This window comes from Equus asinus, chromosome 8 (genome assembly GCF_041296235.1).
Source record: "Equus asinus isolate D_3611 breed Donkey chromosome 8, EquAss-T2T_v2, whole genome shotgun sequence".
NCBI classification, from domain to species: domain Eukaryota; kingdom Metazoa; phylum Chordata; class Mammalia; order Perissodactyla; family Equidae; genus Equus; species Equus asinus.
The window spans coordinates 67652307-67724395 of NC_091797.1; the positions used below are offsets into that span (position 1 = coordinate 67652307).

At 43.9% G+C, this 72089-nt stretch overlaps 1 long non-coding RNA gene across 2 annotated transcripts; it reads right to left on the minus strand.

Annotated features, from left to right (window-relative positions):
* Positions 1 to 6581: 6581 nt before the first annotated feature.
* Positions 6582 to 32248, minus strand: LOC123287041 (uncharacterized). 2 transcript variants are annotated; one of them, XR_011505270.1, is made up of 4 exons: positions 29820 to 32248; positions 19733 to 19886; positions 11905 to 17527; positions 6582 to 11705 (listed from the first exon to the last, which is right to left on the minus strand). It is a non-coding gene; the product is annotated as an uncharacterized lncRNA (long non-coding RNA). The 2 variants fall into 2 exon arrangements; XR_006529922.2 differs by having other exon boundaries at positions 6582 to 17527.
* Between the last annotated feature and the right edge of the window lie 39841 nt (positions 32249 to 72089).

Here is a 72089-nt window from a genome sequence, read left to right on the forward strand (position 1 = left end):
AATTCATAGCCTTGCCAGAAGGACCTAGAGTGGGGAGAGGAAATGTCTCCCTCCTCTACATTAGCAACACACTTTTTGTCTTACCACTTGGTCTCAGCCGTGCACCATCAGCCTTCTGAACTTCATCAATAAGACAGAAGGTTGCATTGACTTTCACCATGTCAGTCTGCAGGATGGTCAAGGACACAGAGCCCTGCACGTTCCTTGGTCACAAATGATGAGGATCAAGGCTGCCCCAAGGAGAGAAGGGCAAGGCATCATGCCCTACATACCAATCTATATCATCCTCCTGGAAGTATAGGATGTCCAGACCTGATCCGATCTGATTCTTATCCAAAGTTACAGGACCACCCAATAACCACACCCCAGCTGCACTGATACCATTTTAACAACAATTTTACATAATCTTTCCTTTGTCTTGTAAAGAAATAACTCACATACCTATGCCTTATAAATTTAGCCATAGCCTCAACCCATGTTTGCAGCTCTTCATTGCCCATAGGCCCTGTCCCCATGCTGCAGCTCTTCACTGCCCATGGGTCCTGTCCCCATGCTACTCCATGCTATTCTCCGAATAAAGGAGCACTACTACCAGACCCTGAGAATCCGAGAAATCTTTCTTTTGACTCCTCTGCTCACTGAGCCCACATCACAAATATTAGACTACCCCAAGTTGGATCATTTGCTCTCTGTTCCTGGTGCACAGCAATAATTTTTAGATTGCCATTCTCCATTCTTCTCAAGACTTGTTTCACCACCTCAAGCATTAGATATCATTTTCTATGTCCCCTGTATTTCTTTTTCTTGGCCTATTGGCCTTATTTGGTGCAGTGCATCTCCATTACCTTAAGAAAGGGTCTGAGAAGATGTCTTTCCTCTACTCTCCCACTCAATGGATAGTTTGACGGGAATAGAATTTTACATTAACAATAATCTTCCTTTATAATTCTGAAAGCAGTGTTTCTTTGTAATCTACTACCCAATTTTGCTACTGGGAGAAAGACAAAGCTGAATTCTAATTCCTATCCCTTTCTTGTGACCTCTTGCTGATGTTGCTGCTGTTGTTTTGGTTTTCTTTCTGGAAGGTTTTAAGATATTTGTCCTCATTGCTTTGAAATTTTAGAATGATTTGGCTTGATGTGGATCTATTTTCATGAATTGTTTTGGGTTTAGTGTCTCCAATCTAGAAACTAGTGTACTTCAGTTCTAGAGAATTCTTAAAATTCCTTCATTGGTGTTTTCTCCCCTCTATTATTTCACTCCCCTTTTTGGAAATTCTGTTATTTGAATGTTGGACCTATAATTTTCTTGACTTTTCTTTCTTGTTTTACATCTCTTGGTCATTTTGCTCTAATTTTGATACTTTTTGTTCTATATGACTTCATTTCTTAAGCTTTCTGCTATTCTCTAAATTTCATAGTTTTAGTTAAAAAAATTGTTAATTGTGGTAAAATACATGTAACATAAAATTTGCCATTGTAACCATTTTTAAGTGTACAATTCAGTGCTGTTAAATACACTCACATTGTTTTGCAACTATCACCACATCCATCTCCAGAACTCTTTTCATCTTGCCAAGAGGAAACTCTGTCCCCACTGCACACTGACTCCTCATTTTATCTTCTCCCCAGCCCCTGGCAACCACCATTCTCCTTTTTGTCTCTATGACTTTGACTACTGTGGGTACTTCATAGAAGTGGAATCATACAGTATTTGTCTTTTTGCAACTGGCTTATTTCACTGAGCATAAGGTTTTCAAAGTTCATCTATGTTGTGGCAAGTGTCCAAATTTCCTTCCCTTTTTAGGCTGAATAATATTCCATTGTATGTATATACTACATCTGTTTATCCATCATCTGTCGATGGACACTCGGGTTGCTTTCACCTTTTGGCTGTTGTGAATAATGCTGCAGTGAACATGGGTGTACAAATATTTCTTCAAGAATCAGCCTTCAGTTCTTTTGGATAGATACCCAGAAGCAGAATTGCTGGATATGATGATGATTTTTTTATTTTTTTAAAGATTAGCACCAGAGCTAACATCTGTTGCCAATCTTCCTTTCTTTTTTTCTTCTTCTTCTCCCCAAAGCCCCCTAGTACATAGCTGTGTATTCTAGTTGTAGGTCTTTCTGGCTCTGGTATGTGGGATGCTGCCTCAGCATGGCCTGATGAGTGGTCCATGTCCACACCCAGGATCCGAACTGGTGAAACCCTGGGCCGCTGAAGTGGATCGCATGAGCTTAACCACTTGCCCATGGGGCCAGCCTGATAATTCTATTTTTAATTTTTTGAGGAACTACCGTGCTGTTTTCCACAGTGGCTGAAAAATCTGCACAACAGTGCACAAAAGTTCCAATTTCTCTTCATGGTCACCAGCACTTGTTTTCTGATTTTTTGGTAGTAACCGTTCTAATTCCTTAAATTGTAAAGTTAGTTTATTGATTTGAGATCCTTCTCTTTTTTTTTATTCTTTTGCTGGGAAAGATTTGTCCAGAGCTAACATCTGTTGCCAATCTCCCTCTCTTTTTTTTTGCCTCCCCCAAGCCTCGTATATAGTTGTATATTCTAGTTGTGGGTCCTTCTAGTTCTGCTATGTGAACTGTTGCCACAGCACGGCTACTGACAGACAAGTGTAGTTTTACACCCGGGAACTGAACCCAGGCTGCCAAAGCAGAACAAGCCGAACTTTAACTGCTAGGCCAGCGGGCTGGCTTGCTTTCTTCTTTTTTTAATGTAAGCATTTGTAGCTATAAATTTCCCCCTAGCACTACTTTAACTGCTTCCTTTAAGTTTTGATACATTGTGTTTTCATTTTCATTCATCTGTAAGTATTTTGTAATTTCCCTTGTTTTTTTTCTTTGATCCATTGATCGAGTGTACTATTTAATTTCCACAAGTGTGTGATTTCTCCAGTTTTCCTTCTATTAGTAATTTCTAACTTCATCCTTATGAAAAAAAAGGATGCTTTGTATGATGTCTATCTTTTTTTTTAATCTGCTGAGACTTAATTTGTGGCCTAACTTACGGTCTATCCTGCAGAACATCCTGTGTGCACTGGAGCATATGTATTCTGTTGCTGGGTAGACGGTCTCTATCTCTGTTAGATCTAGTTGGTTTACTGTGACGTTGAAGTCCTCCATTTCCTTACTTATCTTCTGACTGGTTGTTCTAACCATTATTGAGAGCAGGATATTAAAGAAATTTCTTTTTTGTTTCTTGCTTTCCATAAAAGGCAGCTTAAATGTGTCACACTCCCAGAGAGAGGGGAAGAGACATGGTACTGGGGAAGCTTGTTCTGCTAAAGAATGTCAGATCATCTACTCAAAATGCCTTTGTTTTAGAGACGAGAAGAGGGCTCAGCAAGTTCAGTCACACACGCTGTTTTAGTCGCACGGGGCGTTCAGTGACACAGGTCTCTCTGCTGCACGAGTTATGTCAACGTTGTGGGTAATTTCAGTTGCACAGGTGGAACTACCAGCCATCAGTGTCTACCTGCCCCAGAATGAAACGACTGCTGAGAGGGCTGAGCAGAGCCGCGGGCCTGTCTTTACCGGCTCTGTTTCTCGCTGTGTGTCCAGCACGCCGCCCTTAGTGTGAGTGTTCAACTGCTTTAATGTTTTTCCAGTGTTTCATATCATTTCTCAAATGCTCTCACTTTGGCCAAACCCTCAATGTATTTTTGCCAATCTTCTTCCTCTTCAATCTGTCTGCATTTCAAAGAAAATTTGAGCCATCTGTTTCTGTTTCATTGGCTTTGCTATTCAAAATTCTCTTTGGTAGAAGTTAAGTGCAAGAAGTCTTTTAAATCTCTGCTTAAGCCTTCCACACCCTTCTCTGAAGCACTTCCTAACAAAAGGGGCTGCAGAATCCAGTTCTTTTTTGAACACCACATTTTGACTAAATGCCTTCGTCATTTCTACTCACACCACACACCTGCCCACCAGTGAAATGTCAATTGGCAGATGAGTCCAGGAGGGCCCGGGCCCTTCTGCAACGAATGAGTCACTGGCCCAGATCCCCCGCTTCTCTTGCCCTGCTTCACCTGCTCTCTGTGTGCTCAGGGCATTCACTTCAGGGTTGCACAGACAGCATTTCTTTTCTATATATTTTTCTGTATTTGAATAAGTACTATAAAATGGATGACATTTATATTATTATATCAAAAATGAAAACCAGAATAATATAATGATAATGCAATTCTCATTTTATGCAAAATAAGCAGATATATATAATGAGAAGTAGTTTTGTTACATACTAAGTTAATATTATTCATTGAGTATAGAAGGAACTTGTGATCAAACTGTATATCAAAAATGTATTTTTTATATCCTGGATATGCTTCATTCAACGTGTATCACGAGCACTTTTGTTAAATCTAATCTTCAAAACACAATTCTACGGCTCTACAGGATTTAATTACATGATTACTCTTTAAACTGTTTCCAATTTTCTATCTTCATAAATCACGATCAGGAAGCACCCTTGTGTATAAGTCCTTAACCATCTTTCTGGCAATTTCTATAGAATAGATTTTTAGAACTGCAATAGCTGGAATAAAGAGTATAAACATTGCCAAACTGCTCTTCATAAGGCTCATTATCTTTTTAAAACTTTTACGATATGAAGCTTAATAATTTATTTAACAATTTCTGTCAAAGTTGGACATTTAAGTTCTTATGAAATTTTCCTATTACGACCAAGAAGTATTAATTTTAAAGCACATTTATTTTAATGAGTGATAGAACATAAAATAATGTCTGTTTTCTGATTCTTTCTAGCATATTTAAGGAAAAAATAAAAGGGAAATAATAATTTGCATTTAAAAAGATAACTGGCAATCCCCAGTGAGGAAATTAACCCAGTGATTAAACCAAAAGAGTTAAATCATGTGAAGAAAAAATTTTTTAAATGTCTTCATCTAGTAATGTATTTCAATAATGTATTTCAAGCCCTATTACAAGATAGGGCTGGAAACAGGGTGCTGGGAATCATAGGTGTACAATTCAGAAGAGCTTGTGCGAGTGAGGAAATTTTAGAAGCACATACAGGCAAATGACACAGAAGAAAAGAAACAATCCATAAATCAACGTAGTAGAATAGAATTTAAAAAGCAAATAGTAATAATAACAGCAAGAATAAAAATAATGATGTCATAACCGTTTATAAAATGTATATTTGACTAGAAAGATAAAGAAAATTAATGATGGAAAGTGACAAAGTTATGAGAGACCGTAGAATGGGCCTTGACAAAGGCAGGATGTAAACTACCATGGGTGGGTAATTTGGGGTGTACATTTCAGATTTTGATGACATATATTCTGAAACCTAGAGGGTGACCAGATAGCCAAACATTTTAATGACTGAAAAATAAGGACAAAAGCTCATATACAAGAAAAAAGCATGACAGCTGTTCTTCTGAGAGCCAACTGGCCAACACAGCGTGATGCTGAGAATCACAGAAGAGCAAGTCCGCCCCACAGCCCGCTGCATGATAGCGAAGGGAGAGGGTGGGGCGAGGGCGCACCTGCAGAGAGCGCTGGGCTTTACAGAAAAAGAGGAAGATCGTCATCTTGAATTCTTTGCTTTTTAGCCTATAACTTAGTTTTGCTGAATCTCCATTTTAAGTGCATAATGTAGAATTGATAAAATCTGCCCCACTTGCCACGCAGGGTTTCTGTTCGGATGAAATGATTTTGTAAACTGTGAAGTGCCAAATCAATTGTCGACGAAAATAATCCATAACCAATCTATAAACGAAAATCTGGGTGAGTTTATTCTGAGCTGAAATCTGAGGACCATGGCCCGGGGCCTTTATTCCCGAAGGAAGAAAGGGCACCAAGGAAGTGAGGTATACAGAGTGGTTATATGCCCCCAAGCAGGCTGTTCCACATATGATTGAAATGTCCCTCCCACAATAGTCACAAGATTGCCCTGTCGGCACAGCGCTTGATGGACACAGCAGGCAGTGGGTCTGCTATCTTGGAGGGCGTAGCAGGAGGCAAGTCTATTGTCTCGAGCTGGGCGATCACAGGTGAACGCAGCAATCAGTTTCTAGACTAAGGAAAGATGCTTAATCCTTAAGGAGATGCCAACGTTGGGAGGGGGAGGGAAGTTGCACCTTTATCTCAAGGGCCTTTGCTCTTGCCATAGGGAATATCTAAAGCAGATATACAATGCATGCTCAAGGGCCACGGTGAGGCCCTTTTGGAAAGACAAGGTCAGGCCGAATTAGGTTTACACCAAATGGCTTCCTCATATTCTCCAATATATCCTATTGCTTGCCATTTTTATTTGTCACAATGTAAGTTGTTTTTGTGTCCTCATTTGAAGACCAGGGGGTCTTTGGGAGTTATCAACTTTAGGAGACTTGCGATGTGACCCAGAGGAGAGAATTAGCCTTCTCAGCCTGTGCACTTTGTTGACCCAGACATGAAACTCAACATCCCTTCAAATTCACCCAAAATAGCCCATTCTTACAAGAGTGTCAGTAAACTATGTCAGCTTTATTGAAGGTCCTTGAGGTGAAGACGGAGGTGAGCCACCACCCCCCCCCCCCGCCACATCACAGCCACCAACAAATCCCCAAGCAGCGTTTCGGTCTCACTGCTCACAGCTGGTCCTTTCCCTTCATTATCATCCTCACTGGCTCTCCCCTCCTCCTCTCCTGGTTATGTAAACCAATTCAGCTTTTTCACTTCCTGTCCCAGGATTATAAACTGAATCCTTTCAAGATGCCCTGGAGGACCACACCCTTCCCATTAATGAAATGCACTCTCTTTAGAAAGCAATTGGGATAATGGAGCAAAAACTACAAGCCAGTAAAAACTAAATTAAAAAAGAAAACACCTTTAACACAGAAAACAAAACACTAGAAGAAATTTTACTACTTTACTGGAACATTATGCAAATAATCTGTTTATTAAACTATTATTGATGTCCAAAGGAGGAATAAAATGAAACAAACAACACAAACAAGAACATTGGAAGGAAGACCCAGTAGACACTCACAGGGTGAGCCTTGACTTTTTGAAACAAAGACCCCTGACTCTAAGAATCTCAAAGAATTTCTTCTCTTAATGTGTATTTTTATGGGGAAAAAGGATGTACATAAAAGTAAATGAACAGTACCTGAGTGAAATGATGAGATTTCTCCAGACCAAAATGGAAGAGGCATCACCAAGCAGTACCCAATCACTTGCCAAGGAGGGTTTGATCACTAACAGCCACGAGTCAGGAGTAAGAAGAGATCACTCCGGCCTGGGATCCTCTGGGAAGCTTCGGGAAGAGGCAGGCCCATAGTTCATGAGTGAGCAGTGGGCGACATTCAGGGAGAAGGCGTTTCTGTCAGGATGCGCGATGTGAGAGAAGTCACAGACACAAGGAAAGCCGGGGGCCAGGAGAACATGAGGAGAGCAATTTAGGCGCAGGCTTCACCGGCGGAGACATGAGGGCCAGGACTCAAGACTGCATTAGAGAGTCCTGATGGCAGGCTGGGGCTTATCCCGAGGAGGCTCAAGGTCTGGGTTCAGCGGAATGTCAGAATGACCCTACGGCCTTAGGAAGCTTAGTCTGTTGGAGGGGAAAGGAAGGGATTCGATCAGGGACCTCTCAGAAGGCAGGGAGGTGAGACAGGAGGCAATTGTAATGCTCCAAGCACGAGATGAGAGCCTGGGTCCCCCTGAGCGATGGCAGAGGAAACAGAAAAAAGTAAAGGGAAAATCTGTAAGATTTGACAATTGATTAGATGTGAAGTTGAGGAAGTAAAAAGTAAGGAATGTGTCAAAGATCATCTGGGGTGAAAATGAAAAGTAACAGTATCCTGATTAGAAATGGACGCCTAGGGGGGGGCTTGAGTCTGTGAAGAAGGTTGATGAATGAGGCGTTGGCTTGTATACCAAACATGTACAGCAAAGAGTTTGAAAAGTGGGAAAGAAAAATCAGAAGAAAATCAGGAAATACGTCAGAGCCAAAGATCAAAGCATGTCTTCCCAGCTTCTCCCTTCCCAAAAGAACCTTCCGGAGATTTCCCACTAGAAGGTCCGTTTGTGGCTGGAGTACCCAACCAGCCTGAGAAAGAGGCTTCTTGGTAAGTCCAATTGGGTGTGGGCAAAGCCCAGGCGGCCCATGGCTGGGGGCTCTCCTTCTAGGTCTGAGTGTGGTAGAGGCTGTGCTGTGGTCCTATCAGGCATCCTGTGGGACCTGCCGAGGTCCAGGTGCCTGCACTTCCCGTTCCAGCTCTTGGGAAGTTTCTCCCCACCAGCCTGCCGAGGGCACTGCAAGTGGAGTAAAAGTGCAGGGAGAGAAAGGGGAGCTCACCTGGCAGGTTAAAGTGTTGAAGCCCAGAGCTCCAAGCCTTTTACCTCACACCTGATGGGAGGCAGGGGGACAAACCTCTGCCAAGATCACACATCTTCAAAGTGGCTGCTTTTTCCTCACTGAATGAGTCCAGATGCTCTCCTCGGGCTGTGGTGTTTCCATGAAGCTGCAGTCCTGTGGAATACGTCAAAGGTGCTGAACCCAACCGTGCGCTTCTTAGAATGCTGTCATTTTGGTTCCATATCTGGAAAAGTCATGTGACGGGGTCTGTCTCTTTCCAGTGGAAACAGAGGGAAATGTCACTTGGTCAGCTAAATCATGCTGCCCTAACCACACGTCCTCTCGTGCAGTGGCTTCCTGGCATGTAAACCACATGGCCAGTATTCCAGCTACTTCAAACACTAATTTTTTAATGAACCAAAAAAAAATCTAAGTTTGTAAATAAACCTAATCTATTGCCATAATCTTTCTGGTCTATAATGAGAATCGCTGCTGTTTAATGGAGCGTTTATGGTTGTTTAAATCATTAGAGCATGCCATTTCGTGAAACTGGTTTTTAACAAACCACCACTGGATATTTTACACTTGATACTCATTTTGTTAACTAATCATGTTTACTAAACTGATCTGCTTTTCCGTCCTCTTCTGTTTCAACTTAATGTTCTTGGGAAAACAGAGCATCCTTGAAAGTCTGTCTTCAGTGGAGGAAAAGAAGTTAACGAGGAGCTTTCCACAGAGGGCAAAGGTGAGTGATGGTAACGAAACTTACAAGGAACGAAAAGAAACTCACTGGCAAGATGACGTGTTGGACTGTGCAAGCATGAAAACAAACCATCAGCGTTAGAACAAAGATAGCATGGTATGTACACGATGACGTCACAAACACACACACACTTGGCCCTCCAGGCATCTTGATGGGCACAGGAACACTGTTTTCAAGCACTTATATCATTCTATCACGAGTAGTCATGGGAATGAAAGGCCTGGCCTCACTTCAGTTCAGAGAACACTTGCTGTTCTGGGCTAAACTGGGAAACTGATGAAAAAAAGAGACACCTGCCAGCATACACACAAACAAGAGTAAATTATTTTTACAAGTCATTGCGTGTGTCCACATTTTAACGATTTGATAGAAGAAGAATTTTACATCTAATTATGCCTGGTTGTTAAGAAGCTAATTTTATATCTTAAAGCTCTGCCGATTTACCAGTAGCTAAGAAGACAAGCATGAAGACAGATATATAATCATGTAGTTTTATATTATAATAGTATAGTATTAAGCTCTATGCAGTATATATTATGGTACATTCTCAGAGTTTTCTACCACTTGTTCCTTATAAACTATAATTATAAATTAATTCTCCCCTTAATTTATTAGTATTACTATCTATTAAAATTTATTAAGCCAAACTTTTCCAAAGAAAGTCACTCCCTGCTTGTAAAGGGAGCCCATTTGGAAGGTGAATTAAGTGGGTTTTGCCACTAGGGTACAATTTACAAGTAAGTTGTACAATTTAGTAGGTGATGGTTACACTGAATTCTTGAGAGTCGGACTCGGTGAAAAGAATCGCTTTTTTCAGGTGGCTGAAAACCAGAAAGGGGCTTTCCATTTATTAGAAGACTCTCCATGACTGCTGTTTAATAGAAATAGAACAAGAGCAAAAATGTGTAATTTTAAATTTTCTGGTTGCCACATTTTTAAAAAGTAAAGGGAAAAAGTAAAATTAACTTTAATAAAATGTTTTATGTGACAGTATATCTAAATTACTATCATTTCAGCATACAATCAATTTAAAAATTATTGATATGTTTTGCATTTAAAATCTAGTATGTATTTTGCACTTAGTGCATCTCAATTTGGACTAGCCACATTTAAGGTGCTCAGAAACCACATGTAGCTAACTGGCTGCCATATTGGACAGATTAGCTCTAGATCAACCATGTGCTATTGAAGACAGACACAAGATACAAATCACATCAGCTGTTAGGACTATTGATGAAACTGAGCACTAGGTTAAAAACTCTCCCCTGGAGCAAAACCCTGAGTCAAGCTTTGCTACCTGCCGCTGTGCATGCTCAGCATAATCAGCTGTTGTTGAACACTAACCAGGTCTTTCTGTCCCTTCGTGAGCTGTCTTTCCCAGGAAGCCAAGGTCCAGACAGCAAGATTCAGCCTCACAAGGCCAAATGCAGGCTGAAGATGAAAACCAACCAGGAAAGTCCAGACAGTTCAGAGAAAAGAAATTCAGTCTTCAGGGCCAAACGCAGGCTGGTGGGAAGGCGCCAAGAGCAAGGCCGCATGCTCCCCTCCCCACCTAAAACCCCAGATAAGAACCCCTCCCTTTTTCCCTTTCAGGAGGTGGATCTGAGTGCTAACTCCCACCTCTGGCTGCCTTTTGATAGTAAACCTCTTTCTTTGCCCTAAGCTGGTGTTTCAATGTTTTTCCTCATTGGCCCTACTGTGCAGTGGTAAAATAGCCTGTGTTTGTGTTCAGTAACATTGATTCATTTTTTAAAAATTTATTGTGGGAAAACAAAAAGAGCAGATTGAGGGAGATTAATGTAATTAAATATAGTTTAAATCTGTTATTTAATTACTACTTTAGAATATGACCATATTTGTAAATACAACATAGTATTAAAGTTCTAATAATAGAAATAATTCACTGGAGATAACATTTGTTGTCACTTTCCTTTCATACAAAAATAGGTGAACTATACAGGGAAGCATCTGATTAGAATGATTTGTATGCAATCTTCTTTCAAGGCTTCAATTTGATTCATTTTTAAGACAGCTAGAATTTAGTGGGAAATAATTTCTAAAACTAAATAGCAAGATGCTTCTGATACATGCCTTAAGACACAGCCTTGAGAAATGCTAGACACTATGATATCTACATGGAAAAAATTAAAGTCTACCATAAAAAATACAGAATACATGAATAAAACGTAATCTTAGGAATAGTGTCTGTGCAAGACAGTCCTCATTTGTATTTGGCCATATTAAACGGTAAACTGGAGGATTTCCTTCCCAGCTTTCTACTAAGTAGAGCAGTTGTCCAACGGAGGACACTTGGCCATCAGATCAGAGAAGGGCAAGTTTTACTCCATCTGGTTTATGATCTCTTCACTTGAGGGGTTGGCTCCGTGGGTTACAGACTGTTTAGAACGAAAGATTCAGCCCTTATGAGGTTGACGCGGTTCTTACTCATCCCTCTCATCTGTTTCCTATGGAAACTCTTTCAGAGGAAACTCTGACGACCGGTCCTGAGCCAGCTGCACGTGTGGTTAAAGGTCTCGCGCTGCCTGTAGAGTGAGCGAAGGTCACGCGCATCTCTCTGGACACCTGAGTACAATTCATGTTCCTAGGTTTCTGGAGATCACTGGATCTAAAAGAAAAAATCCAATCAATTATGTAACCACATTGATATTCCAAAGAGCAAGGAAGCAAAGAAAATTGTTGCTTTGGGCTCCACAAACCCCAACCCTCAGGATTTCAAAGAACAAAAAGTCTCGTTTATAGGAGGTACTGTAAAAGTGGGGCTAGTAAAGCTTTATAATTCAGACAGACTCAGTTTCAAATCCTACCTCTAATTGAGTAACTTTCAGCTTCAGTGTGACCTGACCCTCGGTTTTCCAAGCCTTAAAACAGAAACAGCATTTATATCATGAAATCATTAGTAGGATTAAATGAGATGGCGTATGTAAAGCACCCCATATACCATTTGGCACATAAGCAACCAATAAATGGCAGTAACTATTAATAATTAATTAACCCAATGAGCTTTAAAAAGCCATCGTCATTTTCACACTAAAGAAAAAGTACACAGTAAGACTATATACCAAAAGGCAAAATCAAACTAACCTGAAAAAGCCAGTCGGAACAGCCGGTTTTGTCAGTGCCTATACTCAATTTATTCTTAGCGTTCCCAGGTTTACAAGTACCCACCTTCTGTGCAGCGTGATGCCATGCCACCATTGGGCCTGTGCGAATTGCAGATCACATAATGTAAATGCCTGGGAGGATGTATGTGGCTGTCTCCTGACACATTAGCTATTTGGAAAACAGGTGCTGGTTTCCAGGGGCTGTTACATGAAAAGCAAGCTGACGTCTACTGAGGACAGATGCATGAAGGGCATCAGATTTCCATTCCACTAACTCTGCACGTTCAGATACAAGGTGGCACGAGAAGAGATTTCCTTACCGTGGCCTCGCCCTTTCCAGCACCGCACACCCCTTGTACAACTCCTCCACTCCAAACAAACACAGAAGCAAAAGTCATCAGGTGGTCTTGTTTTATAAAGAAGGTGTTGTGGGGGCTGGCCCAGTGGTGTGGCGGTTAAGTTTGCACATTCCACTTTGGCAGCCCGGGGTTTGCTATTGGGGACCCAGGTGCGGACCCAGCACCGCTCATCAAGCCATGCTGTGGCAGGTGTCCCACATGTAAAATAGAGGAAGACAAGCACAGATGTTAGCTCAGGGCCAATCTTCCTCAAAAAAGAAAAAGGTTTTTGGGGCTACTGGGGAGAGGTTAAATGCAGCAGCAGCTGAACAGCCGTGGCACCTCCTCCTTCCATTTTCTTTTTTAGGTTGACTTGAAAAACAACAGCCAGGGATTTGCGTTAGGAGAAGTGTGCCATTCATCGGCACCGTGAGCGTGTGTGCCGTCAGAGGAAGGGGTGGACCTGCGCTCAGGGAGGGCCTGGCTAGAGAGGAGGATGTGGTGCAGCAGGCTCTGCTCGGGCCAGCTCGTTTCATATCGTCAAACCAGCAGCAGCCCCTGCTCCCGGCGGCAGAGGGAGGCGGAAGAGCTGGCCTGCAGGAGTCTCGCTGCCACGCGCGAGTCTTGGCTGTGCCACCAACTGGTGTGCGACTTCAGACAAATCACCTACCTTCCTGAGCCTCAGTTCTTAGAGCCATAAAATGGGCATAATAAAAGAACCAAACTATCGTTGCTGTGGGAAATTAGAAAAGGTTTATCACAATGCCTGACGTACAGCAAACAAGCATTTTCTGTGAGCTATTTTCTGGTGATTGAAGAATTCAACTTACAAATGTCTTTCTAAATCTCTGGATGAATCTATAGCTTACCAAAGTAATAATAACACCTGCCATTTTGGAGTTCCTTAGAAAGGTCCGGCAACTAGTCCAAAGTCACACGCCTGGTTCACAGCACAGCCAAGGCTGGAACTCAGGCAGCGAGCACTTTACGTCTATTTAGTATGTTGACAAGACCACTGACAAGAATATCATCTCCTGGCGGCTGAGGAAACCAGGCGCGGCCCACGGCAGTGTTGCAAGTAGACAGTCCAGCTGAGGTGGAGGTTGATGTCACAACCCACTTATTTTTGGTCCAGTCCCTCTTTATGACATTGATCTTTCTACTAAGAGACCAAAAGATGTGGCTCAGACAGACAGGAGCTGAAAACTGACCTCAGCTGCCACTTTATCCAGGTTGTGAGGGCTGAATCTTGCTTTATTTTGATCATCATTTTGATAACATGATCCAGAAAGTTCTCTCCCTGAGGACTCTGGTCAAGAAGCTTTCATGTATAAATATAGACACTATCCTTTTTCTCCTTCACACTGTGATTGCTATACAGGGTAATAGGTGTTCCTTCCCTTCAAAAGGGCAAATTTTCTTAGTTTGTAGACAAGAGAAAACTTATTAGCCTAAGAAAAATTAAAATGATGAATAGAAAAATCACCAGAAAGTCACACCTCATCATTTCCACTTACCTAAAGTCCTCCTACAGGCCAAAACAGTTTCCTGAGAGACCAAGCAAACCTAGCTGGAGACCAGGTGATACTAATGGTAAAACTTCATCATGCTTGCCTCTTATTAGCGGACAGCTTTTGAGGAGGATCCTAAGAAAAGGCAAGTTCTAGAACATTCAGCTGGTGCACACCTGGAACAGTGCTTTCAACTGTGTGTTTCAGAAGCTGTGAGTTGGGTTATTAAAAGTTCCCTTAGGAGTGAACTGTTCACCCTTCTCAGGTAAATTCTCTCTTCCAAGGCACTGAATGGGCAGCACCTCGAGGCCCAGAAGTTTCTTCCTTGGCCAGCTCTGGTGATCAGTTCAGAATCACACCACCTCTGGCATCCTTTGGCCTGTGTTAGTTTCCTGTTGCTACTGTAAGAAATTTCCACAACTCTGTGGCTTAAAACAACTCACATTTATTTTCTAACATTTCTGGAGGTCAAAAATGCAAAATGGGGTTCCCTGGGTTAAAATCAAGGTGTGGCAGGGCTGGCTCCTTCTGTGGGCTCCAGGAGAGAAGCCATTTCCTTCCCTTTTCCAGTTTCTGGAAACCGCCCACGTTCCCTGGACACTCTGACCTCTGCTTCGGTCTGTTTCTGTTGACAACAGAACATCTCAACAAGAGACCGAACATCTCTTTCTCTCTCTGACCCCCCTCCTCCCACCTTAAAGGACCTTTATGATTACGTTGAGAGCCCACCCAGATAATCCAGGATGATCTCCCATCTCAAAATCCTCAACCTAATCCCATCTGCCTGTGATGTAAGATGATTCGCCAGGTAAAGTGCCAAGTCACAGGGTCTAGGGACTAGGATGTGGACGTGGTTGGGTACCATTGCTCAGCCAACCACAAAGCCTGAAGGAGAGGGCCCAGCTGGACCTAGAGCAGACCCTCTGGACAGCCACCTGCTGATAGTGGGGTCCTTCCTGGGGTGTGCCTTCCCCACCCAGGAGGGCGTGCCTTTCCGTAGGTCCCACATTCACCAGCAATAACGAAAGCACCACGAGGCTTTTGCTTTTATTCAGAAGATGAAATGATCAGCTGAGAGAAAGCCTCGATCTGACCCATAGATTCTAAGTCACTCACTTCGAAAAAGAACGTAGAATAAAGGATAGATATCTAATAATAAACTATCTTGTAATTTCCAGTGAGTGAATGCTGTATTGCTTTTTATATTCAAACACATAGGATTTTTCATTAGGGCATTTTGTTGACTCTGACATTTTCAGAACCATTAAGTTTGTTTCCACAGCTATTTTTCAAGGGCCAATAAGGAAAAGAAATGGAACTTAATTGGAAGATAAAACAGAATTGAGCCCAGAACGTCTGAGTTAATGAGCAATAGAGTTGATATTGATTTCGTTGTATAAATAACATTAACTCTCAATAGCAATTAGTGCACAGAGAGACTGCTTGTTTAACTTATCTGATAAGACAGGTTCGTTCATTTAGAGTATTAATCTAAAATAGGATATTAGCAGCCAGGAGGTCATTGATTTGTTCACCAGAATTAAAGCCGATGAAGCTCTTTCCTGTTCTGTGCACTAAACCAGACGCTGAAATCCGAAACTTCGCTGCAGCTAGTGATAAGAAAAAAAGAAATTCTAGCTAAAGGGAAATATTTTAAATTGGTTTTCCTGTTGTAGAAACATTAAACCTTTCATATTATCATAGCCATCCTAGAACACTTGTGGTTATGATTAAAAAGAAAAGAAAAGAACAACTGCTGTAACCCGCACCCACAAAACAAGTTCAGGTCTAACAGCAAAACCACGACGAACCAACGTGTGGGTAACAGTGTGAAAGTTACCACGGAATGATCCTTCGCCAAAAACCACTGATGGCCGCCCAATACAATGGGGGCTATTCAATGCATCAGTTTGGAGTCTTCAGTATTACCTCAGAAGGCACTGTCTTTTGCTACCTCTAGAACTCCCTAGTTTCTCCAAAGCACTCGTGATTTAATTGCTTGTTTTTAAGTGTTGAACATATCTAAGGATGAGGCAAAATAGCCAATCAACTGACCGTGAATAATAAGCAAGCTTAGCTGTTATGCCTATTCTGGGATCCTCTGGACAAAGAACGTTTTCAAGCTTCCGATTTTTCTGGTGGTTAAAATGTTTTACTTCTAAGCAATGGATCAGAAATGGAGTCGATATGATTCTTAAGACAATCTAAATAATCTGCTACAGATTAAGTTACATCTTATGGATAGTTTAAAGATATGGCAAATAAATGCACACAATGCCCAAGACATTCTACCACACACTGGGCCGGGCAAAGAAAACACTGCACAGACAGAGTATGTAGAGTGACACAGCGAAACTGGTCGAAGCACATATTGCACGCCGCAGGATTGGGTGCCACTGTCTCTTGGTCGGTACAAGGGACACAAAGATGATGTATTCACAACTGCGGACTCAAAAGAGCTCAGAGGAGAAGATAACCACATCAACAAATGGATACAATACAACATGGTAGCTACTACAACAAAAGGAAATTTAGTTAAGAACTCTGGTGGTCTAAGGAGTTCAGGTCAGCTGCGGAAAGAAGAGACATTCGGACTGAGTATTGAAAGATGAGCTCCCCAATGAGTGAAGGGACAGGGAATCCCGCGAAGGGAAAAACAACAAACAAAGTGAGAGGGTGAGGACAGGACACAGTCTGCGGTTTGCGTGGCTTTGGGCCAGAATAGACCTGAGGGGATGGCTGGAGATAACTGCGCGATGGTAAGCTAGGGCATGACTTCATGGTAAGTGTGGCGAGACTTCTGTGCCGTGTTGAAGAACCTGCTCACAATTCTCCAGGCAATGAATATAAAGCAGGAGAATTTCATAATCGTATCTATTTTTCACAGATATTTGAGGGATTCTAAGAAGGCAAAGTTAGAAAGTGGAAAGATTGGTAATGGAAAAACAAGTTAGGAATGCAGGGGTTCAGACAAGCTATACTGTGGGAACAGCAGCGGGAAGAGCCAGATGCGAAAGACACTTTGGTGGTGGAGTAACCGAAGGTGGGTGAGAGAGGGGTAGCTGTGAGGGAGGATCCTCAAATTCCTAGTTAGGAAAACGAGGTGGATGGAAGCCCCAGTGGCCAGAGAAGAGAAGGCAACAAGTCACAGGGAAAAGATGATTCGCTTGGGAGCAAATTGCAGCTGTGGTATATGAGGGCGTCTGGAGAAGAGGTTTAGCTGGTAGCAGGAGGTGTGGACCTGGACGTATTATCCAGAAGAAGCTGCCATAGACACGGGAACAGATGAAAACATGTTAGAGAAATAACTCTGTTGGATTTCATATTTATTTGCCTAATACTAGGAAGGAACATAGTGCAGTGAAAATACATCATCTGGGAAATGTCCACAGGGAATACTTGAATCCATGTTTCTGGAAAGCAGATTTTCAAGATGTATGAAGACTCTTCTAGGAATTTCACTTCTAAGAATTTATCCTAAAGAAGAACCAAAAATATGATCAGGATTTTACTTTCAAAAAAGGCCATCACAAACATTTCAATAGCTAAATATCAGAAATGACGTAGATGGTCAACAAAAGGAATTGTTAAACGATACATACATCATATACTATTACACAATGTATAAATTGTAAAACATGATCCCATAGCTGAAAATCGTGTTTTTAAAGGAATATTTAATACCATGGAAAAATCCGCAGGATAATAAATGTGTGCCATGATACAGCTGACCTATTATGTAATATTATTCAAGTCTAGAAAAATTGTTAGAAGATAATGGAGTTATGGGTAATTTTCATTTCCTTCTTTATAGTTTACATATTGTCTACATCTTCCACTAAAAATAATTACTCTTATGAGCACGTAAATAATTTTTAAATAAATAGGGAGAGATATAAGTATATATGCAGTTATACAATAGGAGGAGGAGGAGGAAAAATGAAATAAATGCACTTTGAAGAAACATAAAGACTCTGAAGGACGGCACAGCAAACTTAGGCAAAGAGGCAACAGAATGAAATTGGGTCGGCAGCCAGGCAGGGGTTGAATTTTTCCCCTAATGTTTCTCAAACTTACAAAAATGCACACTTTGTTGTAGAAGAAAGACACCCATTCCAGTGCCCCTTGACATGGGAAGAGACTATGTTGACCCCATCTATATGTCTGAGAGAGTTATTTTTCATTATGAAATTACAAGTTGCCGCTTTGGAATAAAAAAAAAGTGAGAGGGGGAGGGGATAAAGCAAAACAATTAATACCTCCGCCCTCAGATTCCTGGCTAAATCTGACATCTTCTCATGGCTGTTAACCAACATCGATTGCAAGACTGGTGAATATTTGTAATATGACTACATATTGGCAAATTCTCATTCACTATTTGCTAAGTCAATTGAGAATATCCCGGTACCTAAATATCATAAAAGGAATGATCTGTAGAAATACAACGTTTTAAGATTTGGGTACAGTTTATGCCTCCCCACCTTAAAAAAATCTAATTACTTTTATGATCAGTGGCGCCAGGCTACATTAGAAGGAACTGAGCCAATACAATAAAGGAAGTGATTTATTTTTGCTGACAGCTTTCTTATGTTTCATAGTCCCATGTCCAAGGATATTTCTGATATGTATCTCTTCTTTGATATTTCATGTGCAATTTCCTCCCTCTTGGGTTTCATTCTCTTCTTTTAATCTAACAAGTAGCTAACTATTTAATTTACACTTATTATAAGAATGTATAGACTAGATGAAGAAGCAAGATGTGGGTACTAAAGGATCAGAGAACTATGTAAAATAAAACTAACCAAGTGCTTAGAAAAATCTTTCTTCTTTTACGGAAGTCAGGCTCTATAAACATTTGTTGAAGAAAAGAATGAATGCAATATCAATAAATTACAGAAGAGAGGTAGAAATAGAGGCTAAAGGAGTAATGGAAGGCAAGTGCGTGGGCAGGATTTGCAAAGGCAAGAAGTCCTGCTGGGTAGTGAAGCAGTGTCTAGCAAAGCTCAGAGGCCGAGGCGAGGAGACTCCTGGAGCAGGAAGTTACGGCAGAGAGCAGGACAGGTGAACCAGAACCAAGAAACAAGTTCTTCTTTAAAGGGGAGCTAGACGGGGAAGCTAGGACTTTGGACTTGAGAAGTAGGCAATTAGAAAGCTACTGGAAGTTCTTGAACAAGGGAACAAGATGCTCAAGGTGGCATTTTGGAGAAGGTAGATTGCATTGGAGGCAAAAGAAATGGAACTTAGGAGAGAGAGTGAGAAGCCTTCCCTCTCTGCCTAGGCTGAGGTGAGGAAAGCATGGCGTTGGCGGCGCAAATGAGAATAAAGGATAACAGCAGGAGATATGTTAAACGAAGAATGAGCTGATTTAGTGACTTACTTGGATATAGGAAATAAAGAAAAGCTAATAGGGAAAATACTTGCAATATTCAAGTCTGTTCCCCGGGTCAATTACGATTCACTAAACTAAGCAAAGAAGTTGGGTAAAGGCCTTTGCAGCCTGAACAGGAGCTTAGGGTACCAGCAAAGTGAAGGCCCCAACGTTTTACAAAATAATCTGATGTTTTAGAAAAAACATCCAAATTGCTATATTGGGAAATATTAGAACTTAGACTTTCTGACTTGATGGTTTAGTATTTTAAATTGTTTTGAATGGCACACGGAAGGTGGGGAGCAAGGAGTCACCTGATTCGTTCTGGTTCTAAGGAACTCTGTCCAGCCCAGGAGGAGTCAGCACGGCACGAGGGGGCTTGGCTTTGAGACCCAGTGAACCTCGCACGGGAGCACGGACGTCCAGTTAGACCCAGCAGGCCATTGGTAACCTGGTTCTGGAGTCCATCTAGATCAGGGATGAGAATGCAAGAAGGATAATAGACATTTTATTTTGAGAGAAAATAAATTTATTATGAAAAAATCAAATCAAATTTTTAATTTTTTCATATTCCATTTTACTCTTTGACTATATCTATGCATGTGTCGTATGGTGGTGATAATTGTGTATGGAATTTTGTATTCTGAATTTTTTCTGTTATACTCTCACAAGCAGTTCCCCATAATTCTACTGTCTTCAAAAAAATCCAACAATTTTAATAGCTGGTAAATATTCCGTCGAGTTGATGTATTGCAATAAATAATATTCCGTTTACCTGGGCTATTTCTGATCTTTCTCCACCGTAGATAATGCTACATTAAACATCTTCACACATATGCCCTTTTTTTTTCTGTTGAATTATCTCATTTAGGATAAGTTCTCTCATTTAGGATAAGCTGCCTGGATATAAAATCAAATTATATTAACAACCTCTAATTCTTGATTGCCATGTTGATTTTATTTTTACTTTTTTCTGTTTATGAAATAGCTACATGTACTCTATACAAATATCAAGCTTCATAAAGCTACACAATGGAGGAAAAGAAAATTCCCTCTTATGTCAGCTTCTAAAAGTAATCATTGTCAAAGATTTGTACTTGTCTTCCAAATTACTTTTTCTTCTCTATGCATATACTAATATATATTATTATTAATTTATATGAAATTTTGATCATGGTCTACTCACATTTTAATCCTTTATTCTCCCTAATGGATGCATAAGGGTGTCTTTGTATAGTTAGGCCATAATTCACAGATGCTGCATTAAAGAGTATGAAAAAATTTTAATTTAATAGATGTTCTTAAATTGTGTTCAAAAACATATTGCTTAAGAGAAAGAAGCCAGTCACAAAAGACCACATAGTGTATGATTCCATTCCCATGAAATGTCCAGAATAGGCAAATCCACAGCAATAGAAAGTCAATTAATGGTTGCCTGAGGCTGGGGGGCTAGTGCGGGGAGTGACTACTAAGGAGTAGGGGATTTCTTTCTGGGGAGATAGTCACGCAACTCTGTGAATATACTAAAAATCCTTGACTTGTAAAACAAAACAAAACCAGAACTATATTGCTTTCCAAAAAAGATTTCCGAAGCTACGCTGACCCCACCTTCCCCCTGCTGTCCCAGAGCCTGTGCTCCCCAGGCCGCCTTCCAACACACAGGGCGCCTTTGCCCCATATCCCTCATCTCACTGGGAATGGACATGTATGTCTTCCTTGCTTCTCACTTGCATTTCTATTTCTTCACAGAACCTTTTCTAAAAACAAAACAAAACAAACTAACAAGTGAAAATAACTTTGAACCTCACATCACAGGTTACACATCCAGATGGCACCCCCTCATGCCCTGAAGCTTGCAGCCGCTGGGTCTCCGCCACTTTCTTCAACGCTGCTTCTGTCCCACTTCTTTGTGATGTAAGCATCCACATAGAAGATCCTTCTAATGCCTTGGTCTCTCAGTTCCTTGTTCCTCTCTGATCTAATGATCTTGTCCTCGACGTTATCTCCTAATTACGCCCTAGACCTTGTCATATCAGTAAGTGTTTCCCCTCCATAATCTCAAGTTCAAGCATCCCACTCTCCAGTCACGACTATTTTCCTAACTCCCTCCACTATTCCAACTATTTTCCAACCGACAAGAACAAAAGAGAGCCTCCCACCTTTCTCTGTTCCTCATCACCTTCTTCTCCAGTGTAAATTCTATGGTTCCAGCATTAGAGGAATTATGAACCATTGCCTTAACCCTTAACTCCTATGTCGCTCTTCATCATCCTCTCCTGGAAAAAACACAATTCTGTTTAAATACAGTTCACTGTCTGCTTTGAACCCGCACCCATGCAGGTGAACGTGGCTGAAGAAAATGACAAAGTGGTGCTGACAGGTCCCACTGAATTCATGACAAAGACCTCCAGTGGTCTTTAGTATTGCTGGGGGCCACCACATTCCATTTCCCTCCTCTGTTCACTCTCCTTTCTCCTAAATTACTGTTTCATACTTTCTACTCTCATCCACCATCCAACAGCTCCTCTCCCTTCCTGGGGCTGAGAGGAGGATCTTGTTTCTTATTTCACCGAGAAAAAAACAAAGAGCTCAGAAGAGAAGTTGTATAAGCACCCACCATCTCATCTACACACCACCCAGTTTCTGTGCCTGCAGTAGACTCTGCCCTCCCTCACAGCGCTAGAGAATGGATGAATTGTCTGCTCTCCTGTGCAGGGTCCACTGCTCCACTTATGGCCGATCCCAGGCTTCCTCACCTACTCGAGGGTATTGTTTTGGTGAATCTCCCCTTTTGTCCCTGCATCAAGTGTCCCGCTTTCTACTGGATCATTCCCTTCAATATACAAACATGCAAATATCTCTTTCATTAAAATTTTTTTTTAATCTAAACTCCCTCTCTTGCTACCAAGTCCTTACACTTCCCCTTTGGAGCAAATCTTCTCCATAGTTTTCTGTTTTCACTGCTAGTACCATGAAGTGGATTCCAATTCCTAGCAACTCTGAGTACAGCAGAGCAGAACTCTGCCCAGTCTTTGCACCATCCTCTTACCCTCTGGTTCCAAATCGAACTATGCTCCACTGCTATTCATAGGGTTTTCAGGGCCAATATTTTTGGAAGTGGGTGGTCAGGTCTTTCTTCCTAACCATTTTCTACACTCAGTCTCAAATTCCTCTCCCCCCATTAGCCTTTAACTCGCATCTATCAAGCTTTTGCCTTCACTAAATCACCTTTGTCAAGGTCTCCACATGGCAGTCCAATGGTCAATTCCCGTCTTCATGTTACTCTCTATTGGTAGCATTAAACCACGGTTGACCATTGCCTCCTTTCTGAAATGCTTTCTTCGTGTGGCTTCCGGCACATCACACTCTCCTGGGGTCTTCCTACCCCTCATAATTCTTTCTCAGTCTCTTCTACTGAGTCTTCATCTTCCCCTTATCCCAATACCACAGATGCCAAGGGCTCAGTCTTCAGATGTCCTCACTTCTCCATCTACAATCACCTCCTTGGTACTCTCATCTAATCTCATCTTAATAACAAGCTGTAGCTTGTGTCTTCCAAATGTCTACCTGATCCTCCATCTGGAGAGCCTCTTGCTCACCACCTCCCCCAACTCTGGCTTCGTTTCTGCTCTTCCCTCACGCCAGGCACATTTCCAGCTCAGGGCCTTGGCACACCTTGGCCCCTCACCTGGGACACTCTTCCCCAGATACCAACATGTCCCTTTCTCTCCTTTTGTTCAAACTTTTGTGGAAATGTCACCTTCTCAGTAGGTTCTTCCTGAATGCCCTATTTAGAATTACCACCCCACTCCATCTTGGCACACCCTAGTCCTCTTTCCTGCTTTAATTTTCTCCTTATCCCTTATTGGGTAGATCCATGTTTTTTAGTTTATGTTCTATCCCTCACCTGACTCCACTGTAATGTAAACTGAATGAGAGCGGGGGTTTCTGTGCGTTCACTGATATATCTCCAGAGCTGTGAATAGTTTCTTACTTATAGTACGTTCTCAATAATTATATGTTGAATGAATGAATGAATGAATGAACAGATGCTAAGAGCAATGTGCCAGTTTCACTGTAACGTTACCAGGCCAGAGTGCCCATATTTTTTTAAAAAATTGTTTATTTAGTAAGCTTTAAAAGAAACCTCGAATTTCCTAATTTGTGCTTCTTTAAAAACTATCAATTACTTAATAAAGCTGCTATTTGTTTCCTGTGCCTATTTAGGGCTCAGATTTTGGAAAGCAACAAGACCATTTTCCATTTGTTGGCTGTGATGTCACACAGCAATCTAAAACAGTCATTGTGGCAAGGAATTTGGCGATGCTGAGACAATACACACTGCACACATAGAATGTTCTATGATTAATAGCCCAGAGCCAGCACAAAGCTTTCTCAAATCTTGAAATTAAAGTACGATGTTCAGTTGTCTGTCTAAAGGGAACCTTGAATTTGTTTTCAAAAATAAAATGCAGAAAATCAACACCATTTAAACCTTCAAGATTCTGTCATGTTGGAAAGATCTGCACTGTCCATGTTGGTCCCCACTCGCCACATGTGGCTGTTGGACACATCAGTGTGGCTGGTACTAATTGAGATCCACAGCCAATGTAAAATATACACCAAATTTAAAGACTTAGCATGAGAAAAAAAGGAAGACATAATTTTTTATTACTATGTGTATATTTATTACATGTCATCATAATTTGGATAGGGTGGATTAAATAAATATATGAATAAAACTAATTTCAACTGTTGCTTTTTACTTCTTAATGTGGCTCCTAGAATATCTAAAATGTCATACATGGACAATGCTGGTTTAGAGTAAAAAAAGACTAAGGAGACATAACAATAAATTGCAATACGTGACCCTAGATTGGATCCTGTTTTAAAAAATAACAAACAACTATAAAAACATTCTTGAAGCAACTGGAGAACTTTGACTATGGACTGGATAGTAGGTATGTATTCTTAAACAAGAGACTGTTTTTACTTTTTGGGCAAACATTCTAAAGTGTTTAGCGGTTAATTATCATGACGGCTAAACTTATTTTCAAGTATTTAGCAATACATATGTTTATAAGTTAACATTATATAATAATATTTATGTTACATTTAAATGTTTTATTTATATTATATTAAATAATACATTTATTTAAACTATAAGTATCATATCTATATTCTATATTTACGTGTTTACGTATATCTCTATATTTACACGTAGTTATATACGCATGTCTGTGTGTATAGATAGATAGCAAAATAGTAGAAATCATTGACTCTGTACAGAAGTTAATTGGTTTTCATTGCACCGTTCTTTCAACAGCCACTCTATACGTTAGAATTTTTTCATTATAAAAAATTGGGGAAAAGTTTATGGCTCCCCCAGAAAAACTTTTGGCTAAAGCCAAATGACAAAATTGTACCACAGTGGCAAACACATGGAAGAAAACCTATATAAAACCATTACAATTCAGAGTCAAACTATAAATGACGTTTTTTTTCTTTTTGCGTAGAAAGATTTGTCCTGAGCTAACATCTGTTGCCAATCCTCCTCTGTTTTTTTCCTCCCGAAAGCCTCAGGGCATGGTTGTATATCCTAGTTGTAAGTCCATCTAGTTCTTCTATGTGAGCTGCCACCACAGCGTGGCACGGACAGACTTCTGGTGTGGCTCCATGCCCAGGAAACGAACCTGGGCTGCCGAAGTGGTGAGAGAGCCAAACTTTAACCACTAGACCCACTAAGCTCTAAATGACTAAAAAGCGTATACATTTTATGCAAGCTTATGGACTGATTTCCCTCTAAATATACCAAAACTCCCTTAAACCACTTTCTTCGCTTTGAGAAAGCAACTTCTTGAAGGAATACTATAAACCAAAGACAACATTTTGCCGGTTAGAAATTGCCATCTGTCCCTGGGAGAGTGGACTGGTGAGTTTTCACTTTCTGTGGATGGTAATCCTTGGTCTGTGCCTTCAGTATCGTAGATGCATCTTTTGAATCACACTCATAGGCCCCACGCATGCTAGTCTTTCTCAGATTGATTGACATCTCCACATTTTCACATTCCAGCCTACTTCCAGAAAGCTGAAATGATGAGCTAGTCTTAAACGCCCTGAGAGCTTCTTTGGGAGGGTCATTAGGATGACACACAAAACAAGACTTACAGCGGTACACAGGATGATGACTGACTGTTTGGCAGGCTCAAGGACTGAGCAACATTAGTTGTGAAACAAGTTGTTTTTTGGTAACATATTTATTTGGAAGCAAAGATATTATGACTTTACCACATTACTTCAGTCAGAGAAAGAGTCTCAACACCACTGCAAAACATAAAATGCCAAAAGAGAGCACTACATTTGTGCAAGACACTTGTTTAAATTTCTTCAAGTGCAAGCAGATATCTGACGTTCTTTTATGAGAAAAATTATTGTAGCCCAAACAATATGTCTTTGTGATGTCACAGGCATCGATTTAATTCCCAGACAGCTCCGGCTCCTGGGCCCCCATGAGATTATACTGGAAGTTAACTCAAAGGGAATGGCGGAAGACCTGGTGCCCTGAAGAAAGCTCAAATGTAGCCAGAATGTTCCAGGGCGGTAAACACAAACTATACCCTCAGTGTACGATGCTAACATTTTGCTGGGGCTGCCCCAGCACTCCTCTCCATCCTGAAGGCTCCGTCGTGCTGCTCCTTGTGCCTCCATGATGCTTTCCTCTTACCCTCATAGCCCACTGGGCACACGTCAGTTCCTTCTGCCCACCAAGCTTGTCCTGGAGCAGAGGCGAGCTTTCAAAGCCCTAGCTCTTGGCACAGAGCCTAGCTCCTCCTGGTTGCTCAGCACGTGCTTGAAGGAGTGGCTCAACCTTTTTTTGACTGAAAGTCACAGTCACAGGTACATTTTGGGTGCAACTCAGTAGACACACACAGATGCCTCTCTATATAAGAACAAACGTTTCACGAAAAAGGATTTAATCTTCCTGCATGCACTACATGGATATTTCTTAATGTACTCTATTTCATTTTTCTATAAATATTGGTCAAGGCCACTAAATTGATTTCAAACTTATTAATGAACTCTACTTTTAAATTATAGAAGTTAACCACCTGCTAATGATCAGTTAATTGGCTTATTTAGAATCGGTACAATGGAAAAATAGTCTTTCGCCAAAGGTGAACACAGGTTTCCTTGGGATCTGTTATACTTGCTCCAAGCAGGTAAGAATCATTACTATGTCTCTCCCATCAACCTCCCACCACCTATCGCCCACCTACAAAGGCGCGGCAGTGTCACCCAGGCACAGGTCCTTCTAGTCTGCCCTCTCCGGTTGCCTACATTTACCCCGTGGTACTTCCTTGGTGCAGATCCCTATGCTGTCAGTCCTTGGGCCAATACCAAAGAGGAAAGTGGACAGAAATCTTAGCCCCACCATTCAGTGGAGTGGGGAATCGAGTCATTCGCCTTAGACTCAGGATTAGGAGGCCCAGCCTCATCCCTCCCATGTCCTCAGAGCCCAGGTAGCCCACGAGTTGCAAACATCCACAGGTTTCTGTTCAGTACTTCCCTTGAGCCCCTGTTCTTTAGACCTGAGGTCCTGCCCTGGATCCCCAAAAGTAGCTGGGATCTTGGGAGCCATATTGGATCCTGCTGGTCCTCCTATCTCTCACACACCCAGCAGACCGCTCCTTGGTGCTCAGCACACCATAGGCACCATGCTGCACTGATGGTAGAGCAGAGAACAAGACCCTCCTGCGGGGTCTCACTCACGGTAGCCCTGCTGCTGATCAGGATGTGGGCCCCCCATGTCTGACTAACACCCCAGCTGGCTCCCTGGCATCCTGAGCAGCCAGCCTCCACTCCATCTGCCACTTTGGGTGGTGGCCTTGTCTGACTAACCCCTTTATGCACTGTGGCTCAGAGAGCCCGACTGTCCTGTCCCCAGGCTCTGCCCAGCCAAAGCCCCTGGACGTGGATTCAGAACCTTCCTAACTTTGTCCTCCTCCCACCGAATTTGTGTTCCAGGGTCTCAGGCACAGTCACAGTCCCAAGACCAAGAGACAGGTGCTAGAATTTCTGTTCCAAATCCTCCTCTGGAGGAGGAAAAACGAGGGAAAGAGTGATTGTCTGAAAGAGCCCGCGGGTCACAGGACTCTCTAAGAGGATCTGCAGTTAAAGTGCCCTGCCTAGGACAAGGGCCTGACGTCTGGGAGCCAGTCTTTCTGACTTTAGTTTAAGCTTGGTTAGGTGATTAACATGGAAAAGCGCACAGCAGAATGGGTCTGAACTCTGGAGCCAGACTGCTGCCTGGATCCCGCTGTGCCACTCAGTCGCTTGGTGGCCTTGAGCACTGTGCTCAACCCTCTGTGCCTCAGTTTCCTGATCCGTGAAAGGGAGAACAGTGCCTACCTTACAGGGTCGTTATCGGGATCTAGAGAGTTAAAGAACTAAAGTGCTCACAGCAGTGCCTGGGGGGAGAGAGGGAGACTGGATCACAGGAAGCTCTCGGGGACCCTTTCATACCCGAGGGTGCGGAGGCCCAGGGAGTGGAGGGCCAGTGAGGAACACCAGGGACTTCGGGCGCTTTCCTACCTGGGATTTTTCCTTCACTCTCTTTTGTGTGCCTTGGAAGTACTTAATAAGTACAACATTCACTTAATCTGGTCTGCAAGAAGCAGGAGAGAAGAAAAGAAAACTATGCTGGCATCCCAGGAGAGAGCAGCCTTCCCCACCACAGACCCCGCCCCACAGCAAGCCGGGGTCTTCCGAAGGCCAAGCTGCCTCTTTCTGGTGTTTCTTCTAAAATATGGGTAGTCAGGGAGGAGTGGAAAACGAATATTAATTGAACACTTCTTGATTATTGATTATAATCTTCAAAACAACTTTGAGAGAGAACTACCATTTCCATTTTACAGATGAAGAAACTGAGGCTCAGTTAAAACTTGCCTGATGTACGCCTGCCACTCAGGGCAGAGGTGGGCATCAGTCCCGCTAGCCATCTTTGCTGACTCCACACACCTTGTCTTCCCCTGAGCCACAGCTCCCTGCTCGAGGACGTGCGGCCGTGTCCCCTAACACACACGCACGCCAGCAGGGACAGCCTTAGAGACGCGGGGACGCCGCCTCCCGCTCACTCAGTGTAACTCTAGGATCCACTCTGTTAATAAGAAAAGGAGCGACAAGAACTTTTTGCACGCTTTTCCAGTTTTTCACTCTGAGTGATTTCTGAGTAGCTTATATGCTGTCACATCTGGGAAGTCTTAAAGATTTGGTAAAATTTAGCTCATGGCAGTGAGTTATGTCTTTAGGAGTGAGCTCCTACTTGTGCTGTGAAATGATTCCTTGCATTATAGGAGAATTTTCTAGAACGCAACCTGTAAACAGAGGCTGATGCAATGTATTTGAAATACAATTCAATTTCCAAAAATCTGATTTCCTCCCACAGCTCTCCAGAGTATTTCCTAACCCTTTACAAACTGATGAGAAAGCCATACCAACAAGCAGCAGACATGGTCCCGTTTTCAAGGTGAGAAACAGGCCCTATGAGGCCAGCGTGAAGCTAGAAGGACACAGGCGTTCGTATTTCTGCCCAGGCACTGCCTATCTGGCCACCTTCTTCTGACGCTCTGCGGGAAGGCCAGCACCCTCGGGCCTTCAGCTGCACATTCCATCCAGAATTCAGCACCCCAAAGGGATCAAGGGGATACAGCCCAGCTGTACAGGTGTGGTGGGGCCAAAGGTCAAATACAAGCTCCTCTTCCAATGCTTGGAACCCCCCAAGCCACCTCAACTCGTCCAGCCCGTAGAGAATCTTCCTTTGATTGACTTGTCGCCGCATCCCCGCAGCTACCCGTCACTGTGGAAGAATGAGCTCATGCTCCAGTTAACAGGACTTTTGTTTTCATCTCATTTCTGCGGCACACATTTGGGGTGTCCTCCCCACCTGCCGTGTGGTCGCATCTTTCCGGCCAGCGCCGGCCTGGCCACTGCCGTGAAGACAGCACGAGGCCTGCTGAGGCTGAGGGGCCCGAGAGCCTCGAGCACCCCCAGCGCGCACCCCGGCTGGGTTGGAGCTGTGCTGCACAGCCCCCTCCGCCCGAGGTTCGGCTACCCCTGCCCCATTCCGCCTCAGGAGACTCGCTTATCTAACGAAATTTGACTGAAGGGCCAAGTCCAGTTCAAGGTTGAACGAAGGCAGGGAAGAATTTGAGAACCACCATGGGACAATTTCTGCCATGGGACCATGAGTGTGGGGTAGCATGCGCTCGGGGCCAGGTGACAGCCAAGGGTGATATCTGTGTGCTTCCAATCCCTCCCGAGGTCAGGGTGTGGGGACCCTGCCCCTTTCCCAGCCAGGCCTGAGCCCTGGACCCTCAGTGAGCCCACAACAGGAGCAGTTACCTGAGGTGCTGGCCGGCTGCCCTCCTGGTGCCGGGAGGAGGAGGAGGTGACACGTTGGGTGTGACCACAGCAGTGAGAGCAACTTTGTCCCTCGTAGCACTGGCAGCTGTTGCTCATGGATGGGAACAGCCCCACTCCCTGCCACAGTCCACGACAGCACCGGGTCTGACCGCAGGCCGGCGTTATGCTAAGTACACACTGCTGCTGCTGTTGCTGTGGTCACAGGCTGGGCCCTGACACGGGCTGCCTGGATATACGTCCTGTCCTCTTCTCCCCAGCTGCTTCGTCTCTACGACGGGCCATCAGGAGTCTGGAGGATTATATTCCTTAACAATATAAAGCACTGAAAGCGATGGCATGTTGGAATTGCTCAGTAAATGTTACCTGCTATTTTTTCCTTTTCTTATTGACGAAGAGAAAGGTCAAGCAATTTGCCTGAGATCACACAGCTATTAAGAGAAAGAGTGAGGATCTGAAGTAAGGCTTGTCTGGCCCCTTGTCCGTGGTCTCCATTAACTTTCTTTCATCTGCTCACTCCGTATGACTTTCTCTTCATCCTCTCCCCTGGCCCCTTGGGAAGAAGAACCAGCAGCAGATTCCCTGTCTTTTGACCCCAGGTCAGTGTGTCCTGCAGCCTGCCTGTGCACAGAGCCTGGCAGCCTCCCTTCCGAGGTAATGAGAAGGGAGCACGTTATTCATGCCGGGCACCCGAGTCCAGGCGGAGACAGGATGAGTCAGGGCCAGGATTTCAGTCCCCACCCGGCTCCACTAAAAGAAAGGAATTTAAATTATGAGCCCAGGAGATTGAAGGTGGAAAAATCCAACTGCAGTCGATTTTGAAGCGATTTTTCCCCACCCCAGGACTTGCCCATGTGTGGATGCGCCCCCTCAGGGACAGCGCGCTGGTGGGCTCAGAAACGCAGCTGATCCCGCCCAGTCAGGTGAGCCAGAGAAGAAGCCTGCCTGGACGCCGCACCTGCCCAGTGAGAGGAGCCTGGTGTGACCATGAACTGTACAAGCACAGGGACAAACGAATTGTCGATCTGGACGTTGGCATCTCTGTGTTTTAAAATATAGTGTATGAACAGAAAATTTGGGGCATAATGAGGCCAAGAGATCAGGAAATGATGGCCATTGAAAAGACAGTTTCTTACTCACAGTTCCCAAGAGGAGGGGCACACCGTACCAGGGACGGCCACACAGGGAAGCAGCAGGCAGAGGGAGCGAGGCGGAAACATGGGCTGGCGCTTTGTTGCGGTTTCCTCGGGAATGAACGGGTGAGGCAGGGCAAGGAGGCTTAGGATTGGCCACTGGAATCATTTCGGTGGGCTCTGAGAAACAGGGACATCGCTAGCTGTCTGGTGCGTGGCTCTGCGGTGATCAGGGCAGGGAGACAGTGACCTGAGGTGTGAGACTGATAAAGGAGGTGGTGGGGGGTGGCCTCTGGACTGGTTGTTTTTCACTTGAAAAGTTGAGTTGTTTACTGTCTCTAGGAGTTGATCAGCCTTGGGAGGGGCAGTCTCTCCTGGGTCAGCAACACCCCAGATGTCAAAGGACCAGAAGACAGATAATAAAAGACATGGCTCACACACTCTGGCATTAGAATGAGGTGCCCAAGGCCTTGGTAAATTCTGCTTGGGGGACACCATTGGGTTGTGGTCTCCTGAAAGTGGGCAGCCTCCTTGGGAAAAGCAAAGCCTGAGTGAGGCAGGTTCCCTCTGAGCCCCTGGCATCTTATATGTGGAGGAGGACGTCAGAGATCTCAGAATGTCCACTCGGGAAGCGTCTGCCATGTGACCTCGCTGTGCAGCTCTGAGCACAGAGACCGGCCAGAACCTGCTGAATACATTGCCCCATCATCTCAGGAAGGGACGTGCTGCAGTGCAGTCCAGGGAATGATCGCTCTTCTACCTACTTAGCATTTTGGGGCTAAAAATAGAAAAAAGCCACGCTGGTCAGGGCTGTGTTGAGAACAGCCATTGGATTGTAAATGCTGTCTCCTTAAGAGCAGGGACACATGGTACGGTGGAAGGAGTCCTGGCCTGGCGCTGAGGACCTGATTCCAGCCTTGGGGTGGCAGCAACGCGGGCCCTACCACCTCAGGAAGCCATCAGCCTCTCCCAACTGCCGCCCTCCCTGTAAAAGGAGGGTTTGCACAGGGCAGTCTCGGACTGCTCCTTTGAGCCTTCCATTTGCAGGACCGCAGAGTAATGCTTCTGCAAAAGGTATTAGAGAGACACAGCAATGATTTCAAATATCCTTCTCCTGCTTGGGAAGCAAAAGGGTCTTGAACATCCTCCTGCAACACGCTGGCGTCTAGTCCTCGGGCGCAGGCTGTAACCAGAGGCTTACCGCCTGCTGCCTTGCCACAGTTTCGTTTCTTCAGAGTCTCCCAAGTTCCAGTTCATTCCTTCGCTGTGATCCTTCCTGGTGTAAATGCATGACCTTTTCTCCGTGAATGCACACAGGCAAAGACTTCATGGTTACTTATTAACATACAGGCTCTGATCACAGGAGCTGGTCAAAAGGAAGGTTTTAAAAAATCCAAAGGCAATGTGCCCGGAAGCACCTTTTCTCCACCAGAAAAGTACTCCCAAAAGCGTTCCCAGCAGGGCAGCGATCTGCCCTCCTGCCCTTCAGGGCGGGGGTGGTTGTTGGCCTGTTTTCAGATTTTTATCACTAATCTAGTCCAGAGAATGACTCCTGATATTTGATGCATTAAAAAAAAGAGTTGTGGCTTTTTCCTTCTGCCTTACAGTCCCTAAATCCTCGGGAGAGACCGTCACTCCCGGTGTGAGTGAGGAAGCTGATCCATGCATGTGTGTTGTCTCCCCAGACAGTGGGGGCTCAGGGTACAGGCCCAGGTGTGTGGACTCCTGTCCACGGGTCTCCACCTAGCACTTTTTCCAAAGTAGTTTTTGGGAAGCCACCTATTCTTTTCAACTAGGGCAGAGAATTTTGAATATACTTGTGCTAAATAAGGAGGAGGCTGAGCAGCGCCTGGCAGAGAATTCCAAACCGGCGGAGCTCCCGCTAGGAATCTCAGGTGGCTTTAAAAGCTCTTCAGCCCTGAGTTTCTGGCACAGACGACCCTGGGCTTTCACCCAGCATCTGCCCACCTAGGCTGCACAGTGACCGTGGCCTCTGACCTCCCTGGAGTCTGGTGCCAGCAGGCACATCAACATGTCTTGAAGCCTTACAGAGAACACATGAATCCAACAGCAAGAGAAGTAGGAAAAGCACGAAAGCATGGTGGTGGCCACGTGCCCACAGGGCAATTCCTTTCTCTCTTCCTCAGACCTAAAAATATCTTGTATCCCCTTTGTTTGGATTATTTTGCTGCTCCTTGAAGTTTTCCTATTAAAATTTATTTGCCTCCAGAAAGGGGAAACTATGAAGACAGTAAAAGCTCAGTGGGTACAGGGGTGGGGAGAAGGGATGAACAGATGGAGCAGAGAGGGTTTTGGGGCAGTGACACTACTCTGTTCGTCCTCAGTACATGCACTGTGAGGCTGGAGACACGTCACTGTACATTTGTCCAAACCCACAGAACGTCCAACACCAAGAGAGAGCTCACGCAGACTCTGGACTCCGGGCGATGGTGAGGTGCCAGTGTGGGTCCGTCAGCTGTAACAAGTGTACCACTCTGGTGGGGGACGGTGACAGTGGAGGAACCTGTGCCTGTTGGGACAGGGGGTATGTGGGAAATCTCTGTACCTTCCTCTCAATTTTGCTGTGAATCTAAAATTGTGCTTTTAAAAAAGTCCTTTAATAAAAAAAAAATTAACTGGGAATAGAATTAAAATTTCAATTGCGTAGTAAAGATCCTCCTCTAATGCTGGCTAATTACCATCTTACTATAAATTCACCAAGGCCGGCTGAAATGGACAGTTTCTCTCAGAGGCCGGGAAACGACTGTAACTTGAGAATGTGTAGCTTCCTCTCTGGGAGGATGCAGCGGGAAGACGGCCGTCTGCAAGCCGGGAAGGAGCGCTCCGCAGGAACCGAGTGGCCAGCGCTTGATCTCACACTGCCTGCCTCCAGGACTGTGAGAAATCAGTGTCTGCTGTTCAAGCCGCCCAGCCTGTGGATTTCTGTCATAGCAGCCCGAGCCAAGTGAGACACAAGGAAACCAGGAGCCCAGCCCAAGAGGGTGGAACAGAAGCCCCTGTCAGGTCTCCTGAGGGATGTGGGTTGGAGCCCCGATGAGGGCAAGACTCAAGGGCATCCAGGCTGTCTCTAGATCAAGAGTTGGGCAGCAGTCCCTTCTGGGTCCCAAGCAGATGCTGGGCACACACCCAGACAACCAAGAGGCAGGCCGCTTTCACTGTCTTGCCTGAGCATGGTCTAAGGAGCCATTGCTCAGGCTGTTATACAGTTGCACAGGTTTTACACTGAACAAAGGCACCAGGCTGAAGTCCATCCTGCACTCTGCTTGCCAAGCTGTGCGCTCTGGCAAAGGGGGTGCTTTTCTATCCTCGTTTTTCTAATTTGCACAAAGCTGCCTTGTAGCATAGAGGGCCTGCTCTCTCTGGCCCCCCTGCCTCCGGCCTTCTCTCCTGTGTTTCTCTTCCCATCCCCTCTAGGGGCCTTGGTGACAAGGCACACAGATGTTCCGTGTTTAACAGTCTCTTCCAAACCCTCCACCATCAATCCCTTAATGCAGAAGCTCAGGGGACAGAGTTGAGCCGTGTATTTCTTGCACTTTTCCTCTCACAGCCTGAGTCATACACAACAGTGCACACACGGACTCTCTAGTGTGGAGGGGAAGTCCAGGAGCTTGAGGTCAGAGCCACCCTGTTGCCAGCCCACCTAGCAGAACCCCTGACACCCAAAGGCTGCTCTGTCGGTGCTGAGTGGCTCAGACATCCAGCTGTCTGAACAGGGCTCCACATACCCATCTTTCCCCCATGCCTGCCTGGTCTCTCCAGCCAGCACTTACTCATCCTGCAGGCTCTGGTTCCTCTGCAGCCTCCTTGATGAAACCTCCCTGCACCCCCTGGACAGAGCTCTCTGGGGTCTGACCGCCCCATGGCCCCCGACGGCTGCCACCACGTGGTCCCATTTGCACGCTGGCCAGGCCCCCAGGATGGATGGTGCTGTCCTGAGTTGGTAACCCCGATGCCCTGAGCACTGCTTGGGCTGCAGAGAAATGTGTTTTCGGTGAATAAATCAGAGTCCCTAAGCTCTTGCTTTTCAGCATCTTTCACTTCCTCTAATTATTAATAGTAAAAGTATTTGGTTATTGCTTTCCATTTTTCCCTGTTTAGAGTTGTGATGCATTTCAAACATACGGAAAAGCAGAATAATGCAGCAGACAACTCCCAGCTTCCACTGAGACTGAACAGAAGCCAACCTTGTACTCTACCGTCAGATGCAGGCCGGTTTCTTTAAGTAAAGCATCACCAATACAGGCAAATACAGACAGCCCGTCTGACCCGCCTCCTCTCCACCCTGAGACACCTTCTCAAGCTGTATGAATTATTCCACACATGTTTTGGACTTTTGCATCATATGTGTGTGTTTAAAACCAATATATACTCTTCCATGTATTTAAATGTTGCATAAATTGGATTACATGGCATATAACATTTTATAACTAGCTTTAAAAAATTTAGCACTTTGAATTAATCCATGCCGAAACATGTAGATCTGGTTCATTCATTTTAACTGCTGTGTTATTTCAAAACTGCAGGTGATGTCTCCCCTCCCGTAAAACATCAGGGTTCTGCATGTTCTCGTACTACCTCCTGGTGCCAGGTGGAAGGGCTTCTCTGAGGCACAGGCCTGGAAGGGGAATTTCTACGTTGTGTATGACATGCAACTTCAGCCTTACTAGATATGGTCTGAGTGACATCAAAGTTGTCACACTACACTACAACTAGACACGTCCACAACCCGTTTCCCACCTCCCCCCCCCCCCGGCACCTCCACATGAATGGCGCCTCGTTTACTTTGTGTTTGCTCTGCATTTGCTTAAACCTCTGGTGCGTTTCCTCATAAGTCTGGACATCTCCTAAGACGACTCCCACTTGTTCTTCTTTAAAATTCTCTCTCGGCTCTGCTTGGCCTTTTGCTTTTCCATATTTATTTCATAATGAGCTTACTAAGTTCTACAAAAGCTCCTATTCTGCTGGAATTGCATTTAATTTGTTGAGTGATTTGCGGGAAATTGCTTATGTGTTGACGATGACTCTCCCCGTCATCAGCGTTGATTCTGGGCCTTACTTCACGAGCTTATCCAATGTTGCCCCACAGGGCCGTTGTATACAGGAAGTACACAGAGGTGGGCACATCCTGATGTTTGATATGATTGTGAATGGGATTTTTCTCCTGTTAGCTCTTCAAATATTCTGACTGAAATTGGTGATATATTGGGATTTTATTGTTTTTTGAATTTTGATAGGTTCTTCAGTAAAGTCAGTGAACTCAGAGTATAATGTCATTCATATTTCTTCCTTTCAGTTCTTATAACTCTTGTTTCTTTATCTTGTCTTACACACTTTGGCAAGGACTTAGTTTAATGTGATACATGAGCTGTAATTATGAGCATGCTTGTCTCATCTTGACGTTAACACATGCTTCTAAAGTTTCACCACTAAGTGCTGAGTTTGCTGCACTTCTGACAGAGACCACTTTCTAGTTTATCTTTAACAAAATATGTCGATTACAGAAGTCCCCCCTTATCCAAGGGAGATACGTTCCAAGACCCCCAGTGGATGCCTGAAACCATGGATAGTACCGAACCCTATATATGCCATGTTTTTTCCTGCACATACACACCTATGATAAAGTTTAACTTATAAATTAGGCACAGTAGAGATTAACAACAATAACTAATAACAAAATAGAATAATTACAGTGATATACTGTAGTAAAAGTTATGGGAATGTGGTCTCTCTCTCTCTCTCAAAATATCTTACTCTACTGTACTCACCCTTCTTCTTGTGATGATGTGAGATGACACAATGCCCACCTGATGAGATGGAGTGGGGGGCATGGTATGGGCATTGTGACGCAGCGTTAGACTACTGGTGACCTTCTGACAATACCGCAGAAGGACGATCACCTGTTCCTGGACCGCGGTTGGCCACCGGTAACTGGAACTGCAGAGAGCGAAACTGTGGGCAAGGGGGAATTGCCATATATTTTCTAGGACAGTTCTCATTTGTTTTTTGTTATCACATTAACTTGCTTAAGATTAATCTATATTTGCTTGTGGTTTCCATTTCCACTGTGTTTGCACTCCTCTAGCCCTGATCGATGCTAATATTTCTTACACGGACCTTCACTCTTCTGTCTGGATCATACGTGCCAATGGTGTGTTTATTTCATGAGCCTGTTCAAAACAACAGATCTTCAACTGTTAATCTTTTATGTTATTCTTTCCATTTCCACTTCATGATTTCTGTATTATTATGATTCCTCTCCTTCTGGTTTCTTTGGATTTATTGGGTTATTCTTGTCCTACTTTCTGGAATAGGAATATGAGCTCATTAATCATTTTTTTAAATATCATCATTTAAGATTATAAATATTCCTTTCAGTATGGCTTTAGCTTTCTATCATAGATTTGTGATGCAGTGTATTCATTATGGATCAATACTAAATATTTTTACATTACATTATGCATCTTTTCTTTATTCTTTTTGTCTTGAATTACTTACAAATTGTTCAAGGTGCATCAATTTTAATTGTGTAGTTTGATGTATCTTTATTTATTTATATGCTTACATAAGAATCACCCAGCTCAGATGCAGAAGTTTCCAGAGCTTCAGAAGGTTTTCTCATGTGTCTTCCTAGTCCACACCTGCTTCCCTGCCCCCTGAGGAAAATACTATTCAAATTCCTATTAAAAACTACTAGTTTTGTTTATTCTTTTGCATTTCCATATAAATTTGAGAATCTACTTGTCAATATCAAAAAACAGCTGGAAATTTGATTAAGGATGGTCTACAGACCAATTTGGGGAGGTTTAACATCTTAACAATATTGAGTCTCTCAATGCAAATATGGCACCGGCATTGCTTACTTCGGCCTTGTTTGATTTCTCTCAGCAATGCTTGGTATTTTTCAGTGTCGCTGTTGTGCATATTTTTCTTAAATTTACTCCTAGATATTTGATGCTATTACAAAGTTTATTTTTTAAATTTAATTTTCCTATTGTTTGTTGCCAGAATATAGGAATGCAAATACGTTTTATGTAATGGCTTTGTGTCCTGTGAGTTTGCTAAATAAACATATTAGACCAAGAGGTTTTTGTAAATTCTTTATGATGTTTTGTATACACAAATTTTTTTTCTGTAAAAAGGCAGTTTTACTTCTTCCTTTCCAAACTTTATTTCTTTATATCTTTTTTCTTCCTTAGAAATGTGGACAGAGGGCATCTTTGCATTTCCTAAACTTAGGAAGCAAGCATTCACTGTATACATTAGCTGATGGTGACTGGAACAGTACCCTTACACCCTGGTTTGCTGAAACTATAGAGTATGAGCAAGTTTTTAATTCTGTCAAATGCTTTTTCTCTGCACCTATTGAAATGATCAAATGGTTTCCTCCTTTGTTCTGTTAATGTCTTCAACTGTGTCAATAGATTTTTTTTTTTTTAAAGATTTTATTTTTTCCTTTTTCTCCCCAAAGCACCCCGCTACATAGTTGTGTATTCTTCGTTGTGGGTTCCTCTAGTTGTGGCATGTGGGACGCTGCCTCAGCGTGGTCTGACGAGCAGTGCCATGTCCGCGCCCAGGATTCGAACTAACGAAACACTGGGCCGCCTGCAGCGGAGCGCGCGAACTTAACCACTCGGCCACGGGGCCAGCCCCAATGTGTCAATAGATTTTTGCATATTAAACTGGACTTACATTTGTAGAATAACAACTTGCTCACCTGTTACCTTTTTCAAAAATACGCTGTTGATTTGATTCTGAGTTGACAGTTTTATTTTTCTGTCCAGCCTTTAAAGATCCTTCCACTGGTGCTGAGTCCGTGGCTGCTGCCGAGCATCAGGCATCATTTGGGGCACTGTTCCTCTGTAGGAAGTGTGTGTTTTTCTCTGGCAGCTTTTTATATTTTCTCTTTACACTACCTTTACAGAATTTGACTATTTATGTGCATAGCATGATTTTCTTGTATTTATCCTGCTTGGTGCTTGAAGAGCTCCTAGACTTAGAAAAGTTAATGTTTTTTAATAAATTTGGAGTAATTTCAGTCATTAATCTTCGAATGCTTTTGCACCCCACCCTTACCCCCTGTCCTTTGGGAATCTATTCCATGGATGCTATACTGCATGGTAGGTCTCCAATGTCACTGAGGCTTGTTCACTTTTAAATCTTGTTGTCACTTTGTTCCTCAGATGAGATCATTGGTATTGACTGTGTTGAAGTTCACTAAATCTTTCTTCTATTCTTTCTAATGTGTTTTTAAGACTTTTAAAATTTCAGATATTGTAGTTTTCAGTTCTAGATTTTTTTAAATAATTTCTCTTTGTCTGCTTTAAGTCCTTAAACATATTTGTGGTAGCTGTTTCAGTAGCTGAAACAGTAACTGTTTAGCCCACTGTCCTGTGTGTGTATGTGTGTGTGTGTGTATTTTTATTTCATGCGGCCATTGTCTTTCTTTCTAGTGTTTCATGATTCAGTTTTGTCCTTAATGTTGCCTGTGGACCTTTCTCTGGATTGTGGTCCTTGCTCCTGTGGCCTCATCTGAATGCCCAGCGTGCTCAGTGTGGTCCCTTCCCTCCAGTTGGAGCTGACCCCCTGCGTCTCCCAGCCCTGTGGCTCCATCAGCCCCTCAGCCCCACAGCAGCTGCTCGCTCTTGGAGGCCTCAAGGAATCTCGTACTGTGTGAAGTACAACCCAGCCCCCACCTCCACACAGATCTCTGGGCCCCTCCTCAGCAGCAACCTGTCCCATGCCTCCCAGCCCATTTCTCAGCTCTCTCTCCGCCTCCTCACTGCAGCAGGATGCTGTGTTCTGTTTGTGTTCATCTCCTTGTGCTACAACCTTGAAAGTGCCCCCAGGCAGACAGGGTGAAAGTGACTCGCTGCATGCTCCCCTTCGTTTAAGAGTGACAGTCCCTCACTGCTTGCCGTCCAGCAGCTCACGTATTTTGTCCAGTTTTATAGTTTCTCACTGCATGCTAGCTGGAAACAGTGACTCAGTCAGGCTGGAAGTGCTAAACCTGGGTTTCAACCACCAGGCCACACTGCCTTCCTGCAGTCTCTCCTATAGTCAGACCAATTTACCTTCTCTGTTCCCCTCTGGGAACGTCACTTCTGCTTCCCTCCAACCATACTTCAAAGCTTGACTCAAGTCCTGCCTTCTCCATGAAGGTTTCACTCATTACGCAAGGCCACAGCATGGCTCTATCCTCTGACCACCAACCATTTCTTGTCCAGGCAGCTCATCCAGCACTTGATCATATGCTAAGAAGTGAAGTAATGTCTGGCTGTCAGCATGTCTCCTGGGTTCGAAGCCCGCCTCCGCTGGAATGTCCTTGAGATCTTAGTTGATTGATGCACTGCTCTGTGCCTCAGTTCCTTGGGCTCTGAAATGAGGAAAGTAATAACATCTACTTCACTGGATTGTTGTGGGCATTAAACAGATTAACTTTTGTAAAATACTTAGAACAGTGCCAGCTACAGATGTTGAAAAGAAACTACGGGCCCAAAATGGCGTCACTTAAGCTAAGCTCCACTGGGACTCAATGCCTGACCTCTGTGCAGTTTCAGCCTCTCCCAGGAGCGGAATTTTAAACCAATCAGTCAGGAATTTCCTGGCGGACAGCAGTGAGGTAATCTGTCTGATAACACCCGCTATGTTCTCCTAAGAGAAGGTGACCCTGCCTAAAATAATCCACTCTTTTAACTTCTTTGCCCTACCTTCTTTCTGTCTATAAAACCTCCCGTTGTACAGCTCCTTGAGCTTCTGTCTATTTTCTGGATGGGAGGCTGCATGATTCATGAATCACTGAATAAAGTCGATTAGATTTTTAAATTTACTCGGTTGAATTTTTGTTCTTTAGCAGATTTGGTGGCAGTGGTGGGATCCAAAGCAAACTTCTGACAGCGTTCAGGGAAACGAGAAACACAGGCATTGCACCCCATGAACCATTTGAGTTCACCGTCTTTCTCACCATTTCTGAGGGCCGTGGTAAGTTCCATGGGTGCTGAGCTCTGTTCTCTTTGCATTGAGCTCCCACTCTAATTGCCTTTCCATGCCAGGGCTTAATGGGTCAGCTTAAGCTGGCAGACAGTTCCCTCTGGAGCGTGAGTCCCTAGCCATTGGCTCAGTCTGCAATTCCCCAGTTGCTTGGAATCCCTTTCCCAAGTTCCAGTCCACAGTCCCCATTTCCTGGGCTTTGCTGATTTAGTCCTTTCCCCAGCTCTAGTCCACATTTCCATTTACTATATTCTGCTGGTTTAGTCCACACTGGGAATTGCCAGTAGTGTACACGGCTTTCTACTGGCCAGTCCACGGTAATATTTATTTGGTTACCGCTGGTGGGTTAAGGTGCACGTTTGTTTGTCTTGTTTCTTGTAGATAAAGGCTAATTGCTGATGGTAATCTCAGAAATGAAAAAGCTAAAAACACTGGTGGGTGCTGGTTGAGTACTTAAGAGCTGTACAGCACTTGCCACCAAACCCAAAGCCTCCTGTGACAGGACTCCATGGCGTGCCCCTCGTAGGTATTAGTTTGGCTCTAGGAAACCCAGAGACCTGGCTAAGAGAAATGCGATCTTTCACATCCAAAGAGTGAGGCACACCACCTTCCAGCACAGCTGCTTATTTTATGTTTAAGAACCACAGTCCAGGAAGCTGTAGATATCTATAAGAATGGCAAATGTTACTAAAGACAACCTAGCGTTACAATGGCCATCACAGGGAATGTTCCAATCAGACCAGGTTGCTCTAATCCAAGACCAGAATTGCACTTGAGAGCAAGGGATCCAAAGCTAAACAGATAGAAGAGGATGCCTGCCTTAACTGGTATGCAGAAGCTTCCAAAAGATTTCAAGATTCCAAAATAGCCTTTCAAAGTTTTTTGAAGAATCTGGAGTCATTATAGGGGCTTATGACCCTGGGCTGCCAGATCTTTATCAGCTTGTTCCTATATTGGTAGGACCTGGTGAAGTCCAAAAATGGATGCAGGAAGCAAAATGGCAAAACCCCAAGGATGATATTCAAGATCCTGGATCTACTACATGATCCCTTCATGGCCCAGAAAAACCTCAAAATATAGCAACTGAGATTTTAAAATTCTTTCCTGGAGTCCTTCCTGCCTGGATTGATTGGTCTATTCTTCAATTATTTGAACTAAAGGAAGATGAATCTGTGACAGACTCTAAAGCCCATTTCAAAGCTCTCTTCCTATGCATTCCGGGTCCAATACAGTAAATAAGGTCAACGATCTGCTCTCGCTGCCCTATTGGTAAGTGGATGGTCTCCTGAGATCAGTGGACTGATAAAACGGCAGAAAATAGGGCGGCCCCGAGGCCGAGTGGTTAACATCGTGTGTTCTGCTTCAGCAGCCCCGGGTTTCAGCGGTTTGGATCCAGGAAGAAGACATGGCACTGCTCATCAGGCCACGCTGAGGCGGTGTCCCACGTAGCACAACCAGAGGCACTCACAACTAGAATATACGACCATGTACTGGGGGGCTTTGGGGAGAGGAAGGGGAAAAAAAAGCAGATTGGCAACAGATGTTAGTCCAGGTACCAATTTTAAAAAAAAGAAAGTTTCAGGCCTACATGGTTTAAAAGAAAACGAAGGCAGAAAATAGGAGGGGAGACCATTGGTTTAACTGAACTTGTGACCAAAGCTGGGCATTTTGAAAGGACTTTGAAGCAAGACCATAAACGAAAGCCTGCCAAGCTGCTGGCCTTGCAGCTGCGACAGCTCCAAGGCCAGAGACCTAAAACAACACCTTGGCCTCCCATGTTACACTCTCCTAGGGGTCCAGTATCAAAACACTGCCCCAGAAATTGATGTCTCAATTGCAATCAACTGGGACACTGGAAAAAAAGATTGTCTTCAAAGGTTCTATGCAAATTCAAGGGAGAGCCTTCATACAGGCCCCTCCCAGAGCTGATGGGACTCAGAGGAGTTCTCTGTAAACTGCTACATTATTCCCTTAAATAGCCAGGGAAAACAAAAATTATTCAAAGCCTGATAGGAATTTCTTTTAGGCCTTCTCCCCTTGGGTAAATGCACCCAGAGAGGAAGAAAAACATTCTAACATTGGTGGATGGCTGTATCCATCCTTTGATATCATTTAGCAGCAACTCAATTCTTTGAGGAATTGAAAACAGCTGTCCTGGGCTGGCCTGGCGGCACAGCGATTAAGTTCACACGTTCCGCTTGATCAGCCTGGGGTTCGCCAGTTCAAATCCCAGGTGCAGACCTACGTACTACTTGTCAAGCCATGCTATGGCAGGTGTCCCACATATAAAGTAGAGGAAGATGGGCACAGATGTTAGCTCAGGGCCAGTCTTCCTCAGCAAAAAGAGGAGGATTGGCAGCAGATGTCAGCTCAGGGCTAATCTTCTTCAATAAATAATAAATAAATAAATAAATAAATAAACAAACAAACAAACAAAACAGCTGTCCTTGTTTGATAAATCTAGTCTTTACAGGACCAGAGGTATGACTCCAGAAAAAATTCAAAGCCCACCAATTCTTTTTACCAGTCCCCAAACCTCCCCTATTTATTTCAAAAGACTTGTAAGCATTGTAAAAGTTCTGGCCTTAAGGGAACAAAGGTCCTTCTTGGAGGAACTTGCATTCTTTCCCTGTGCCTTTGAGATGCAGATGTTAACTCTTATCTAATCCATCTCTTCAAAGTATGAACTTCAGGGAAGTAATTCTTATCAGAAGTAGAATGAAAGGGGGAAGGTCATTTGAAATTTAGATGAATAGTGAATCATGGGTCTTCTCCACAAATATTAGTAGAAAAAGCTTTAACCATCTAAGCAGATGAACTTAATTTATTTCAACTGTTCTTTAAATTATTATTCCTGCCTCATGACTAAAATTTTAAAATAAAACTATACGGTCTCTGTTCATGTCTGTCTCTATGTTCATGTGTGTCTATATATGTGTTGTATATGTGTGGCATTTTCTACCTCTGGAGAGAATTACCAAAATTAATTTTCAAAAGAGCTCTATTTGATTGGTTTAAAATTAAGTGCTTATAAATTAACTATTGCTAAAATTCTCAGAAATAGAAACTAACCCAAATGAATTTCAGTTTCATGTGATCTGGGAAACAGGCAAAGCACAGGACAAAAGATGAATGTGAAAAAGAAGGTTGTAGAAGATTTATGGAAAATAGATCTGTAGAAAGCAATTTTATGTGTGGTCAGGACTGGCTAAGATTGGGATGAATTTAGTTAAATGAGTTTTAATATCAAAAGTACACTGATGTAAAATTAGAATTGGTTTTCTCTCTGTTAAAAGGACAAAGTTTTCTTGGACTTTGGTCTGCTTTTGGTAACAGATTGTAAAGCCTTCTTTACCTTTTGGGTCATACACCTAGATAGCAAGGAGTTTGTATCTTACCAAAATAATTTACTGTGCTTCATGTTATTTTTATCACCAGGACTTTACTTAAGAAAACTGAGTCTTTGGGGCTGGCCCTGTGGCCGAGTGGTTAAGTTCGTGCGCTCCGCTGCAGGCGGCCCAGTGTTTTGTTGGTTCGAATCCTGGGCGCGGACATGGCACTGCTCGTCAAACCACACTGAGGCAGAGTCCCACATGCCACAACTAGAAGGACCCACAACAAAGAATATACAACTATGTACTGGGGGGCTTTGGGGAGAAAAAGGAAAAAATAAAATCTTAAAAAAAATTATAAAAAGAAAAAAAAAAAGAAAACTGAGTCTTCTCTACCAAAAGAGCTAAGTATTTTTTTTAAAAAAAAACTATGTAATCTTCTATATTTGCCTGTGAAGTCTCTAACTGTTGCTTTGGTTAAATAGATAACTAAGTATTGTTTCACTATGACCTGTGATCCTATTTCACCAAGTGTTTTTAAATCTTTTGATATTTTTCACAAACTTCCCAAAATCAAATTCTAGATGAAGTCTTTCTGACCTCAGACTAACTTTGGGATTTTCCAGAGGGCCCCTGGAACATCTCAAAAGACTTGTTCTCTTTATAAAAGGGAGATGTTACACTAATTAGGCTCATTTGGTATGTTAAATTATATGGGAAGCATTGTCAAATAAGTGATGATAAGCTTTCTTATGTTATACTGTATGAGTGAATCTTATTAATATGGGTGTTCTAGAAATTATATGAAATTTCTGAAATTCTAATGTGTCCTTGTGTAACGTTATCCATCATAAGTCTAGCTATTATCTTAAAATCTTGTGTGTTACAGAAACAACCAGATTTCTTAGTCAATTCCACTGTAATGAACTCTCATCAGATCTTCAACAATGAGCATGTTTAAATCTTTTCACAGGTAGTTGTTGGCTTACTCCAACACTTTTACAAAACCATTCTTGCAAAAGTAATTCATCTTCAAGAAGATCCATGAAAAGGACTTTTGGCAAGTCACTAAGAAGAAAGACTCCTCTTGAATCTCCCTGGAAGGGACTATACCAGGTCCTCTTCAGTATCCAGATGGAAGCCAAACTTCAGGGGCTTGAATCTTAGGTACCTATCTCACAGCTAAAGAAAGCTCCACCTGACATCTGGTCCTGTACAGACACCAGAGACCTATGAGTCAAACTGACAAGGAGAACAAGTCACTGACATTGAGGTAGACTGCTTCCTTCTAAAATGATGGATCAAGACTTCCTACTTAAACTAAACATGAAACCCTCTCTTCTTTTCTTTCCTTTATTCCGGCTTGGCCTGGAAAGATAATGCCCTTATCTCTTTCTCCCAGACCATTAAAGGGGGTGATTTCAGATTGCTGGATTTCTCATGATATGAGCAATTCCTGGTCCTCCCTGTGACCAATTTCTCTCCTATTCCCAATGTCACTGCAAACTATAATTGAACCCCCTTAGAAGTCTCTGAGTTCAACCTTTATGGCCAGAACAACCTGTTCTAACTGTCTGTACCCAATTTGATACATCTTCTTACATAAATCTTAGTGCATTTGCACCTCCAAATTCCTGTGATGATCTAGATCAGATTTGCTCCCACTCACTAAGAGATCTCACCAGTAACATCCATGCTTGTAAGGCAGTTAGGATGACTTTTTTTTTTCAGGCTAGGAGATTCTCTCCCCACATGACTGACCCCTGGTTTAGGAGCAAATACAAAGGAGAAAATTATTAGAAACCTCTCCTTAACTCTTGGGGACACTGTGGATTCCATTGCTAAGACACTTGCTTCCCAGCAAAGAGTCTTAGACTCTCTGGTCAAAGTTGTTCTTGATAACAGGATTGTCTTTTACCTGAACAAGGAGGTGTCTGTGCTGTGACCAACACCACCTACTGTACCTGGATTAACACTCTGGGGCAGCTGAAGCTCAGCTGCATAAGATCATTGGTCAAGCCACCTGGCTTAAAAGTGTGATTACTTCAACAGGTCTTTCTTTGACTGGTTTCAGTCTTGGGGACCACGGCTCCAAAGCGCACTGCAAACACAGAATTACCCTGCTTGTAGTTACCATAACAATCTCCCTGGTGTATTATATCCTCTCAAAGGCTTTAAATGCATGTTCACAGGCACTAACCACCAAGCAAATCAGCTCCCTAAGATGGAACGTCAGAGAAGGAACGAAGAGAATGATCAACTGAAAATTTGTGAGCCTGAATTATGACCTGTAAATACTACAGAGATTCAGCACAAAAACAAACAAACAAACAAACAGAAAACAAACCTGGGATCAATGAAAGCTGTAAGAACTACAGAGCAATAGCTGAGAGTGGCGCTAAAGCCTTAAATTTGGTCACATTTCTCAGTTAAGCTGAGACTTTGATCAAAAGCAGGGGGAATTCTTAAAAAGAAATAATAGACCTAAAATGGAGTCATCTATGCTAAGCTCCACTGGGACTTAATACCCAGCCTAATTGCAGTTTCAGCCTCTCCCAGGAGCGGAATTTTAAACCAATCAGTCTAGAATCTCCTGATTCACACTAATGAGGTAATCTGCCTGGTAAGACCCCCTGCCTTCCCCTAAGGGAAAGTGACTTTGCCCAAAATAATCCACTCTTTTAATTTCTTTGTTCTACCTTCTTTCTGCCTATAAAAACCTTCCATTTTGTACGGCTCCTTGAGCTCCCACCTATTTGCTGGATGGGAGGCTGCCCAAGTCATGAATCACTGAATAAAGCCAATTAGATCTTCAAATTTACTCAGTTCAATTTTTGTTCTTAACATAAAGCACTTTCTCAATAAATGTTAGCTATTATAATTTATGTTGCCTTGTACTTTCTTGACCAAATTTGTCATTTTTATTTCAGTTTCAATAATATTTTTATTTTAGAATGGTTTTAGATTTACAGAAAAACTGGAAATAGTACAGGGAGTTCTCTATAGAGATCTTACACTAGTATTGCTCATTTGTTACAATTAATGACCAATATTGGCACACGATTATTCAGTCCATACTTTAAAGTCCAAACTTTAGATTTTCTTAGTTTCTGCCTAATATCCTTTTTCTGTTCCAGAATCCTATCCAGGATGCCACACTATATTTAGTCCTCACGTCTCCTTACCCTCCTTTCGGCTGGGACAATTTCTCAGACTTTCCTTGTTCTTGATCACCTCAGCAGTTTTAAGGAGTACTGGTGAGGTATTTTGTGGAATTTTGTGGAATGTCCCTCAACTGGGTTTGTCTGATGTTTTTCTCAAGATCAGACCAGGGTAACGGAGTTTTGAGAGGAAGACCCCAGAGATGAAGTGCCGTTGTCATCACATCATATCAAGGGTGCATGATATCAACATGACATCACTGTTGATATCGACCTTGATTACCTGGCTGAAGTAGAATTTCTCTAGTTTTAAACTTTTTTAATGGACCTTTCCTCCAAGCAGCAAGGGGGAAATTTCTTGAAAGTTGAGAAAGCACTAATTCTTTACAACTTCCTCATGACCAGCATAGTGCTATGCACATTCAGTAAACATCTTTTGCACTAATTAATGAGAATGCAGTGGGGTGGCTCCACTCTGCAGAAGAGAAGACAGGCTGTAATTGACATCTGTCTCACAGTGAACTACGGGCAAAGCCAGTGCTCCCGAGTGTCTGACATCCACTGAGTGGCAGTTTACTAAGCCGTGCTTTCTTCCCTGCAGGGTCCGAGACAAAATGTGCCAGTGACTATTTGTAGTTCTGAATCTAACCTGGTCACAACCCAGGAAATTGCGATTAGAAAGGAGGGACCGGTAAAAATTAATAGGGGCTCATGTAAGTCTGCAGCATCATACTGGGTCATAGAATGTGGCTAGGATAGCTCTTGCAAATATTTGAAATTTCTGTAATTCTATCTTTAAAATACCCCCTATTTGCTGTTTCTTACAACTGACCACCCTCTGGAACAGACTCTCTAAATAGCTTAAAATATGTGTTTCTCCTTGACCTTCTGATAAGGGAGATTAGAACTGGAAACAATTACTTATATCTGGAAATTTTCCATTGGGATGTGTGTCCTTAAAGCAAATGATCACATTTAAATAGCTTCATCAAAGGGAAATTTTGCTTCATGATCATGCATCTTAAAAAGTCCAGCCAGAGGCCCTGAAAGTAATTCTATAACCACATAATGGTTCTCTGCCCAGTAAGTTACAAAAACATGTTACAGAAAATGTTTGAGAGAAGTTGCTCCTTGTTTACAAAATTACTCTTCGCCATAACTAAGTTGATATGCTCAGCATTTTAATCCTTTTCTGTTCTTTTATTATCATTGCAAACTATTTCCAGCATTCTTTTATTGCAAAAAAGGTTAAGGATTATTTCTCCTCACTGATTATTTCCGTCTTTGTCCTTGCAAAATAACCCAATATGATCATCCCCTTAAAAGCAGAAGACATTTGTAGTAAGGCATGTAGCAAGTTGATGAAGACTCTAGTAGAATATAGACCCATTTGCCATCTTGTCAAGAGTTTCCACTGTTTCATTAGGCACAAAAAGTGGCAGAAGAGTACAGTGATCTCAGAAGGGCTCTGGGCCTTCTCCCGCCCCGGCCGTGCCCTGGAGTGGTCCTGAGCAGGAGGAAAGCTGCCTTTCTCTGGAAGGTTTGGCCTTCTGGGTCTCTGTGTAAACGACCTCTTCAGGATAATAACTGCCGCCCAAATGCCCCGCGAGAAGCACTGCAACATACAGAAGGTTCCGTTTTATTTTGTTTTGCAAACCCATTATAGAGCAAAAATGTATTTTATGTAAGAAAATGCTCTTCAGAGAGAAAAGAAAGACCTTGAGAGAAACCCACCAGCGGAACGGGGCATGAATCAGCAAAGGCAACTTTCTCTGCTAATTTTCCAGCTCATCTCAAGAGCCCTACCTCCACCCTGAGCCTGGGTCCATCATGACCCAAAGAGTATCGTTTAGTCTGAATTAGTCTGGTATTTCTTAAATGAAATGTAATAAAAAGTAAAAGATGAAAGAAAAAAGCCCAAAAAACATAAAAAGCAGTGTCCATGTTTTCTAAGTCAATAATTCTTTTAAGAAAAGGGTATTGGAGCTCCACTGTACTTACCACTTTCATTACTGTTACTGTCATGTTTAAAATATCAACTTGAACCCTGCCCCCTTGGCTGACTGATTTCCTCTCTCCCAGCTGTTTGAGTGCTGTCTTATTCACCAGGCACCAGGGAACTGGTCTCCCTGAATTTCTTACTCCATTCAAGGACACAGTCTAATTTTCCAAAACAGAACCTTTTCCTGTGTCTGTGATGGGAACTCAACTTTGCACTCATTTCAAATTGCTCTTACAGAAAATAAAATTTTCAATGTACCTACTTTCCCTTTGTGATGAGCCCCAAGGAGCCTTGTAGCTCTTCTTGGCTCAGATGATTAGCGTGTCTTGCATAACTCAGTAAGGTAAGCACCACAACACACATATACACAGAGAGAGACAGATTTGCAAACTCTATCCATTCCAGGTGCACAGTTTAATAATATCTTAGCCATATAATAAAAATAACATGCATACAATAAAGACTGGTTCACATATAGCCACCGAAGACACCTCCTCCCACCCCTGCCCTCAGCACAGTAATGAATCTTACAGTAGCACCTAGTCTGGAAATGATGTAGGACACAGCCTGAGCAAAGTGAATAACAAGACAAGTATTTAAGTAGAACTTGGGCAGGCAGTTAATTTCTTTTAGCCTTCAGGGCTAAAAGACGACATAAAATCTCATGACTAAGAAACTTTTTAAACTACATAATTTCCTTATTTTAACTTGTAGCATCAGGCCCATGATTAATCTTTTTATATATCCACAGACCTATAGGGCCCTGAGAGGGGACTGTATTTTGTCCTTTATAAGGACTGTAGGGACACCATATTGCAGGTCGGCAAATTTGATTTTGTGGCTTCCTACCCCCTTACTTTCCTGAGTCCATCTCCTAGCCTCCCTGACAAGCCCAACCAAGATTCTTACAAAAGCATATCATTTTTCACAACCTACCATATTCCAAAGTATCATGCCTTGATCTCTAATCAAATCCATACCATTACATTCTAACCTCTGTTGAAAATTAAAAGGAAAACATTCTGATTAAGCAAGTCCACTCAGGTATGAATAACTTAGAGCCACTAAATTGAGTTCTCATTGTCCTGACCTCTCCATGCTGTTAAAAGCTTCCTTCATTAACCTGTCTCTTCCCTTGGCTTATGCCACACCATAACTCTGGGTGTTTTTATATTTTTTCTGTCCCCCTACCTGGAGCTGCTTTTTCTCTGTTTCTTCTGCAAATCTCATAGCTTTTACGTGCCCATTAAATGTTGGGGTTCCTCAAGGTGTAGTCCTAGTCCCTCTTGGACTTTCCCACTGTGCTCCCTAATTTTCAGGCCATCTTTACCCATCTCTCCCTCTACCTACAATGCATGTCTCTTTCTTCTTTATTTGGATCTTCTACCCATCTTTAAGAATCAATTTAAGTATCAAGTCCTTCACAGCTCGTCTCTGATCAGCCTCTCCAGTCACCACACTGGTCTCACCAGTGTGTGGGGGGCAGCCCCCACGACCCATTTTATCACTGAGTCCTGATGACCATGATGACAGCTATTGTCTGTCTCCTCTGCTTGACAGGGTCTGTGTTGCAGTCATCCTTGACTTCCCTGTAGACACAGAAGTCTTTGCTGAAGAAAAGAATCAGGGGGACAGACAGGGGCTGATTCTTGGCCATGATGAGCATGTTGCAGGCTCTTCATAAAGTCTTATAAAGTCTATAAGACCCAGGAACAAAGAGCACCAGGGAGGGAACAGATGGTAATTTTCAACAAGTGTATCTGCATACGGCTTTGTAGCTAAATGACTTTTCCTACCTCGTCCTCACGAGGTAAGCAAGACTCACATTATCCTCACAGAATAGGTGTAGACACTACAGCTCTGGAATTTTAAGTGACTGATGGGAATCACGAGATTTACACAACTGAGAGGCACATGAAGAACTCAGGTTTTTAATTGTGATCTGGTTCTTTTTCCATAATAATTTAACTTTTTTGGAGTAGTCTGAAGGAAGTGGTAAATTTTGACTCATGGAGACATGGTAACCTAATGTGTGTTTCCTAGTAGAAGCACCCGTTTTTATCTATACCACAGAAAAAGCTGGGCAAGACAGAAACATAATTACAGCTTTTAAGAATAGCTTTGCTTGGGGCTGGCCCCGTGGCCGAGTGGTTAAGTTCGCGCGCTCCGCTGCAGGCGGCCCAGTGTTTCGACGGTTCGAATCCTGGGCGCGGACATGGCACTGCTCGTCAGACCACGCTGAGGCAGCGTCCCACATGCCACAACTAGAGGAACCCACAACGAAGAATACACAACTATGTACTGGGGGGCTTTGGGGAGAAAAAGGAAAAAATAAAATCTTTAAAAAAAAAAAAAAAGAATAGCTTTGCTTTACAAACCCCTCAAGACACAAAAGAACTGTGATATTACCCCAACCACGGTCTCAAGCTTGCCTAGAAAGGTGGTGGCGTGGTCGGAGGTACTGAGACCTGATCAAAGTCAGGGGCACAGGGGGCAAACTGGCAAGACACAGGGCAGTGGGATGTGGCTGGAACGTGGGGCAGGAGCCCACACATTAAACCAGAGAAGTTTCCTGTGAGTAAATCATCACTCATTCACCTGGCTGCACAGTTGTCTCCTTGGTGGTGAGTCCACAAAAAAAAATCCCAAAAGGCCACCTTATTTGCTTGTACAGAGTATCACTATGGAGACTAGGACCCAGACTACTTGGGCCACTCCCCAACCTCCTTGCTTCATGGAATTATTTTTCTGTCAAGCTCTTGGCATAATGCAACAGTGAAAGCTTCAGCACCATCAGACTTCTTCCAGAGGTCCTGGAGCCAGGGACGTGGCATGACTGCGGTAGAGCTCAGCGTGTTGCACGAACAGAAAGGAAAAGCGAATGAAATACGCAGATGTCTCAGATGCGTCCTGCACACACGAGATGGCACTGGCTGGAAGGTGTCCAAAGCCGTCTCTTGCTCCTCGCTTGTATTCTTAGAGATGACTGGATATTTTTCAGATTAAACATAGAACTGTTTTTTCAAGAGTAAACATGAAGAATGGTTACAATTCAAAGAGCCTGCCATAAGACAGTTAACGTGTCCTATAATTTGCTTTTATTCAATTCACTCAAAATCCTGTCCAGCGAGACACTAGAGCATAAAAAATACAGAACAAAAATAAGGAACAAAGGCTGCCCCGTGGCGGAGTGGTTAAGTTCGCACACTCCGCTTCCACCGCCCAGGGCTTTGCTGGTTCGGACCCTGGGCGCGGACATGGCACCGCTCTCCGGCCATATTGTGGTGGTGTCCCACATGCCCCAACCAGAGGGCCTACAACAAGAATCTACAACTATGTACTGGGGGGCTTTGGGGAGAAGAAGAAGAAAATTGAATAATTAACTAAGGAACAATTGATATAAAAATGCTGCCCGAGAAGCATGCCGCACTGTCACAGCTGTATAAAAGGTGAGCAACCAAGAAGCTTTAAGTACTGTGTAATCTTTAAGATGCTAGATCTGGGGGAGTGGCGACGAAGAGATTACAGATCGCTCCCCTACGAAGAGTTACCCACAGACAGATATTTAGGATGTCGGAAGTAGGACCAAAAGTTTTGCTCTTAAATGAGCCGAATGTGTGTTCCAGTCACCCGTTTGTTTATTCATGACAAATTCTTAGTGAACACGCCAGGCCCTGTACTTGGCACAAGAAACGCTGCAACGAATGACCCACGGCCCTTGCCTTAGTTTAGAATCAGGGTGACAAGAGCTGTTATGGCAGGCACGCCCAAACCAGCCGGGGACCCTGGACGAGGCCAATGGGACAGGCCCCCGTTTCGAGCCCCCGCCCGCAGCGCCGGTGCCCGTGTCCGCAGAAGGGGCCGTGCGCCGGGCTCGGCGAACCCGCAGGAAGCTCCTGCGGTTTGGACCGGAGGAGCACAGGCGGCGTGGACGTACGGGCCTGGGCGAGGGCGAAGCAGAGGCACCGGGGCCCGAGGGCAGAATCGGAACACGGTCCCCAGAGTTGGCGGCGCTCGGGCTCCGCGTCTCGCTGGGCGTCGAACCGCCCCCTCCGCCTGCCCGCCGCGAAGCTTTGGGCGTTCAGTTCGCTTTTCCCAACCTTAGTTGCTCCAGCGACACAACGGTTTGTCCTAATACCTTCGTCCCAATTCCTTATGTGAACAGATGGAACGGCGCCTGGAGAGCAGCCTGGGCGGTGCCCGGCCCAGGATGAACGCGCGCTGAGCCTTAGCGACGAGCGGAGAGCAGGGTTTGGAGGTGATGATAGGAAGCCGCTATTGTCCCCAAAGGAACATTCCACCTGTTAACCTTTAGTGCTCGCAGAGGCTTCTCCACTGGGGCCCTCGGGCCCTGTCCTCCTAGCCTCCTCCTCCTGCCCCTTGCACAACCTGCACCCAGTGATCGGCCCGGAGACTTACATTGTGTTAGCTCGCCTGTGGCCTCCCGCCTGCTCCAGCGACAGCTCGGCCCCAGGGCTGCAGCGTGCAAGCGCCTGCGTCCCCAGTGCTTATGGTGTATTCCCAACACGCAGAAAGTGTTCAGTCCATGCTTTTTGGGTAGAATACTTATTTAGTGAAAATGTATGCGCCATACAGTTTTATCGGGTCGCTGAATACAAGGAATGCTGTAACAGAAGATATGGAAGTAACAATTCTGTGACGCTGAGCATCCTGCATTAAGGCTGCCCCAGCTCAGATCACGGAGACCACAGGACGCTAGAAAACTGCCTTCTGTTTTGCCTTCTAAGTAAATCATTTCACATATTTTCTCAGTGAGGTTCTGTGCTAATAGGGATAACATTGATGTCAGAATATTCAGGAAGAATGGAGAGCACAGCACAGTTTCAACTTGGCAACGTTGAAATCATTCTGGGATTTTTCTGGCACATTCTAATAAATAAGCCTCTCTTCAAATTAGTATCCTGGAACAGGATGACAAGTCTTTAAATCACGCTGGTAACACAGTACTTCTGATCCACTCTGAGTAGGTAGCAGCAACCTGGATCTCAAACCACTGCTGTCCTCTGGTGGCCTGGCAGATGACATGCTCCAGATCAACTTACAGACTAAAGCTTCAGGTCCAGCCTGCTCATTGTCTAAAAGCTGCTACAGAATTGAGCTTATTTTCCCGAAGAACTGATAGTAAGGAGGAAATCTTTGCTGAATGCATTCCCACAGTTGAGTGTTATCGGCTGAATTGGGTTGTGAAAAGATGAGAATAACTGTGTCTATAAAGTAAGAATACTGTATTTTAGAGAAGAGCTTACGCAGACCCAGGGTCTATGCAAAACAGTGTTCTTTGACTGAAGCGTAGAGCAGATGGAGGCAGTATGCTGAACAGACACTCAGCCTGGGAGTGACAGTGTGTCTTGTCCTGGAGCACCACTGGGTAGGAGCAAGTCCCCGAACATCTCAGATCACAATCTCTCCCTTCTAAAATTCCAGAATTCGAAGTAGCAAATATGTTATGCTATTTCACCACAAATCATAACTTTTGTTCTGTAAGTCCCTTATTCTGAAGTGCATCAAAACACGCTTTTGTCCTTTTTGTCATTCGTTCTTCAGTTAACAAAGATGTGTTGAGCACCACCACCTACCATGTGCCAGTCACTTTCCGAGGGGCTGAAGGGCTGCACAGACACACCCCTCTCCTCCTGGAGCTTACATTAGCTCTCTGATCCCCCTCTCTCTCTCTCTCATATTTCTACCTACCCAATGAGCCAGTCACGGTACCGGCCAGCACATCTGTGCTCCTGGGGAAGAATCACAGTGTAACCCATTTTAGCTGCCTCTCGAGTCTGCTGCTGCAAGTTCTCTGCAGAGACGCCGAGAGCACATTTCTGTCTGGGGCAGATTGAAATCCCAGCACGTGCCAGGGCTACGGGACGTTTGTGTGGCAGCCTTCTGAGGTCTCAAGATTCTCCACTTTGGGCAAAAGAGAAAAGCGGTCTTCTTAAGCCGGGGCGGGGGGAGCACTCAGGAGCTCCTGGGCACTCTGTGAAGCCTCAGTTTCCCTGGAGTGGAGGAGAGTGGCTGTGGCGCAAAAGGGCCCTATGGACGCCTGCTCACGCCTTCCTGGGGGGAGATCCGTGTTCCTGGCTGTTTTGCGTGGTTCAAGCCTGCCAAAGGAAGGAGAAGCTCTCCTCTGGGACGTTCCTTTCTTTCAAAATGTTTTCTTTGCTTTAATTTTCTGATTAGCAAAAGAATAAACGCTAGATGTAGAACCGCTGGAGTGTGCTGTGAGTTTTCTAAAGCGCCCAGCCCCAGACTTGCCCACGGCGGCTCTGCTGACCATGTGGCTGTGGCACAGTGACCCCGAGCCCAGGAGGAAGGTCGCTCCCCAGACGGCTGCTGACGTGACGAGGACAGAACTGACAGAAGCCTCCATCCTCCCTCCACATGCTCAGCGCAGAGACCAAGGAGTGTGTGGCTTTTCCAGGGTTCTTCACGTTGGAGGGCTTGTTTTCTCCTTCAGGAATCCATCCAATAACTCTCGACGTCAATGGCAATGATCCAGGGGAGTGTTAGGCAGGGGTCCCAGAGAGAGAGAGTGTGCGTGAAACGGGGAGAACAGGAGAGACCGTCTCACAGAACATAGGAATCCTCTTCCGTGAGCACTCATCCTCAGTCAGAGGAAGCAGTTTGTCCTAAAGGAAAGACAGGCTGCCCCTGGTCTGAATCCCAGCCCTGCCGTTTGGCAGTGTGATCCTCTGTGTTCCTGGTCTGTAAAATGAGTATAATTGTATAAACCTCTTAGGAGCATCATGAGACTTAAGTTAATTTACATAAAGCGTCTTCTAGAACAGTGCTGGGTGCATAGTAATAAATAGTAGTCGTTGGGTCACTGCATTTTTGCCCGAAAGGAAATAGGAGGCCTTTAGGATCTTTAGGGGAAAGGAGGGGAAAAGGAGAATACGATCCTTATTTTTTTTAAAAAAGTGGCATCTGAGAATACAGTTCGACCATCCATAAAATGTGCAGAGTTCAATCAAGTTCAGTAAATGACCAGTAAGGTCCAATAGGCCCGAACTCTTCACACACTCAATGCATCAGATTAGATAAAAAAGGAAAACAGGGGCATTGGGGAACACATCAAAAATTGTCTTTGCAAGAGGAAGGAAAAGCATCCCCACACCCTCTTCTTGTGGCGTGATGGAGACAGCCTGACTCACTGCCTCTGCAGACGTGTGCCGGGCCCCACCGAGAGACGGGCATCGTGGTCACATCCGGAGTCGGGGCCTGAGACGAGCATCCGTGACATGAAAGGGGCTTGCTCCAGCTACACTCAGCTGTCAGTCAGACTGCTTGTAACTAACAAACGTTACCCAAGTCCTTTGGAAAACGCCCGCATTTGTCCCTTCTCTTTATATCTTACTACTGAGAACACAGCTTATTTGCAGGGCGGGGGGAGGAGGGGAGGCATGGTTGTACCCTCACCAAAGACCTTCTCAAGGTACAGGGATGCTCATCCTCCGCTGCTTCACTGTGTCTTGGACACTGTGATATCACTAATTCAGAGAAAGAAAACAGACCTGGAGAGACCTACTGTCTGGAAGCTCAGCTGACCCACGGTGACTATTCATAGTCAGACAAGAACGGCTTGAATCGTTCTTGACTTAGGTTGCTCAACTCTTGAAGAGTAGCCAGGGTTTATGAAACCGACTGTGGCTGAACAGCCAAAGGGAGGCCTTCTGTGTAAGACGCCAGTCCCTAATCCAAGGCGGATTCTGCCCCTCGGAAGGAACAGCACCTTCCCAGGATTTGGGCCTGTGGAATCGCATCCCGATTTAACCAGTGCTTAGCTCAGCAGGTGCAGAATCAGGATCTTGAACAGAGGTAATCTAGGATGCTGCTTTCACTGGCCGCTGTGGGGACCAGAGGTCAGATCACTGATGTGAGTGTCTGGGCTCCAGCGCTTGAACCTAAGTGATGACATGGAAGTCACACCACCTCCAAATCTGCCCCCACATCCACAGAAGGGAGGCAGCTTACATGCCATGGTGTTACAATTCCCTGTTATGCCAGTATAAAAGTTTAGTAGAGACTTCTCCTTTTTTCTTATTTTAACATTGATCCACCCAGTACAGTAAGGTGAGGAAGTCCTGCAGGTGTTATTTTCCTGTTTCCCGAGGTCTGGAGGGACTGAGTGACCTGTCCCAGTGCATGGAGGTAATGAGGGTGGGGGGGGGGGCGGTCCAAGCCGCTGCCCTGCTTGCCCCTTGGAGGCGAGAGAGCCGTGGGGACAGAGAGTTATGGCAGAGAGCATTATGTAAATAGCAAGAGTTTTATTGTTCATTAAGTATTTCAAATCAGTTGGGGGCACTCAGAGAAATATTTTTGGTTGCCCTAAAAACCAATAGATGTGTGATTTTTTTCATCTTTTTTTTAATTCATTTCCGGCTTCTTTAAGAGATATTTAAGATATAAGGAAAATATAACTTGATCTTCAGTTTTCAGAACTCTGCAAGATGCCAGCCTTGGTGGCCTAGTGGTTAAATTCGGCACCCTCCACCTTGGTGGCCTGGGTTTGGTTCCTGGGCATGGACCTACACCCCTCTGTTAGCAGCCATGCTGTGCTGGCGACCACATACCAAAAAGTAGAGGAATATTGGTAAAGACGTTAGCTTAAGGTGAATCTTCCTCAGGGAAAAAAAAAGAAAGCTCTGCAAGAGTATATAATGAATAACAAAAGCTGGAGAAATGTATAAATAGATTTAAAAACAAAGATGAGGATGCCATAAAAATGGCCATGTCCACACTGCTGTCACCACTGCTGCGGGCTGCTGGGGAGCCTGAGTGACGCCCAGCTTGCATCTCCTCCCTCAGGCTGGCACAGGGGCAGTGCAAAGCAGGGTAAGGAGCCTGGCGCAGGTACATGGGGATCTGTCTGCAGATGTTTCTGTACCACCTGCTTATTACACATCAGGGCTAGCGACCACTATTAACCTGAATTTGAGGGGCAATCTGTTTGAAAGATGCTATTCAAAGAGCTCCCCTTGTGTGGTGTCTCAAAGGAAGTTATGGGGCACAGAGAGGGGTGACTCATGACTTTGGACTGGGCAGATCTGAGAGGCCGATCGGTTATTTTGTCTACACTGTGGAAAGGTTACAATAAGCTGATGTCATTATGACGGGCATCGGTCTGCTCCTGTCTCAAAGAATTCATTTTTGGCAGTGGGGGGTATGTGTTAGATCTTTGTTTATCTTGCAGTTGAATTCTCAGCCATGTTCAAAGAATCTTGCATTGCCAACTTTTGTAAAAATAATCCAGAGGATTAAAAAAGTCTCTTTTTTCCTTCCTGATGCGTAAAGTTATTTTCTTATATTCACAGAAGAGAAAAATAATTTGCTTCTTGAATATTTTATGGAATATTTTTAAATATAGCTGACAGAGAGAGCTTTAGTGGCTTCAACAATTGAAAGAAATAAGTGGCATTTCTCATATTAAAAGTATTACATAAGGGGCCGGACCAGTGTTGCAGAGGTTGAGTTTGCACGTTCCGCTTCGGTGGCCCAGGCTTTGCCAGTTGGGATCCAGGAGCAGACCTATGCACCGCTTGTCAAGCCATGCTGTAGCAGGGGTGTCACATATAAAGTAGAGGACCATGGGCACGGATGTGAGCTCAGGGCTAATATTCCTCAAAAAAAAATTACATAAAAGGTGAGCACAGTGCTAAAAATGGTACTATAATTTATTCTAGTTGGAGAATTATCCTAATTTACCCAAACTATGTACTTACTGTATATAACTAATGAGAAGTAAAAAGCAGAATGCATATAACATATACATATAACAAGTGGGAAGCACTGGAAATGATAATATAATATTTCTTGAATGAGCATTCCAGCTTTCTGATCATTTTGATTCCGAATAAATAGGATTTTAATATATCAGCAATATATAAATTATCAAATATAGTGAAGCTAATAATACAAATATATTTCAATATATTTCAATATATACTATAAGTTAAACATATCCAAATATGTCAAATTAAGTAAGATCAAATTAATGTTCTGATAACAAATGGAAGAATTAAAAATAAAGATAAATCTCAGAGACCTAAAACAAAAAGCATTATTCTCTACCTCATTTGCTGAGCAGAATCAGTGACTACTGTAATAACCCTGAATTTATCAATAATAGCCTAAATAATTTTTTAAAATTTCAGAATTACAACTGTATTTCAGCTTTGTTACTCAGAAACAATGGTCCTGGCCAATGAGATGTAAGCAAAGGTCCTTAAATAAAACTTCTGGGAAAGTTGTTTAAAAGTGAACAGATTTGGCTAGATTATCTTTTTTTCATTTGCCCTATCCTTTTTCTAAGCCTGGAACATGGATGTAATGGCTTGAGTACCAGCAACCATCTTGTGAGCATGACGAAAAGGCTCACACCCCATAGATGGCAGAAGGGGGACTTAGAATGAGCTGGAGTCTCCAGTGGCATTAATTGCTTAAATTCTTGTCAGGTGAGAGAAACATAAACATCTATGTTATTTAAAGCACTTGTGGAATTTTTGGTTAAACACAATCAAACAAAATTTCTAAAGGATACAATTATGTAAGATAAAGAATAAACTGCTATGATAATAGAACATTAATATTGTGTTCTTATTGTACATTTCTCATTCATGGTTGTTAAATGTGTCCTGAAAAGATGAACTGCTAGGAGAGGCAGCTCAAAATGAAATTTTACATACCATGCTGAGCTAATGTCCTCCACGTTTCACTTTTTTTCACACTTTTTATGAGATATATACTACTGAAAAAGGAATAGATGATAGACAGACAGGTAGATAGTAGATCGATAGATAGACAGATAGGATAGACAGATCACAAGACATGAAGAATAATCAAACCAGAGCTTAATAATGAAGGATCCCACTGCCAGCAGCTGAAGATCACAGCCTGGCCTCCCTGCCAGGTGGCCTTGAGGGCCCTCTGCCACCATATCGTGTTCCATCTCTTCTGGAAGTAATCACTGTCATGGACTTTATTATTCCCTTGATATTTTTTATATGTATGTATCCTTAAGCAATATTGTTTAGTTTTGCATATACTTTATACAGATGATACCATGCTGCTTGCATTTTTCTGTAACTTCTTTCTCAACTAACATTATGTTTCTGAAACTCATCCACATAAATGATACAGCTCTAATTCATTCATTTTTCACTGCGGTGTGGCAGCCAAGGGTATGAATGTACCAAATATATTACCCATTCTCTATTCATATTTGCTGTTTCCAGTTTTGGATTTTTACAAAGAATATTACTATGTCTGGGAGTTTTTTGTTGTTGTTCTTGTTTTTATGAGGAAGATTGGCCCTCAGCTAACATCTGTCGCCAATCTTCCTCTTTTTTTGCCTGAAGAAGATCTGCCCTGAGCTACCATCTGTGCTGACCTTCCTCTATTTTATGTGGGATGCAGCTACAGCATGGCTTGATGAGCAGTGTGTAGGTCCACCTTGGGATGCGAACCAGCGAGCCCCGGGCCGCCGCTGAAGCAGAGCATGTGAACTTACCCACTACACCACGAGGCTGGCCCCACTATGTCTGTGGGGTTTTCTGAAATGTCTCTTGGAGCAGATGTACAGGATTTTATCTGGAGTAAATATTTAGAAGTGGAATTGCTAAGTTGCGGATCTGTAACCAGACTCTGGAAAATTATTTACAGTCCCACCAGCAATGTATGAGACTCTCTGTGTTCCACATGCTCCCCGACTCACTGCCCTTGGCCACGGGCAGCCTGCCATGGGGGACCGCTGGCCTGGAGAAGCCAGGGCTCCACCTCGCGATGCTTCCAGACTAGGTGCATTTATACCCAGTCAGGCCATCTGTCAACTGAGTTTGTCAGTCCATTCACTGATTTATTTTCTCCTACGAGGGCATGTACCTATCTCATGAGAAAAAAACTATATGAATTTAATATAGTAGAAAGAGCCAAGTATGGGGTCTCAGTTGCAGATTCACACTCACTGGATTCGCATGGGTCTGGTTGCCTTACCTGCACAACAAGGGTATCAGATTTGGATGGCTTCTGAGGACCCTGCCCGCTCTGAAATTTGTAAGTACTGCTTATATTTGACAGCAACATATATGAAACTTACTAAGGTTCTGAAAACTTCTTACCACATAATCCTTTGATTCAAACTGTGAAGTCTTACTTCCATCTGTTGGTTTAAAAATAATAATAATACTAGCTTTTACTTGAACTTGGCTACAGGCTCAGATTAAAACTTGTCCTCAGCAGTGACTTGGTCACTGACCATTATTCACTCTGGAAATATTCAGCTTTCTAACTTACTCTCTGCTTTTGAGGCTTACAATTCAGAACACTTAGGTGTTCTCAGGACCGCTTCACGGGTGTGAGACCTGCGCAGCTACAAACGGTCCCAGGCTGGTTTTCATGCTGATGTCCCCATCTTGAAATTCTTAACCCTTTTGAACAAGGGCCCCGAATTTTCATTTTCCACTGGGCTCACAAATTGTGTACCTGGTCCTGGGTATTTTGTAAGTAAAATCACCTTTACACAAATTTCTCCACAATATACAATCACAACAAAAACTAGAGAAAGAGATAAATGGTTTCAAAGGCAACATAAGCAATATTTTTGTTCTTCTTTCTTCTTTTTCTTTCTTTGGTTGCAAACCATATAGAGAAATGCTTCTTTACAGGGTTTCAGAAAGGAAGTTTTGCCGTTTGCCTCATCTTCACCCCAGAGTAAGAGTTCTTTTTCTATGTGTCTGTTCCTAGCCTCTTTCAAACAGCAACTCCTACATCCCTTACCCAAGTGGGGGTTCTTCTGCGAGGGGAAGGGGAAGGAGGGGAGGATGGGTGAGCAAGTGACCCTGCACATCGCCACACACACGCCACACACCGAGAGCTTTCTATCCATAGCATACTTGGGAGGTTTTAATGTGATCATCAATATCTGATGGACAGTTTATGGAAAGAGGGATTTCATTCCCTCTTTTATAGAGCATTTAAGATGAAAAAAAAAACGTTACTTCAATGCTGTATATACTGGGCAAGAAATCCCAGTATTTCTGAATTTATTTCTGTTTCAATTTAAGATTACCCATTAAATAAAATGTCTTAAAAGCTGCACGTCAGTGTGTTTTGATTTAAAATTCAAAGAACATTGTAATTCTTTTGATTTTGTTAATATTCCAAAACTAAATATTTGACTCATAAAGGTTAAGGAAAATTCATTCCTGTTTACAGTCGCTGCACATGTCCTGCACTGGTTCCAATTCTGTCAGCCAAGCAGCTGTCCCCTTCCGCCAGGGGCTCTTTGGCCATCTGTGTGCCCAGCATTGCTTGAAGACCTGTTAAAACGCATTTATGGGCTTTCGTGCGGACAGGTGTCCCTGTGTAAAGCAAAGCTGCCTTCCAAAGAATGTAATAAGAAGGATCACGCCTTTAACACCATAAAGTAGTTTAAATTGATTTCAGGTAATGAAACAAAAGGGACGCCCAGGCCACTCACACAATAGGTTACTTCTTTGCCAAATTGCCTTTGCCTTCGGTGAGAAGGTACCTGATTCGCTTGGGTCCCACCAGCAGGGGCACCTGTTGGTCAGATTTCCACGTCAGGAGCCCTGATGCCGGGCTCCTCCTCCCTGCAGGAAACTTCTCCTGTTGGCATTTATGGGTGATTCCGAACGCGTTAAGAGCTAGATAAAGTGACTCCTCACGTGGAGATGACCTGAGTGCTCGTTTGTCCTGATGACAGTATTTAAGGGGAGTTCCTCCAGCTGCAGTGTTTAAATTAGAGAGCGGCTGTGCTTTCTTTCCTTTCGGTCCCCAACACCGATACGTTAGGACACAGGCAGCGCTAGCACACGGCACTCTGTGCTAGATATGAGCCAAAATGTCAGAAACAGGCACGTTCAATTCACTGATTGTGTTGCTGGATCAGTGTTGTTCAAAATTCCTCTCCACAAACCACAGCTGCTCACTCTAGTAAGACGAGAGCAGAAACTCAGAGAAAACGTTTAGGAACTTTTCCAGCAAATTTTTAACTTTTTCCATATACTCTTTACCCAGTTTCCCTAACTATTACATTTTATCACACTGCCTTAACACACTGCATGTGTGTGTGTCTGCGTGTATGCATGTGTAGCGGTGTGATCCTGGACCACCGGATGATAAGTGTCAGACGTGACACTCAAGGACTTCATATCACTCTATGGTGTGCTTTCTACAAACCAGGACGCTCTTCTCCATGACCATGGCATAACCACCAAAATCAAGAAATGCACGTTGATCTAACAGTGCCATCAAATCTCCAATCCTGTCACAGTTCCCTGATGGTACCCATAATGTCCTTACAAGTCAGGACCCACTCCAGGAGCATACACGGCACGTGGTCCCACCTTTCTAGTCCCCTTCAATCTGGAACAGCTTCTCAGCCTTTCTTTGTCTTTCACAATCCTGACATTCCTGAAAAGTACAGATATATACTTGATACAGATTTTCCTTGATTTGGGTGTGTCTGATGTTTTCTTGTTGTTTGTGCATTTGGGGCAAGAATCTCTTAGAAGTGGCACCGTGTTGCTTTCCATGTACCATGTCTGGGGCACCCAACCTTGATTTGTCCCATTACAAGTGATGTTCATTTTATCATTAGTTAAGATGGCATCTGCCAGATTTCCCCACTGTATAGTTAATAAGTATCTTATACTCATTAGCTGCTAAGTGATTAGTGGTTGTTTTATAGGGAGAGACTTTAAAAAAAGCTACTTCCAGGGGCTGGCCCCGTGGCTGAGTGGTTAAGTTCGCGCACTCCGCTGCAGGCGGCCCAGTGTTTCATTGGTTCGAATCCTGGGCGCGGACATGGCACTGCTCATCAAACCACGCTGAGGCAGCGTCCCACATGCCACAACTAGAAGGACCCACAACGAAGAATATACAACTATGTACCGGGGGGTGTTGGGGAGAAAAAGGAAATAATAAAATCTTTAAAAAAAAAAAAAAGCTACTTCCATAAGAAGGTAGACATTTCCTTTCTCTACCATTTATTCATTTATATTGGTATAAACTCATGACTTCCTACTTTGCTCAAAGGGTTGCAAACTATCATTATTTATTTTGATGCTCAAATGTCCCTTTTGGCCAGTGTGAGTCCCTCTGAACTGGTTCCTATGTTGGTTTAACATGTCCACGTTATTTGTTGATCACTTCTGTACTTTCTGGCACAAAATAAATGCTCCAGGTTCATCTTCTATTTTCGCTGCCCAAACCTAGAGTCAACCACTTCTCCAAAGAGCCTTGGTTACTTTAAGTGGAGTGTGGCATTCAGAAGCCATGCTCTGGACACTGCACGTGCTTGTTGTCATCAGAGTATCATTGTTTCCAAGCCCTTCCAGCATAGAGAGAGCTGGGAAATACATGTATTCGTAAGTATGCACATACTTTTTGAATCTCTAGATATCCATATATTATTAACATACATATTAAACATAACATATAGTCACCATATATCTATATCTATTAAAGAGCATGAGTTCACAACGAGGCCTCCTGTTCCGATCCAACAGCGTAAGGCTTCTTGTTAGCCATTTCTTGTGAACTCCCTCCTCCCCCAGTGCGGACTCTCCCCGTCCTCCATGGACTTGTTCACTGCGCAATCTCACCTGTAGAACCAGTGTCTCAGCTGAGCTGGCTACGAGCTAGATCCACGGGCGGCACCCTCTTCCTGGCCAGGTGCAGAGCGGAGAGCTCTGACACAACAAAGGGAAGGTGAAGAGAAAGGGAGGAAAAACAAGAAAGAGGGAGAGAGAAAGGGAAGGAAGGACAAGGGTGGGAGAGAAGGGGAGGAGGTGCAAGGAGCTGCTCTGAGCAGCATTTGACAGCACAGTTTCCTGTCTGCTGAACCTAATGATAAAACAGTGGGGCTTGTATTTCATATGTCTCCTTTTCATCTGATTTTCTGGTAACTTATTTTATTTCATTTACAAAATTGCTAGTCTATAAAGGTTTTGGGGAAAAGAAGAACCAGCACTAGTCCATCAGCACAGCAGTTCGCAAAGCGCTGCTGTCATCTCACCTCTGCCTTCAAACACAAGTGCAGCTGGGGGCCAGAGCAGCCCCTCACTGTTCACGTGTCAGCTGCGGCTGCTTTTGCTACAAGGTGGAGTTGCACAAACAGCGATCGTAAGACCCACAAAATATTTACTATTTGGCGTCTTATAGGAAGAATTTAGATAACATTAGAACTCTGATCTAACATTACTACACCGTTTACTTATTTATGATGTATATGTTTATTTTCTCTCTCTCTCCCTCCTTCCTTCCCACCCTTCTCTCCCTCTCCCTCGCTCGCTCTCTCTTTCTCTCCTAAAAGGTACATCCATGAGGGCAGGGATTTCGTCTGTTTTTTCCCAGATGTATCCCAAGCACCTAGGAGAGTGCCCAGTGATCATAGTTGGGCAGTAAATACTTATTGAATCCCAATTACAGAAAGGGCCTTGAGGATCATTAACGATACTGGAATTCAGATATGTTGAATGTCATGTCTAAGGTCATGACAATATTTAATGACAGAACCTGGAAAGAACCCAGTTATCCCAGCTTTGTAAATGCCTAGACAGGTCCACTTTTCACTCTCCCTCCCACCTCTGATACCGAGTCAACCCGTCCATCAGGCTTCCTGCATGAACGCAAAGGAGGGCCAACTGCCCATCATTGTCTGAAGACATTCCTCCGTTTCTGTAGCCAGATCTAAAAACTTTAAAGTGAGTAACAGGATCTTTACAGAATCCTTAGGAAAGAAGGAAGGTTAACATTGGTGACATCCTTGAAACTGCACTCACACAAGCCATATGCATGTGATTACAAGCACAGTTGTCACCAGATTCTCAAGATCCAAGCAACCTTATGAACCCCAGCTAAGACTGACCCCTAAAACACTTTGTCCTGGGACAGTCCTAGAGGATTCTGCCCTTGCGGCTTTATGGCACCTTCCAGAGGTGTGTGACTTGCTCCCTGTGAACACAGCAAGACTACCTTTCTAGATTTTTCCATAGCCTCATGAGATGAGCTGTTGACTCCCAATACCCAGCGTTCATCTTGATGGGAGAAGACGACGTTAGAAGGAGGCCAACTGAGACTGCTGCCATCCTCCCAAGGCATGGGCTCTCTGCTTGGAAGTTGACACGGGAGAAGATTTCCTTGATTCTAAATGACATCAAGTGTAAGATGCATCATTGATTTAATGATGGCTTTTCAGAAAACTAGAAAAGAAATATTCCTACATTGTGTGCAGTAGTTAAAGAATTAATTCAATTACAGAGAGGTTAAAATGGAGAGGGAGGGAGAGAGAGAGAGAGAGAGAGAGAGGAGAAGTTGTGTCTTCAATAGAAGAAATACCTCTCCAGTTCTCCTTGGGGGTCTTCTCCTTATCCCGATGCCCACTAGCCCCTCCTTCACTGCCACCTGCCCAGCTCTGAACAGCACTTAATGGAGCCTCCCCCCGCCCCACCATGCACCTAAAATACAGAACAAGGTTAATGGGTACCGGGGATGTGAAGGTCTCCCTCCTGCATGTTCTGATGCTCAGTGTAATCTACCACATTCTCCTCTCTGCACTCATCTCTCTCTGACACGAGGAGGAAGAAAAGAGCACATGATTCAACACTGACCCAGTTCTTGGGGGAGGTGTGGAGAAAGCCTGAGGACAGAGACACAGAACAACAGCAAGCACGGCTGCTGCCCACCTCCGCTCATTTCTGAAGGCATGCAGCACTCACTGAGTGGACAAACCGACACGCTTGGTGCCTGCCAGAAACTGCAACTGACCCCAGGCGCATGGGCCTGGAGCTACCTAGCAACCTAGGTAAAGCTCCCTAAACACCAAGAGAGGCAGACTTTATAGCTCTACTGTGTATTGGATTCCTACATGCAAGAGATTCTGCAGCAAAGACAGCAGATGAAAACCCTGGCCTGCCTGAAGCTTACATTATGGTTAAGTAGGGAACTGGTTACAGGTGATGGAAATTCTGGGAAGCCACCCTGGAAAAGGGAAGCAATCAAACATTAACAAAAACAGGAAGCAGCTAACAGCCTTGGGCTAGAGGGACAGCAGAGGAGGCAGCAGGAGGTGACATTGCCAGAAATTAGAATCTGGAGCCAACTAGAACTACAACCAGAGTGAGGCTGTGTGGAGTGACATGGGACCGTGAAAGGAGGGGAGCTGGGGCCATGAATAAGATGCTGTCAGAGATCCCCAGGTAGGGAGAAGGGTGGACAGAAATACCCTGGCTTCTCCCTCCTCCCGCTCACCAGTGTCCAGTCAGACCCTTCCTGCCTGGAAGCCCAAGGACAAGGCACTGAGAGAGGCAGTTCCCTGCACACAGCACTGAGGGGGCGGGGGGTGGGGGGGGCGGACAAGGAAAGAGTCGGGAGCAAACCCAGAGGCACGAGAAGTGGCATCCGTTCCGAGCCAAAGCCCCCAGAACGACGGGAACTCAGGATGTATAAGGTGAGGTGGATTCAGAAAATTGTGAGTTTAGAGAAGTAAGTAGACTGAGGCCAGATCCCATCAGCACATTCTCTGCCAGGACCTACATTAGAGCAAAATAATGCCAGATTTACGCAATGCTGGGCTTCCAAGGACTTTCTTCAGACAATTCAGCATAAACACCTCTGAACATCTTTGGAGAAAATCCAAAAATCTGGCCTTCCAGAAACATTTGCTGCTAGACTTCTTACCCCTAACGCGATGAAGAGTGAAATGAGAACAGTCAAGATCCTCATGGCTCTCCAGAGACTGTCCTCAGCCCGTGGCTATGGGCACCGAGCTACCTGCCAGGTACGTAAACAGCAGGCAGGAGGCCGACTCTTCCAGACTGCCTGTGGGGTGGAAGACAGGCCTGGCTCTCACATGAAGTTTACCTGTCTCCTCCTAAACTTCCCATATAAAACTAACCAGACAGAGAGCCAGAGCAGACTCCATCCTTTGAGTACAGTGAGGGGCACCAGCTGTGTGGACCATGCACTCAGCACTGTCCTGCCCCCTGCTGCCATTCATGCAGGCATGTTCATTGGAAAGTCGAGCCCTTTTTGGCTGGGTAAGTTGAACACTTTTAAGTGGTTTTCATTAGACTAAGAAGGCATTGGATTAAAGCATTTTCTGTGTCTCGTGTAAAAAATCAGAAAGTCCCAGAATCCACAAGGATCATGATGCTTTGTGTTTATAAAGCGTTTTCCAAGCCCTTCGCAAACTCTGTTTTATTTATAATTAATATCTGCCATATCCCCTATGAGTAGGGAAGGAGAACAGATTGTGATCTTTATATGTTATCACTGCTAAAGTGCAGGACCCACATGTGATGAACTGGGGAATGAGCCAGGATCTGAACCCAGGCAACGAGGCATCATATATCCCAGTCTGTTCTTAGGACGATGTCTCCCAAGCCTAGGCCAGCACAGGAAAGCAAGAGCAGGAAACTGGGGGCCTTGATGGATGGAACAGGAAACCCTTGGCCTTGTTGGATGCCCCCAATATCAATGGAATCTGCTCACCCCTGGCACAGGCCTGCAGAGGGGCACCAAGGGCAAATCTTGATTCATAGAGGAGGTGAGGGTGGTGACCATGATTAAGTGCAGTGTGGTGATGCTGATGGAGACTGTTATGGTGCTGATGATGGACTGATATCATCTAGCCCTGAAACAATCTCAAGTCAGCACTGAAGAATTGTTCGGTACTGAGGCAATTTCATTGGCTTGAGGGACATGAGAAAATTCTGTAAGGTGGCAACACGTGATGAATCTTTGTAGGAGCGTGACATCTCCCTCCTTTCAAGTCATCTTATTTGTATATATGACATTTATCTGGCAGCTAACCGTGCAATACCCAGTGGTATCTTTTCTCTGACAAGTCTTGGACTATTGTTTAACTCCCATATAATCTAAACTGTGTGCACATACTATATGGCCAACTAAGCAGGAACTACTTTGAGGGCAAGGATTATGTCTTCCTTTCCGAGGACTGGCTGCTTCCTGCCCCTAGTTGGTGTCCGGCCCAGTGTATGGTCAGTAAATACTGGCTGAACAGAAGCTCACTGGTTCGAGGAGCCCGGTCCGGTCCTGCAGCTCAGGGCAGGTTCTGGATGCAATTCCCAGGGGGCGACACAGGGGGAGGCAGCCCTAGGCTGGCAAGCTGGGGGCCCCAGCATCCAACACGTGCCCCATCTGTGGCACGTGCTGGGGGCAAGGGGACGTCATCAGGGCCTGCCAGCTTCAGCAGACTCACTGTGGGGACACAGCAAGAAGGGCTCTGCCACTCCTTCTTCAGCTGGTCAGGTCACCACTGGGATTTCACACCTTCACTGAGACCCACTCCAAGTTCTGGGCGGTTGTGCAGGCCCAGAGAGATGTGCTCGAGAGTGTTCCACACGGGGAGCTGCAGATCGCTTCAAACTGCAGCCCCAGGCACTTTTCTCTGAAAACATCTCAGGATTTTCATAGCTTTTTTTTTTTCCTATGAAATTTCTTTCTTCTCATTTCTGTTAACTTTGCTAGTTAAACTGTCAGGCCAATTTTGAAACAGAGTAAAATCTTTGTCCCTCCTCCCATCCTAAAGCCAAAATCTATTTTGGTTCATATAAAAATGATCAAATTACAGCTTTTGGCATGTTCCTTAACTAAGAAAAAATAACTTGGATTAACTAGTGTCAATAAACTAAGTATTTCAATTAAATTCTAACATTAGTAAAAATATCAGTCATACCAGTCTAAATCTCAACCAACCTTCAAACAGTATGTCTAACTCTCAAAGCAGCTGTCTGCAAAAGCAGTTTCTATTACTCATATGAAACTTCAGGCAATAAAAGGCCTTGTTTGAGGGACTCAAAGAAAGGGCGAATGGCTTAGGCTCAAAAGCAGAGCCTGGGCAGGGCTGGACTTTCCATAATAGGTCATTTAAGCTGAAAAGAAGAGAAAAGCACCCCTTTCCCCAGTTTCTGTCCTTCAGACAGACTCCCAGTGGGCTCTCAGGGAGCCACAGACAGGGGAGTCCTACAGCTGGTGGAGGCACAGAAAGCGACCTTCTGGATCCTTTCAGTTTGATAAAAAGAGAGGGCTTTCCAGCACATTCTTGCTGCACAAACTCCACTCACTGGCATTCGTGTACATTCAAGTCCTAACATGAGGCCATGGAAAGACCCCAGTGTGTTTGTGCTCACGCGCTGAGTGAACCTCCTGCCTGGCTGTCGTGGCACACGGGACTCAGGGAGCAGAAGGCTCCAGCTGTGCACTCAGTGGCAGTGACTTAGAACCCATTAGATCAGTATTGTGGATCTGCTCACATCACCACTTGCTCATCAGCGTGAAACTAGGGGCCTTATTCTTCTCATGGGAGTGAGGGACCTGGCAAAGACCCATCCTCCAGCACTTCATTCAACAAACCTTCACTGAGCATCTGGGGGGCCAGGCAATGTGCCAGGATTTACAATGGTGATCGAACGGATCCTGGACCTAAAGATGCTCGTAGTCTAATGGGATAGACATTCCTTAACAGATTATCACAGTACAGCCCTAACAGGTGTGTGAGTGGCATAATCGTGGGAATACAGGGGGGCACCTAGCCCAGGAAGTGGGGGGTGGGATGTGCAGACAAAAGGCACAGCAGCTGCAGACAGGAACTGAGGGAAAGGCGCATGGAATGGCACAAGGTGCACATCCAGGCATAGACGGGGGGTGGGGGGGGTCTCCAAATCAAATGCTGGCACTGTGTGCACTTGCAGCGTATAAACATCCAAAATGCATTCATCATTATCTATTTAAATTTTGGAGTAAAGATTCTGTGCTTATCTTAAGATCTCATTAGTTTGTAAAGGCGATTAATATGAGATTACTTGAATTAAAATTGATTTTATTTTCAAACCAAAAAGGGGGGAGGGAATAGACAAATTTATATTTGATATTTCTAAATTATGCAGAAGCTATTTACTTCAACAATTGGCCTTAATTTTATGAATGTAACCATTTCAACTAATTCTTCTTAGCCAGTTGTTGATATCTTTTATTCTATTAAACCAACTTCATATGCGAAAACGAAAGCAAAGGATTTTTGCTTAGAAACAGCTTTCAGAACTGACTGGCACTTTGCAGGGTGGCTAGCAATTCGGTTTACTTGAATACTCTTGAAAAAGCTAGTAAAATGCAAGACTCATCATTTGACGTGTACTTTGAGTGGTAATGTGGCTGTATCAGTCAGGGTCCAGTCAGGAAAACTGAAACCACACTAGCGAGTTTGACAGAGAGAATTTAACAGAGGAACTTTGTTCTGTAATCAGGAGCAAGGATAAAATGGAACACCTTGGTAATCCAGATGCAACAACAGCAGGGAGCAGCTGCTCCCCCCTGGGCTGCGGACAGGAAGACAAGAGGCTGGAGTGATCAGAACCTCAGAGTTCAAAGGAGCGGGCCCTGCCCAGCTGGGATTCAGACCACGGAGGGGACACTGCCTGAATGGGGCTGGGACATCTGGGAGACGGAATGAAGCTGGTCTGGGGACGCAGAAAAGCTGGAGGATGCAACCGGCCACCACAGTCAGGGCTTTTGGGGGGGTACCAAAGGGAACAATCGCTCAGAGCAAGGAGAAA